Genomic DNA, 72,089 nt, shown 5'->3' with positions numbered 1-72,089 from the left:
ATTTTGAGAGTTTTTGATCCGGTTCTAAAACAGTCCGTATTAACAGCCCTCGAGTAACAAGACACTAATTCAGTCTATGCGAATATACTGCAAACATGTATGTCACTGCTAAAGCTTCCATTTGACTAAAGTCAAATCCTGATAAATCAGGATAGCGCTAATGTCGTAATTGAATGAAGATTCAGGCAAGGAGATGCTATATCGCCAGAACTATTCTCAGAAGCCCTAGAGAAAATTTTTCATTTCTGGAAACTGCGAAACCGAAGAAATGGGAGTTCACGAAACATAACTGAATGATCGTCGTATTTCTAACTATGCTGTATTGGTTGCCACAAGTACCAACGGTCTTGAGCCATGAATGCAACCACCAGCGGAGAAAATTTGAGAATAGGCTTATAAGTCAATTACAATAATACTCATATAGTTTGTAACCAATAAATCGAAAATAGAGCAGCACAAGTTAGAACTCTACAGCAGTTATCGGCATTCGATGACACGTTGCTAATGAATGTTTAATTTTACATGATGCCACTTCCTGGTATGGTAGGAATGGACTGATGACTGGGTATTGTGATGTTTTCCCTTTTCAGTCTTAGAAAGGCGTTATTTTGTTAGTTACAGATAATGTGTCGGTTCTCTCGCTATATTTGCGAATGGTGTAGGACAGGAAAAAGTTGATACAGTGCGATTCGCCGTGCAGTGTACAGCTTCATGCGGAAAATTTATGTAGATTTAAACCTAGAAAGATACGGAAAAACGGTGGGAGAATGGAATGAAACGGCCGATCAGCAACGAGTACGTAAGACATGGTGCATAAGCAAGAAAGGACAAGGCTGAAAAAGACAATAAAAGTCGTCGTTTTTAAAAGAATCTCTGTAGAATTCGCCTTAAACGATTCATGGGATCTGAGAAAAATTTGCACATGGTGTGAGTCGTGTCGTAATTAGACTTGGATATGTGTCCTTGATGTGATGGATTTAGAAATTTGCTGCTTTATTTACTCCGATACTGAAATTTTTGCGAGATAATGATAAAGAAGTAGAACTTTATTCACCACTGGCTTCCGATGAGTTGTAATTATGAATTGAATATCTTGCAATCATTTGAGAATTTCTACACTGTTTCGAATTGCGAGAATTTTACTGGTAATCACTGGGCCATTGTAGTTTTGGTGGATGAACTAAGCATGTAACCTGCCTACACTAATAGACGAGTTCGTGATACGTAAATTTTTACCCGTTAGTAGCAGTCAGCATGTTAATATCACATGTTAGACAGTTTTTTGATCAGACATCAAGTTTTAAGTAACATCCACCCAACTGAAATAGATGTGGGAAAAATTCCACAGTTTGTGGTCATACAGATGGAATTTATTTCTATAGTGAAGTGGGTTTGTAGAGGCGTTCTTGGGGAAAAGTGTTGGCACAGGTGGGGCCAAGTCCTAGGAGTCCTATTTAGCGACGATACAATAATGTTTTCAGGATTGGGAGAGGAAGGAGGAACGTGATGAACCAATATAGGACGTATATTGCTTAAGGTAAGAAATACAGAAAGAAACTTTGAGTACGCGACTTTCAACCTTTTGTAGGATGTCCCTTTCTCAGTGTTATCATTGGAGGGCGGGACTTTCGTAGGAGCTTATACAGCGTGTTTCAGAAGTGATGGCCGATAATTCACATGTGGAACGTACAGGCCAAAAGTTGCTAAAACGCTTCAGTAAACATAAGCCCGCAAATCAACCGTTGCCAAGGTATCGCATTAATTCGAGTTGGGAACCAACGGTAAAGGTCCCTGGATACCGCGGTATTTACATTGGTATCTCAAGGTTTGGGATCGATTATCTGTTCGTTTAGGCATGCGCAACTGCGAGGGCTGTCCAGAAAGTAAGTTACGATCGGTCGCGAAATGGAAACGACTATGAAAATCCGATAAAGCTTTGCAAAGATGTGTTGGGCAGTGTCTCTAGTATGATTCTAGGTAGAATTATGTCGCTCTTTTCATTCCTGAGCTCTTAGTGATCGCATAAAGATGTTATAGAAAATAGTGTCTCCCGCCAAGTACGAGGGCCTGGTGAGAATTTTCCCCTGAAGCTATGCAACCAACATTACATAACTGTCGTACGGTTTCTTCTTCAAGACAATTCTCAGCCTCATTCTGCAGGGGCAATGAAGATGTTCCTGCATCGTTTCAATTGGAAATATTTGGTTACCCACAATACAGCCCGTAATTGTCTCCCACTGAGTTTCATCTCTGCTCAAACGAACCGCTGGCTATGAAGACATTTTGGCACAGACAACGAGCTTTAGGCCAGCGTAGAGAATTGGCGGAAAGCACTGGCGGCTGCTTTCTATGATGAGGATATTGGAAAGTTGGTACAACGCTACGACGAATGTCTGAGTCAGAACGGCGACTACGTAGAGAAGTAGATGAAAGGTGTAGCTAACTGTTACAAATGAAACATTTCTGATTTTCACTGTGATTTTCATTTCGCGATCAATCGTAACTTACTTTCTGGACAGCCCTCGTATTTCCCTTTTCCCTCCGCGCGCTGTGCCGTACCGGCTTCACAGTTACGAGCGTGAAGGCACCATGGACAGATGGAGAGTACGCCGACATGCACTTCATGTACGGCAAAGCGAATGGCAGTGCCGTTGAGGCTGCACTATTTTATGAAGAACTTTTTCCTCTGCGCAGGCAGCCCGACAAGCGGACATGTGGCCGCTTTCATCAGCGCTGTAGAGAAACCGGGAGTTTCACACACAATGTACGAGAAGGTCGACTCAGATCTATAACATCCGAAGTTGAGGAAGTATTGTTACACATTGTACATGAACATCCGAGTATTTCAACAATGAGGATTGCTACCCAAGAGCGTGTCCTGAGTCATAGCAGTTTGTGGCGGATTTCACATCTGCAAGTACTCTATCCATATCATCTCCAGCGAGTGCAAGCCCTCAACAATGCAGACTTTCCTCCTAGAGAGGATTTCTGCCAATGGATGCAACAACAGTGTATCCTGAATCCCCTGATTGTAAGGAGTATTTTGTTCAAGGATGAGGGCTGGATTTACCGGTGACGGTATTTATCACACTTGGACCGGTGTCAATCCTAACGCATCACACGTTATCACATCAGCAGCGTTATTCGTTGATCGTCAGGGCAGGACTGCTCGGAGACCGCATAACTGGACCACACTTCCTACCACAGAGACTAATCGGACAACAGTGCATGTGGTTTCTGTGGACCGTACTTCCAGATGTACCCGATGAGGTCCCTCTGAACCAACGCCTAAACGTGTGGTTCACGCGTGACGGTGCTCCAGCACATTTTCATCGATGAGTGCACTGGCTTCTAACTCTGACGTATGGTCAACTTTGGATAGGTAGAGGAGGGCTTGTGCCATGGCCTCCAAAGCCACCGGATTTAAAAACCATAAATTTCTGTGTGGGTGCTTATGTCAAAAGCTGGTCTGTGCTACCGAGGTCAACCCTCTTGAGAAATTGCGCTTGCGGATTGAAGCTGCCTTCCAGCATTTACAGATTTCCCCAGGACTGCCTGAAAGGATTCGCAACTCATTTCAGAGACGCACGGACAACATTTAGAACACCTACTTTAACGTTTAGAGATGCCATGTGTTCCTAGACACTGATGAACCGCAACAGGAAATCTGTTGTACCTCGACAAGTGCTTATTTGTGGACCTACGTTTATTGGCGCTTTTTAGCTACTTTTGGCTTGTACTTTCCATGTGTGAATTATTGACCATCACTTCTGAAACACCCTGTATATTTCATACACTGAAACTTGAAGTGTTACACCATGAGTACCCTTACCGAGCTGTAGCAAACTGATATCCCAATATTCAGTATAATGTATCCATCAAAATTTCGTGTTTATACGAGCCTATTTTCAGTACAGAAAAAAATCCATTGCTACGCGTGAAGATTGGCGTGAGTGTGTGGTGGCTACTGGGCGCTTGTACCATTGTTGGAACTTTTCGGGTGGATATCGCAACACAGCATGGCCAGAGGACGTGGATATGCAGGTTATGGCTATCTTTCGGGTTTCCGGTAAGGTCGAACCATTGGTATGAGGAATATAAAGCATCATACCTACAGAGAGCACAAAGAGTCCGCTGAAGCGGCCACTGACTGCAGAACGAGTTGGGACGAGATGTACTCGGGACAAGAGTGTGACAAGAAGAGCAGGCACGGGACTTTTCAGATGGACTACACCATCAGAAGGTATTAGAATCGCCGGGATGGGGTATCTAACTGTCGGGAACAGATTACTAGAAATTAGCTTTCGTGATGCGTCGTTTAGTGGTGGCACCACACCGCAGGCAACGGAGGATTTCTTGATGTAGAGCCAAAGTAAATTGAGATCCTGATGGTATTCTGTGGTGTTCAGCGATAAGCCTCCCTTTTGTTTGTGGCAATGTGTCCTTATACGACCTGGTAAAATGTCACACGAATCAGCGATTCTCGACACTCAGTCCTCTACAACTTCTGGGATTATGGTCTGCAGAGCTGCTGGATATGACAACAGGCCTGATTTGGTAATTAGAGGGAAGACGTATGCTTTCATATTCTCCATGATTAGACTACAAAATAACATATTTCAGCAGGATAATGCAAGGCCCCATTCTGATATTCACACCACAAACGCACTAGAGATTGCGCAGTTCCCTGACTGACTTACCTGGTCCCCTGATTTGTCACACATAAGAGAATATCTGGAACGTGACGGTAAGGTGTCCACTTCGTACGAACTTCCAACCACCCTTCTTCCTTAACTGACACAGCGTGTGTCTCAGATAAGACAAGAAATTCCTCAAGATGACTTTCAGAGGCTGTTGGCTTGTATAACACAATGAATACAAAGTGTATAGTGCCCGGGGAGGTCATACTTCATACTTAATTAAGGACATCGGTCGCGATTGGATTGGAAGTTAAATCATTTATTAACCGTTACGTTATGCACCATCGTGCTCATAAATATCCTAAAGACCTGATTTGCGTTCCGCCTACAGTCCAAATAACGTAACTTTTTTGCAAGTCCTCTAATCGCCTTTCACCACAGTAACCACTAGAGAACTCTGCTCTGTATGGCAATCAATCCAGATTTAAATTAATATCATGATATTACTGTTATCTGGTAACGTTATTAGAGATGGAAAAACCTTTAACGCTTGTAAACTCTAATTTATTACAATAAGAGACATTTCAAAATCTTTATCACTCTCATTACTATCTCTTACAGCTAACATCGGTAACTATATCAAATAAATCATTCAGTAGGCTAATCCTTAGTTAGAAAAAGATTTTTTGTGATAATCAGATTTTCCAATACTATCAGCAGGACTCCAAAAGTTGTGAAACATCGATGTATTCTAGTTCTCTAAAAGCTTTTGTAGCCCATTGTCCGCATGTCGGGTGGTTTTGAACTAATCAGTTAGAAAAACCACGATTATCAGCGTCAAGCGGTCAGTGGAAACCTCAACGTAAACAGCGTGTCGGTAGTAATTTCATTGTAGTCGTGATGACACGTGTATCCATGCCCAGTTCGAAAGTCACCTGTTGCCCCTGTTGTCCAGCACAAAGTGACATTAAATATCCAAGGTATTAATCAGCACTAATAGTGCATATATAAGTCTTTAAATAACATGTTGAACTGTTTTATTCAGGATGCGTCTAAAATTCGGCGACTGTAACTCTGCAAAGCTAGGGTTTCATACCTGACCGATATTTGAACAAAACACCAATCGTCAATCCTGAGTGGACCTAAAGAGACACAAAATATTTAATTTTCAACCAGTATCAGTTAGCAAGTCCCTACTCGAAATTACACTCCGAAATTTTTTGTAGTGAACCGAGACCCTGGAGTCCTAACAGCAAATCTTGTCCCTCTTAACCAATTACGAAAAATCTTAAATATGGTTTCTATTTCAAATAACATAGTGTGCGCGTGTTTAAACGTGAAATGACGTGTTGCAAGATTTTGTGTTGGACGGGAACTAGCACCCAGCTCGAAGTCATAACTAAACAAAACCAACATCGAATTTTTTCACCACTAGCGGTATCATTGAAACTGAAACGACGAGACGAAAAAGTCCTACGTTACAGGGATTTAAACCCGACATCCACGACGTTAAATATTGGTTCATTTCACCAATAATGAGATTTTCGTATGTCCGAACTAAAAATAAAGTGATAACTGTTCATTGCTGACTAGGAATCGAACCCTGCTGACCACGAAGAGACGTTAACTATTGAATTCGTCTTACCGCATGTTTGAACTTGAAACCATATGTTGAAAAGTTCTGTGCCTGATCGTTTTGACGTAAATTACTCGCCATTCAGGCTTTAATGAAGAATGTCTTTATGCTTACCCCTATGGTCCACGACCGTGTAACTGGTAATGGCCAAATGTGACGACTGCGGCCATTTAAGGTTCGTGCGAAATTTGTATTCCATGAGCAACGCTCAAAGCAACAGAAATAAAAGAGGTGGCCATATCTACATTACTGGTTGAACGTCATCACCGATTATTCCTAGCTAATATCGTTATGCTGATGGGGTGTGGTACTTTATAAAGATTACACAAAAAATGTTAATGGCTGAGTCCTAATTGAAACATCTCTTTCACAAGGATAATGTGCGAACACACTAGACAATACTTTGCACCAAGTGCTACAAAGAGGATGTTATGTAGTACGAAGAGCTTCCCTGAAATGTGCCCACTGACGCTGGTGTTTGTTGTCAGGTTCTGAGACAGCTTCTGGTAAGGAAAACGACCAAGAAAAGAAACACCAACAGCTACATCACTGATTTGACAGAAATAGCTGTCCAGCAGCTTGGTTAGATCATGCTTGGTGGCAACTCTTCTCCTGATCTTTTCAATATCTTTTTCACTCCTTCATGAATAACGAAGTAAATTCCTCTCCCGACGAACATGATTTCAGCTTAAATTGCCGACATATTACCCCCAAACCAGTAGGTTTCTACAGACATGGAATGTAAGAACTACCTGGAGAGGAACATGATGCGATCTGTTATTAGATGAATTTACTTTCAGAACCTAAATGGTTAATGATAAATTTATCTCTTATTTTTTTCTGTTATATTCAATAAATCAACGAGAAGTAGTACAAAAATATGCACTGTTCTGATACAAATGAATTCCAACTTACTACGATACACTTACGACGGATGTGTACTTCGATAAAACTAAAAATATTTGTAACTCGTGCCCGCCCAAAACTTAATTCTTTAGTAAGATGTTACGCACTTTTGATCTCGATATGGCCTCTGTCTATAGAAGTTCTGTGTCAACCCCAAAAATCATTTTGGGACTACTACAAAAGTATATGAACCTGGCAGTGAGCGTACGCTAAAAACAGAACCCAGTTAATAAATTATTCAATGATACAATAAATAAATGATGTTGCTTATACATAAAAAGTAAAAGATATGTTGATATAAGAAGAAAAATGTAAATTTTATCGAGGGTACAATGACACAAGTTCTTAACGTTTTCACTTTTAGATCTAGACGGTACTAAACTGAGTATGTAAGGAAAGCTGGGGGGAGTTAACATTTTCGTACTGATTTTCTATCTGAAAGATTATACCTCGACAGGAGAGGAGTTAAAAAGCTAAGAAAGTGCTTAGGTTTTGAGCGAGATTTGAATCAAGAGCTGTTGCATCTATGATTGCAGCACATAGCAGCCACATTACCATATAGCTAGCAAGCCAGTTCCGCTTGCAGAACACTCTCATTGCAATAATATTGCTAACACCAATAAAATGTAGAATTAAATATGAAATTCTATGTGGTACGACCTTCCTGGAATCAAATCATAAATCGATAACCCATTCTTATGAGTGAAAATCGTTTAGATTATTTAATAAAAAGACAAGAAAATACCAAGTGAATTTACCAGTATGATTGTGAACAGCTCCAGGAAGTAAGTTGGCGGTCACATAGTTGCCAAACTATTCTGCAGTGTTGCCAATTTGCATTAGACCAGTGGAATGAGGGATACATTTCCGAAGCCAAAGGGGTTTTTGAGCTGGTTCGCACTTGGGAAGCTCGCACCTGAAACATACAGCAGTACAGACAGTCATGTACAGACTGGGAACCGAGTAGAATTAGCTGATGTTTAGGCCGATGAGCTTCTTTTGCATTTTTGTAACTATAATGGTGGTCTGAAGTTTCGTTGTGAATAATATCCAGATGCCATCAAATATCATAAATATAGAGCAGGAGGAATTATTTGGGAGGCCCTCCTCTTCAGTAGCTGTCATAGGTATTTTTCTTTTGTTACACCAAACGAAAAAGCTCAATCACCGGAAGTGATTCACTTGTTTAGCAGCACCAGACGCTGTTAATGTTATGAGGGAATACATTTTTTACTATATTATACATGTAAATGCGTTGGCTGACATCACTTCTAACTCTTAATAACACAAACGGAAAGGAAACACTACACTGACTACAAAATGCAAAAATCCACAAATAAATTTCTTAAACTGTAAATAATATTAGGTTTCAAATAAAAAAAAGCAAACTATGTAAAGAAATATCGCTCGGTGACAGGATAATAGGACTCAAAAAGCTATGAGGAAAATGAAAGAAGTGAATGAATGTAGTGCAAATTAAATTCCAGCTTCTGGTGTCTTAAAGCCTTTTAGACATTTATTTTGGTAACTCTGTGTCACGTTTGGGGTGTCCACCGCCTGCTACTATCGTCATCAGAGCCCCAGTTAAGTGTAGCACGAGATATTTCTACGCAACCCGCTTCAACAAGCTTCGCTAAGTTCGTTTGTTTGACCACTAGTAGTTTTGTCGACAAGGTTGCCTTTGAACAATAACGCCAGTTGGCACCATTAGTTCACTTTTAAATCCACAATACCCAGTCAGTTAAATACCAGTAGATGCCATGGTAAAGTCGCGAGTACCTACACCTCGCCACAAAACTCGCCTTCGAAAGTCGAAAACCACCGAACTAACTCTCCACTGCTTATGAAAAGTGGAGTTCTTCCAGTATGTTTGCGACAGAAACATAGGGTAGCCAACCCTCGGGATTCCAAATGCCTGCCTTAAGAAACACTAATTTAATTACCATGCCCTGTGTCCCTCTGGACACTAGAACCTCACGTTATAATTGAGTATTCTGTGTGGTGAACATACAGTTTCCATTCTTCCAACTCCACCAAGAGCGGCAAGGAGCTCATGTGAACGAATTAATAGTACTATTACAGTGATAATTATTGTATCTGTCACATTTTCTATGACTGATTAATATTGTACTTCTAGATATACTTCTGAGCTTTTTCTATTTTATTCACAATGTTGCGACCGCCGATCCAGTGGTCGTGTTCAGGCGCTGTTATGTGTACTCGCCACCTGTACCCCAACCAAACCGTGAACTCGCACAACTATTTATAGCTGAGACACACTAAATTGATATACAAATCTGATGAAACTTGTGTAATGTAAACTTTTCAAAAAATGGTTCAAATGGCTCTGAGCACTATGGGACTTAACTTCTGAGGTCATCAGTCCCCTAGAACTTAGAACTACTTAAACCTGACTAACCTAAGGACATCACACACATCCATGCCCGAGGCAGGATTCGAACCTGCGACCGTCGCGGTAGCGCGGTTCCAGACGAAAGCGCCTAGAACCGCTAGGCCACCCCGGCCAGCTAAACTTTTCAAATGTATTGTGTAGACAAGAACACGTTATAGATAACAAGGCAACGTGTTTAACACATACAGCAAAAGTAGGCTAACCACACCAGTGCTACCAGTCTTGTATGTGATATACTGTATCCATACAAATCTTCCGCTGTGATAATTATCAGTCAGTAATACTAAAGTGAACAGAAGTATATTTAAATGTATTAATGCAGTGTTGTTAATAATGTTTCCGAATTTTCGCACCTAGTTAAAAACATGAAAAAAATAACGATCATTATGACCAAAGATACTGCCGTATACATGAAGAAAGCAGGACAAATTGCATTACTGTCACACGTCGCTAGGCAATATTATTTCATTCTCTGCCACTATTCCATGGTTATTGTTTTATGAGTACTGAATCTGTGTGCTCAGAAGAAAAGCGTTGCGTTTTTCGCGCTCTGGCAGTGCAATACTGGTGTGGCCCCCGGCTCTTGGTGTCGACAGAAGGCAATCAGGTAATCTCATTAGTAGAGGTTCGCCCCCCATGGATTTAGCTGTCGTGGAAGTGAGACTGCTGCTGCCTGCTTTGTGCTATTGCGGGCAGAGCCAGTGCGCTCGCCTAGCTGTGGTCAAGGGTGCCGTGCGGCCACTGCTGCCGCTAGAGATCAATGGAGTTTGACATCTTTGCCCTTTGTGCATGGTTATCAGAGGCCGATAGCACTGCAGCATTACTCATATAGTGTGAGAACGACTGGCTTGTACTGTAAAATTTCGGTTGAAGAATCGAACTGAGTCTCCCCCGCCACCATGTTTGACACGGTGAGCCAAACCAAATTAATGATACATTGCTCCAGGAAAATATCAACTTCGTGTTTGTTAATGCGCGTTTTGTAGACCAAGAGTGGAACATTTCTGCTGCGTTCTCCTGTTTTTATAGTGAAATAAGCGATAGCTTCCTCTGTCATATTGGCAACGCGATTGAGTCATACCCTCGTTGTAGAGTTTTCTGAAAGTACCGAGTGTATGGCTGTGGACCAAGATTCTGGGCTTTCGTCCTCATGCTGTTGATGAGAGAGAGCCGTCTCTGGTCGACGCCTGTTACTGACGGACGACAAGCTCGTTTGTGGAAATATAAGTGTCGCACTTCGTGATAGTGTGATCTGCACTCTGAGCAGCACCTCCCTAGCTTACTTTGCTACGCAACTTGTGTTCCTTAGTTTGGTTAAAATTTACGGCATCTTGTTGTTTTGTTAATTTTGATTTCGCGAGCTACCCAGATGAGCAATTCTTTTTGTGCTTTTTTCATACAGTCTTCTACACTTTTTGGTACCTCCCCACTGTGAATAGAACTTTGCTCTCTGTTAATTTTAACGTGATCTGTGTCACTCATTAGAGCAAATAAATATATGTTAATCTCAGTCTTGGCTCAGGTTTCAAGATCCTTCATTGTCGTATGGATTTGCCGTGGTTGGCCGATCCACAGATGTTTTCACTCTGGCATTGTTTTCATTGTGAACGGTGGTGTCCAAACTCTGTGATCAGTTATGTTAAGAATTCAGAGAAAACAGAGAGGAGTGCATCCACTCGTCTGACATGATCAACCATCTGTTTTGTAATGAGCTTTGGACTTACGCATCTCGAGTCAGACCTTAGACACACCAGACACAGCTTTGAAAATGTATATAGCTTTCAGTCCCAAATTACTGCATATAACGTGTCTGGTACATTCAATTGTATAGAGTTGTACAACAATTAAGATACCTACATCCAGAAGTGACTCTGTATTTTTCAATCTAAAGAACGAGTTCCTTCAAGTTCCTTTGAGAGTAAAACTTATGAACCCATAATTCAATCACGAAGACTAAGGAATCTCATAGATATGATGGAGCATCTAGCAGAGTACTAAAGTACTGTGCTGCACATGTTAGCCCAGTACTTAGCCACATTCCCAAATTTCCTTTAGGAACGGTCAGTTTCCTGAACGATTAAAGTACTCAATAGAAAAGCCGCTTTATAAAAATGGAAAAAAGGATAACATAGGCAATTTTGGACCTATTTCCATGCCATTAATGGTTGCTAAAGTTTTTGAAAAAGCTGTGTATGTAAGGATAGTGGATTTCACTCCACATAATTTGCTGTCAAATGTACAGTTCCATTTCAGTAGTTGTTTAACAACTGAAAATGCTATATTCTCTCTTCCCTGCGACGTACTTGATGGATTAAATAAAAAGTATAGAACGCTGCGCAGCCTTTTTTATTTAACTATGGCGTTTGATTGTGGTGGTGGCAAAATATTGATCCAGAAGTTGGACCATCATGGGATGCAGGGACTAGTTCTCAATTGGTTCACCTCTTACTTTAAGAATAGACAGAAAAAGGTCATTTTCCTCAGTATTGAGAATAGCTATGTTGTAAGCTACGAGTGGGTCACAGTTAAAAGGAGATGCATTAGGGATCAGTGCTAGGTCCACTCTTGTTCCTTATTTATATAAATGATATGCCTTCTAGTATTAAAGGTGATCTAATATATTACTGTTTGCTGATGACACTAATTTGATAGTAAAGGATGTTTCCTGCAACTCTGACGCTGTTTGAAATAGTGCAGTTCAAGACAGAAGTTCATGGCTTGTAGAAACTAAACAAATGATAAATCACAGTAAGACTCAGTTTTTACAGTTTCTAACAACGTACAAGATCTGAAGTTCTAATTACACAGAACGGGCATATGATTAGTGCGACTGAACAGTTCAGATTTCTAGGTGTTCAGATAGACAGTAAACTGTCGAGTGAAGCCTATGTTCAGGATCTTTTTCAAAGACTTAATGCTGCCATTTTTACCATTAAAACAGAATCTGAAGTAAGTGATAGTTCGAGATGGAAAGTAGTCTACTTTTCTTATTTTCATTCGCTTATGACATATGATATTTTAGGGTTGCTCTTCCCATTCTCAAAGTGTATTTTTGGCTCAGAAAGTGCGATTCCGACAATAAGTGACGTAAATTAGTTAACCTCCTATCGACCCTGTTCGTCAGTCTGGGTATTCCTGGTCGAACCTCTTCATCTACAAACAACTTCTAGAGCCTGCATCCTTCTGAATGTGCTTCTGTATTCAGCTCTTGGTCTCCCTCTACGATTTTTACACCCCCCCCCCCCCCGCTTTCCACCAATACTAAACTGGTGATCCCTTGATTTCTCAGGTGTTCTATAAACCGATTCCTTCTCTTGGTCAAGATGTGCCACAAGTTTCCTGTCTGCCCAATTTTATTCAATACCTCCTCATTAGTTACATGATCTGCTCATCTAATCTTCAACGTTCTTCTGTAGCACCACATTTCGAAAGCTTCTGCTCTCTTTTGGTCTAAACCGTTCATCCCCCAAGTTTCACTTCTATAAATGGCTGCACCCCAGAGAAATACTTTCAGAAAATCTATATGCGATGTTCAGAATTTCCCTTCTTCAGAAATGCTTTTCTTGTCACTACCAGTCTACATTTTATATCCTCTCTACTTTGGTTATCATAAGTTATTTTGCTGCCCAAATAGCAAAATTCATTTACATTTCTAATCTAATTCCCTTAGCATCAACTTTATCTAATTCCATTATCCTTGTTTTGCTTTTGTTGATATTTATATTATATCCTTCGTTCAAGACGCTGTCCATTCCACTCAACTGCTCTTCAGAGTCCCTTGCTATCTCCGACAGAGTTACAATGTCATCGGCAAATCTCAAATTTTATTTCTTGTTCCAGAACTTTAATTCCTACTCCAAATTTTCCCTTGGCTTCCTTTACTGCTTGTTTAATGTACAAATAGAACAACATCGAGGATAGGGTGCAACCCTATCTTAGCCCCTTCTCAACCACTGCTTCCCTTTCATGCCCCTCGACTCGTATAACTGCTGCCTTGTTTCTATACAAGTTGTAAAGTAAACAGCCTTTTACTCCCTGTGTGTTACCCCTGCTACCTTCAGAATATCCAAGAGAGTTCTCCAGTCAACATTGTCAAAAACTTTCTACATGCCTACAAATGCTATAAACGTACGTTTGCTTTTCCTTGACCTATCTTCTAGGATAAGTCGTAGGTTCAGTACTGCCTCTCGTGTTCCTACATTTCTCTGGAATAAAACCTGGTGTTCCCCGAGGTCGTCTTCTACCAGTTTTTTCATTCTTCTGTAAAGTATTTGTATTAGTACCTTGCAGCCATGACATAATAAACTGATAGTTCGGTAATTTTCAAGCTTCTGATAGGTCTTTTTCTTTGGAATAGAAATTACTACATTCTTTTTACAGTCTGGCTAGGCTCATACATGTTGCACACCAGATGGAAGAGTTTTGTCATGGATCGTTCCCCCAAGGCTATCAGTAGTTCTGACAGAGTTGGTCTACTCTCAGGGCTTTGCTTCGACTTAGAACTTTCAGCGCTCTGTCAAATTCCTCTCGCAGTATCATATCATCTCATCTTCAGCTACATCCACTTCCCTTTCTATAATATTACTTTCAAGTTTACCTGCCTTGTATAGACCTTCTATATACTCCTTTCACTTTTCAGTTTTCTCTTCTGGTTTCCCAAATGATCTCTTGATATTCGTACAGGTTCTCTTTTGGCTACGCTAATGCGTTCACTATGCTTTTCATAGTAGCTTACACGCATTCCTGTTTTCTTAGTCATTATTAAAACCACTCCTGCATTACCCCAATTTGATTTTGAATTGATAGCCTCGACGAGAAGGCCAGTTTCTCCTGCCATCGAACTTCACTAATTTCCACAATATCTAACTTTGGCCTAACCATCTCCTTTTTTAAATTTTCTAACCTACCTGCCCAGTTAAGGGATCCAGCATTCAACGCTCCGATCCACAAAATTCCAGTTTTGTTTCTCTTGATAACAACGTCCTCCTGAGTAGCCTCTGCCAGGAGATCCGTTTGGGGGACTAGATTACCTCCGGAATAGGTTATCCAAGAGGATTCCATTATCAATTAACCATACAGGGAATCTTTCACTCATTCAGTGCTAGGCAGAAATCGAGTCTGCATTTGGATCGCGACTTCTTGATTCTTGTTAAAAAGACCTGCAATATTCTGATACATCCGTTTTCAATAAGCTACCACAAGAATTCAAAAATCTTAGCAGTAATCCACGCGCTTTCGAATCCAAACTGAAAAGTTTCCCTATGGATCACCTCTTACATTCTGTGGAGGAGTTCCCTGAAAACTTAACTTATTCCTGTGTTACATTGTTGACTGCGTTTATATGAACTTACAGTTTGCGATCTTTTTAGGATTCATAAAAATCTTATTTCACCTGTTATTATTTTTCTGTTGTAATTTCATACACCGACACGTTCCATTACCATGGAGATTTGCTCCTTAGTTTGGTTCTACGGAACTAGACGAGTAAAATAAAGAAAAATATTTAAAAAATTCAAGGCAATTTTATCAAAAATACCACAGACCCCTGGTAACTATGGCCTCAGGATGCTTTCTGCTATTGTGACTATTTAGAACGTGTCAGAAAGGTATAGTCTTATTATTATGATGAGAGCAGCCAAATCAAACTGTACAAACCCAACATCATCCAAACTGTAAGTTTTAATTTTAAATAAGGAACTATACTCAATTCAATCCACAGACGAGGAATATACAGAGTTTTACTTTCCATAAAAATCTGTAACCGAAGAGTTAATAATATCTTCCAAAGAGCTTTAGTATGTTATATAGCATTAAATGTGTAGAAATCAACCATCTTCCACAAAACAATAGATGCAGAAAATGCTGGAAACTGCTCGGGGTGGTCGCTAGTGTGCATTCCTTCAGGTGACTAAAATAGCTCAGTAGATTGGAGTACCAACCAAGAAACACATGTATTCCTACATACACTGTCCTCAGGGTCCAACACTCTTCCCTAATATATCTTAGCTAACAAAACCGTTTTTGGGAAGGTGAAATTATCACTGATGGTAGAAATTCCTAAAAAGAGTGTCTTTAGAGTTTTTAAAGGGTTACAATTTTTATCGGTATGTCAGTTTGTAATTGCACCGTTGACCTATTGTACTGCTTATACTTCCCATATTTAGTACGTATTTAAGGAATTTCATTGTATATTGCCGGAATTTTTTTACGTATAAATGCATGGATATTTTGGTTGTTTTTTATTCACATCAGCCCATGATCTATTAGTTACCACTGCTTTCGAGATTTACAACTCGTTTACCTTTATAACCAGCTAATAAACAAGTATACAACAATCCACAGATCACCTGTGTAGGCACTCGGGAGTTTTCCAAGCTAGTAAAAGCAAAGCGACTAAACCAGAGATTGCCTGCCAGAAAAACGAGCAAGGGAAGAGCGCGCACTGCCCGCCTCCAACTAACGCCGGTGCTTTCAGCAGGTGGTGCTCCATCACGCTTTTTGTTAATGCCACGTAAAAGAAATACCTGACACTGTATTTCCGGAAACAGCAAACGGGAGGAGAAAAGACCAACAGGGCGAGCTACTGAACGGCCGCGTAAAAAACCCGCTGACGCGTGGCCCACAACTCGCAGTTTCGCCCAGCAGTCGCCGTGGCGGGAAGCTCGCCGTTCCTCGCGGCCCAACCCCGCGCTTTGCACTGTTTATCGTCTCGTCCTCCTTCACTGGTACACTCGCCCAGAGGCTCTCGATATCCCATGGACCGATTATAATTTGCCTCGATGCATCCATGCAGTTATACTTTTAACCACCACTATACATAAATACACGGCTGGACATTAAAATTGCAATACCGTGAAGGAGGCATACGGGAAATGTCATATTATCAGGAAGTAGGGTTACGCGAATTTTGGTGGTTGCTTACTTGCCGAATTTCGTAGTACCAACTCCCTCGTTGCCTCATCACCTCCGTTTTCGTCACAAAGTTTTTTATATTGAAATTTAACTAAAGCCCTTTTGCAGCACAAATGGTAACTCCAGAATATGAAAAAATAAATTAAATGTGACCATGTTGTTGTTGTTGTGGTCTTCAGTCCTGAGACTGGTTTGATGCAGCTCTCCATGCTACTCTATCCTGTGCAAGCTTCTTCATCTTCCAGTACCTACTGCAACCTACATCCTTCTGAATCTGCTTAGTTATTCATCTCTTGGTCTCCCCCTACGATTTTTATCCTCCACGCTGCCCTCCAATACTAAATTGGTGATCCCTTGATGCCTCAGAACATGTCCTACCAACCGATCCCTTCTTCTGGTCAAATTGTGCCACAAACTCCTCTTCTCCCCAATTCTATTCAGTACCTCCTCATTAGTTATGTGATCTACCCATCTAATCTTCAGCATTCTTCTGTAGCACCACATTTCGAAAGCTTCTATTCTCTTCTTGTCCAAACTATTTACCGTCCATGTTTCACTTCCATACATGGCTACACTCCATACAAATACTTTCAGAAATGACTTCCTGACACTTAAATCTATACTCGATGTTAACAAATTTCTCATCTTCAGAAACGCTTTCCTTGCCTTTGCCAGTCTACATTTTATATCCTCTCTACTTCTACCATCATGTTATTTTGCTCCCCAAATAGCAAAACTCCTTTACTACTTTAAGTGTCTCGTTTCCTAATCTAATACCCTCAACATCACCCGACTTAATTCGACTACATTCCATTATCCTCGTTTTGCTTTTGTTGATGTTCATCTTATATCCTCCCTTCAAGACACCATCCATTCCGTTCAACTACTCTTCCAAGTCCTTTGCTGTCTCTGACAGAATTACAATGTCATCGGCGAACCTAAAGGTTTTTATTTCTTCTCCATGGATTTTAATACCTATTCCGAATTTTTCTTTTGTTTCCTTTACTGCTTGCTCAATATTCAGATTGAATAACATCGGGGAGAGGCTACAACCCTGTCTTACTCCCTTCCCAACCACTGCTTCCCTTTTATGTCCCTCGACTCTTATAACTGCCACCTGGTTTCTGTACAAATTGTAAAGAGCATGAAGTTTCGGAATTGCAGCGACTTCTTGCCACGGTGTTTCTGCTGACCACCATTCAGCCATCCTCAGGTGAGTGTTTTGCACCGGAGGTCGATAGTTCACATCGCTACCTTTATATGAAAAATTGGTGCGGAGACGCATGCGCAAAGGCAGCCGCTACATGAGGGACCTACGTCGAGTTTCGTGTCCTCTTCGACTATTAAATTAACTGTCGGCGGACGTGTCATTAGTCACAAAATGCTTTATATCTGAAAAATTAAAGAGATCACCGAGTCTCACTCCTTATCCAGTTGAAAGCCGCCATCACGGTTAATAAGATATTCCCCCAACGTATTTCCAACGATTCATTAATAACTGAATTCCAGAAGGATCCCATCGAGGCCATGAGTTCCGTGGCAGGCTAATCCATGGAATTTCCTGTACATTTACAGTGCTCAGCTATGCCTGACTTATTGGGATGTGAAACGACATTGTGGCGATCATGTCCAACGATATTTCACGCACCCTGAGCGTCATCTGACTACTGTAGATTCTCCCATGCTGGCAAGGTATTCTGTAGATTCCAGGCCTCCGCAATCCCAGATCGTCCTTCGAATTATTCTTTAATATTCTGCCTAATTTCGAAGTAATATTGCCGGCTTACGGGTGGAATGCGCTGGACTTGAACTGCTCCTTTGAATATCTATTATCTTTGAACTTAGATTGTAGGTGTTCCAGCTCCTTTCAAGGCTATCTCCATCAGACACATCAAGTTCCCAGTGCACCAACGTTCAAGGAGGCCCGTAGTTTGTGATTATACGTGTGTATGTGTAGGCTTACAGTAAACAGAATGCCCCAATGATCCATCCACTTTCCGACTGACCAAGACGTCCAAAATGGCTGACAGCCGTCTTTCTCCACATCCATCGTAAATTTAATATTCTTTTGGGTAGAATTCAGATACTGCAAAAGCATGACAGTTCTTCTTCACCTTGGGGACAAACTACAAAAGTATCGTCCACATATCGTCAGAAGAATTTTGGTTTAAGTTGTGCCGAATCATCTTCTCAATGTCTTCCATAAAAAAGTTTGTTACCAGAGGGGAGAGAGGACTGTTCATGGAAACACCGTCAAATTTGATCAAAATATTAACTTTTGAATAAAAAGTAGGCCGAGGAAAAAATAAATGTGCTAGGCTTTACTACCTAGAAAAGAAAGAAGTAAGTCCTTCCTGTTGCTTTTCGTCTCTCTATCAGGGTGACGAATCAACTTTCCTAACCATATATCATCGACAAAAGGAACCTAACTCAAAAGTTACAATGAACTTCCGTGCCGTGAGACAGTACCTGTTAATGCCTACAGCGTTGCAATGTGATATACAGGGAAGAAGTACATTTCCATTTGCTTATTATGAGGATTAACGTATATTTACGCCATCATAAATAGTAATTAATGTTCTACACTCTTTGTCATTACTGAAAAGTCAAACAAAAATAAGGCGCACAAATAGCTTGTATTGTTGGCGATGCATCTCTGAAGATATTCACGGAAGCTATTCAACACGTTCTCAGTCACTTCTTGAGGAGCGTCACCTTTCAGGTCAGTAGCCGTGAAAAAACTTTGGTTTTAAGATGACTCCGCAGAAGAGAAATCAGGGTTGAAAGATCAGGTGAGCTCGGCGGCCATGGGATATCACCGAGTCGCCAAAATAATCGACTTGAAAAGTGGCACCTCAGTGCAGTCATTAAATAACGGCTCGGATGTGCTATATTCCTATTTTACTGAAGCCATATCATATTTAGACGACAATGTCCCTAATGTCCAATGAAGAAATTGTTAATCATGGCCGCCTGACGCTCGAAAGTGACACAGAATGGCTCGCCGTTGCTGTCCTCAAAAAAATACGGCCCATCGATTCCACCTGAGTGTCCAACAAAACATCACAAGTCGACGTTTGGGTTGCCCTGCATGAATGAAGTGCGGGTTCCTCTCCGAGTAATATTGGAGGTTATGTTTATTGACATGCTCGTTCAAATTTAAGTTTGCCACACAAAATATCACAATATTTGTCAGAAATGCCTCATCCTGGTGAATTATGTCTAGTAATGCTACGCAGAAATTCCGACTACTCTCTTTATCTACCGATCGTAACTGTTGAGTCACAAAGAATGAAACATTAAATCCTGTTTCAGTACCCTCTTAAAAGATGTGGGAGGAATTTTTAATAGTCTGGAGTGGTGGTGGACAGATTGCTGTACGCTTCGTTGCAGGTCAGCGCGTTCTCGCCGTACTGTGGCGAGATTCAGTCTATAAAGTTCTGCTGTGGTGGCACGTGAAGTGTGTGGTGTGGCATTATCATGCTGCAGGAAAACATTTCCCTTTTCCTTTCAGACCCTTGTTAGCGGTCGTTTTAGAAATCGCAGCGTTGTGATGTAACGCTCTGAATTTATTGTTGTTCCACGATCAAGGAAATCGACATGAATAACACCATCTGCGTCCCAGAACACTGTGGGCAAGATTTTTCCAGCTGAGGGCTGCGTCTTGAATTTCTTGTTCTGGAGCGAATCTTTGTGTCGATATTCCATAGACTGACGTTTCGTCTCTGGGTCGTAATGGTGTACCCACGTTTCGTCTCCTGTCACAACTGAATGGAGAAAGACGTTACCTTCATTCTCGTAACGCGAGAGGAGTTCCTGGCAAATTTCAAGTCTGTGCGCTTTCATTTCAGGAGTCAGCGTCCGGGATACCCATCGTGCACAGATCTTCCGACAGCCAAGCAAAACAATAATGTGACCCACACGTTCTTGTGAAATGACGATTGTGCTTGCAGTTTCTCTCTGAGTGATACGACGATCGTCCTGAATCAATCTGTCAACATTTTCCTTGTGAATCTCGATGCTTGCTGTCACAGGACGTCCAACTCTTTGTCACGCAGGTCAGATGTTCCCGCCTCAACATCTTTAAACTTACACACTCAGTGACGCACAGTACTCACATCAATACAATCACCATAAACTGCTTTCATTCTCTGATGAATCACCTTTGAGGTGACACCTTCTGCTGTCAAGAATACAATCACTGCACGTTGCTTAAATCGCATTGACCGACCGTCTGCGCAGGGTTCCATACTTTACACTGTAACAACACTGTCTTCCCGCCAACTGAAGCTGTAGAGAAGAGGCTACGGAACAAGACAGTACCTGCCGCATACCAATGCTGCCAACTGTTAAAGAGTTACGAAGGTGGAGGCATTACTTTTCAGTCAACCCTCGTATTTGACCACTAACAACAACTGTGATATATCCTCAGTACGTGGTAAGTGCCAGTTGTAGTCAGAAATGGGTTCTGTGCAGTTATGAGTGCGCTACGTCGAGCTGAATAACTTCGAACGTGGGCAAATCGTTCGCACTCGTGTGACGGTGCTTTCGTGAGCAAGGGAGCGAAGCGTCTGGCGTTTCAAGAGGCAGGGCGTCAAAGGTTTATACTGCATACATGGAAAGCGGAAAACTCTCGACCGTAAAGTAACAACGCTGACGAAAGTGTGTGTTGAGTTATCTTGGCGAAAGGTCATTGAAACGACTGGACGAAAAATTAGAGGAAGACATATACGAAACTCACTGCAGAAATGAATGCCTCACTCGCGAAAACTGTCAGCACCAAAACAACACGAAAAGATCTCCATATGCAGGGAACTGCAGGACAAGCTGGCATTCCAAAACCATTCATCAATGATGCAAATGACCTTAACTGGAAACGTTGGGTCGAGCCATCAAAGCTGGACTTTGGACCAATGGAAGAATGTCATTTGGTTGGATGAGTCTTCTTTCACACTTTTTCCAACTTTTGGCCGAGTTTACGTGCCAAGAGTGAGTGGGGAGGTTTCGGTAATGATTTGGACAGGCACACCGTGGTGTTCCACGGGCCCCATGATTACTTTGTAAGGTCGCATTACTAGCGAAGGTTATGTGACCATTTTTGCTGATGATGTCCATTCCGTGATGCCTGCAATGTTTTCCCTCAATCGTGATGCTGTGTCCGATGATGACTAGACTCCTGTCCACACAGCTCACTTCGTCCACTACTAGTTTTGTGATCCAGAAGGTGAATTGTCGCATCTCACCAGTCATCAGATTTCAATATTCACTACTGGCCATTAAAATTGCTACACCACGAAGATGACGCGCTACAGACGCGAAATTTAACCGACAGGGAGAAGATGCTGTCATATGCAAATGATTAGCTTTTCAGAGCATTAACAAGAGGTTGGCGCCGGTGGCGACACCTGCAACGTGCTGACGTGAGGAAAGTTTCCAACCGATTTCTCATACACAAACAGCAGTTGGCCGGCGTTGCCTGGTGAAACGTTGTTGTGATGCCTCGTGTAAGGAGGAGAAATGCGTACCATCACGTTTCCGACCTTGATAAATGTCGGATTGTAGCCTATCGCGATTGCGGTTTATCGTATCTCGAAACTTCTGCTCGCGTTGGTCGAGATCCAATGACTGTTAGCAGAATATGGAATCGGTGGGTTCAGGAGGGTAATACGTAACTCCGTGCTGGATGCCAACGGCATCATATCACTAGCAGTCGAGATGACAGGCATCTTATCCGCATGGCTCTAACGGATCGTGCAGCCACGTCTCGATCCCTGAGTCAACAGATGGGGACGTTTGCAAGACAACAACCATCTACACGAACAGTTCGACGACGTTTGCAGCAGAATGGACTATCAGCTCGGAGACCATGGCTGCGGTTACCCTTGACGCTGCATCCAGACAGGAGCGCCTGCGATGGTGTACTCAACGACGAACCTGGGTACACGAATGACAAAACGTCATTTTTTCGGATGAATCCAGGTTCTGTTTACAGCATCATGATGGTCGCATCCGTGTTTGGCGGCATCGCGGTGAATGCACATTGGAAGCGTGTATTCGTCATCGCCATAATGGCGTATCACCCGACGTGATGGTATGGGGTGCCATTGGTTACACGTCTCGGTCACCTCTTGTTCGCACTGACGGCACTTTGAACAGTGGACGTTACATTTCAGATGTGTTACGACCCGTGGCTCTACCCCTCAATCCCTGCGAAACCCTACATTTCAGCAGGATAATGCATGGCCGCATATTGCAGGTCCTGTACGGGCCTTTCTGGATACAGAAAATGTTAGACTTTTGTCCTGGCCAGCACATTCTCTAGATCTCTCACCAATTGAAAACGTCTGGTCAATGGTGGCCGAGCAACTGGCTCGTCACAATACGCCAGACACTACTCTTGATGAACTGTGGTATCGTGTTGAAGTAGCACGGGCAACTGTACCTGTACACGCCATCCAAGCTCTGTTTGAGTCAGTGCCCAGGCGTATCAAGGCCGTTATTACGGCCAGAGGTGGTTGTTCCGGGTACTGATTTCTCAGGATCTATGCACCCAAATTGCGTTAAAATGTAATCACGTATCAGTTGTAGTACAATATATTTTTCCAATGAATACCCGTTTATCACCTGCGTTTCTTCTTGGTGTAGCAATTTTAATGGCCAGTAGTGTAATTGAGACTTTGAGGATTGCTTTGGAGAGAAAGGTGTGTGATCGCCAGGAAGAATGGTATAAGATTCCCCTGAAAATCATGCAGAGCCTGAATTTACCCACAGCACGATGACTGGAAGCTGTTTTCAATGCCAATGGTTTTCCTACGCCGTATTATACGTAGTAATGTATTGTGTTTTTTGTGTTACCATATTTTTTCCACCTTCTGTACGTTATCTACGAGCAAATAGCTCTACTTCGTCGTAGAAAGAAAAGAAGTATGAAGCACCCGCAAACTGAATTCTCTTTTGAAAGTAGTGGAGAAGAGACTGAACGCCGTCTTTAATTTGCTCACTAAAATATGACCCTGGAACGATTAATGTAAGTGAGCAGATATTGAGTTAGCAATGATTTTAAGCAAAATATGTATACTTTCTTATGAAAACCTAACTAGCGGAAATTCTTTGAAGTTAACCTATTGATGAGGGACGCTGCCGGTGTAGGAGGAAACAGTGAGAAAAGAAGATCGGTCTGTGCTCGTTACTCATTGGTGCATTCTACGTCAACGCTGTTGTCGCTCGTTTCTGTGTCAGGTAATGCAGTCGATTACGCCGCAGTCGTGTCAAGCCAGTGGCCAGCTCCGGGCTGGAGCGTAGTTACGTCACGGCGCTGTCAGTAGCACGTCTCACGGCTCCTGTGTTCGCTTGGGTTACCGCAGATCGCGACCGACAGGTGCACAAAGGGGTATTGGTGTGTACTCCCTATTGTGCTTGCCTTACGTAAGACAGCACTGTATTCAGATCAAATAGGCTCCAAAGTAATATCAACATTCTCTCAAGATTACATATCATTTTGCTGTTTCTATAAAGTATTTGAAACAACTTACTGCAGTTACGAAGGCTTTTTCTTTGTACCAGTTTCCTGTCGACTCAGTTTGTTGTATTTCAGAGAACATTTACGGCAATTTCTGAAAATGTTAACATTTTTTCCGGAAATATTAGCTTGTAACACACAGACTTTCACCTCTTAGTTAGTTCTCAATGACGTCAACGATAAACGCTTACAGATCGTCTCTGAAAGCCACCTTAATAATGAGATATGATATCAGGTTTTTCAGAGCATGAAATGTAAGGCGCCGCAGAAGATCAAAGTGATGTTTGGATCCACTAGTCATTACCACCAGTTTACGTGCTATAAGGAGGCTTTTCCATCAAAGAAGACAGCAAACACTGGTTATCAAAATGCCGTTCCTTAGCTTCAGTTCCTTAACGACAGCTTTCTGAAATGTAAAACATTCCCCCAGTTCTTGACCTGGGCAGTTTATTCGCCTAGAGGCATCCATAACTTGGCATATGTCTGAAAACTGAAATACTGTAACGCTATCACGGTGTAAAACCAATTACCAAGGTACCGTCATAAAAAAAAATCGTAACGTAACGGGAAGCTCCTATTCCATTTCCGAATTCCATCACATACAGAATAAAGTACCGAACTTATGACCCTGCCTCAAGTAGTATGCACAGTAGCCTTTAAAAGACAACTACTGTCATATAATAAATTTAATTTAACTTTGGGAATATCAGTAAATAATGTGTCAGTGATTATAACTGCATTTGTACGTAATCAAAGTTGCATACCTGCACGAGTTCCTGCCCGAGAGAGCCCAAATTTCGGTATTTTGACACTTTATAGCTTCCCACACGCGTTTCACCCAGTTCCTGTCATTCGCATTTTTCATAATTTTACATTTTTTCGCATTTCGAGCGGAATTATTTTGATATTTCCATTGTTTCAGCAGTTGCAAAAACGCCCCTATCGGTTTCGCAAAGCAGAGCACTGGTTTGAGTTCTAGAGGCGACAGTTCGAAGTACTGACAACTTCTTCACCATGAATATCAGCGTCTGAGAAACAGTATTTACACTTGCCTTTAATTAACCCTCCACACTGACTGCTATTTCTTTCTTTCCCTGAATATACGAGTCAGTTAATTGGTATATTAATTATAGTTCAGTCTATTAGGTAACCCCATAGCTAAAATTCATACTACTTCAGTAGTACTATTATCCCGGCACCTCGCTGTGCGAATTGGAATTCCTAAATTTTTGCTTTTTTTAATTAGTGAGCATTCGACAGTTATCTTCGCTTCACGGGTTCGAGTCTTAGCAACGAGTTGGAACGCTTTGAGGATTATTGACTTAGTAATTCACAGCTTCGAGTCTCGAGTCGCGACAGTTCAGCGCCTACTGAGTTTCTGTTTTATGTTATGCTTCAGCATTCATGTTGGCTACTTTGCATATCATCACGAACATTGAAATGTCGAGTCTCTACCGTGATAAGTTATGCGCTTTGAAACTTGCACATAATTTTCGACTAACATTTCATTTCATCTCTTTGCGACCTACACACATGTTTTTGACATGTTACGGTGTTTTTATTTACGTACGACATCCGCAATAAGCAATATTACCATTGACATAGGAAGTAGTGAGATCGCGTAAAATACATGTAAATAAATGAAACTCTAAAAACTTCAAAATGTATTCAAATCTGTCGCCGCTGAAAATCAAAACAAAGAAGGAGGACACTATCCAAGTAGGCAAAAGTAATGATCAATTGTGTAAACAACGGAAAATACAGAAAATATAATTTCGACAAATGTCGCTATTCGGTCTTGAAAACTTGGCAGGTGCAACTCTCTCCACGAGGGGATTATCTGTTGTTTCAGCATAGTACATGTGTCTTACTGCAAATTCTTGCGCACTGCCTTTGCGAATAATTGAGGGTGAGGAAGGGACGACGTAGGTACACTTCTGACGCCTTTAAGTGCTGTTATTATCCATTCTCTCGCTTATATTCTACTTCCGTAGTTTTTATTAGTTTCTATAGAGGAATTCTGGGATGGTTACTTTCAAAATACCATAACTGCAACGCCTTATCTCTAGACGAACCAACTATTTCCACTACGCTTATGAGGTGCTATCATTAATGTGCAGCCTTCACGACAGAGAAGTACTGTGTTTCGTACTGCATTTCTAAGAGTACTGGTTTTAAGATTATTTTAACCGGAACAGCTACGTTTTCTGCAGATATTGTTGCACACTCTAAGACAGAAAAAAGACACATCCCTAAGGAATTATCCCTATGGGGTGGGCCGGCCGGGGTGGCCGAGCGGTTCTAGGCGCTACAGTCTGGAACCGCGTGACAGCTACGGTCGCAGGTTCGAATCCTGCCTCGGGCATGGATGTGTGTGATGTCCTTAGGTTAGTTAGGTTTAAGTAGTTCTAAGTTCTAGGGGACTGATGACCATAGATGTTAAGTCCCATAGTGCTCAGAGCCATTTTTGAACCTATGGGGTGGAAATCGATAGATGTGATTGTACAGACAAACAATGATTACAATTTAAAAAATATTTGATGGCATATTGAAGAGAAAAAGCTTCGCAAATTGAGCAAGACAACGTTTTGGTCCATCTATGTTCTTTATGAAAGCAGTAATTCGGCTTGCCATTAATTGATAGAGTTTGTTGGATATCCTCCTGAGGGATGTAGAACCAAACACTGTCCAATCGGTGTGTTAGATCGTAAAAATTCAGAGCTGGTTGGAGGCCTGCCCATAATGCTCCAAACATTCTGAATTGGGGAGAGATCCGGCCACCTTGCTGATAAAGGCTGGATTTCTCAAGCATGAAGACGGGCATTATCTTGCTGAAATGCAAGTCCAAGAAGGCACTGGAATTAAGGCAACGAAAAGGGGGTAGAATGTCGTCAACGTACCGTTGCGATGTATAGGAGCCGCAGATGACAACCAAAGGTGCCCTAATATGAAATTAAATGGCGCACCCAGCCAGCACCTCTGGTTGTCGGGTAGTAAGGTGGGGGTCAGTTAGGTTGGTATCCCTCCGATGTCCAGAGTATCTCCAGACATCTTCGCTGGTCATCGGGGCTCATTTCGAAGCGGGACTCATCATCATCACTGAAATCAATTTTACTCCAGTGAAAGAGATTCCAGGCTCAAGACGTGACTTTAGCCTTCGAGAGCCATTTCTGAGATTCGGTGACAGGCCTATACTTGTCTCTGAGAGGTTGGTCTCTTTCCAAATACCCTAAATCCAGCTGTAGCAATTTCTCTTGCATAGCCTTATGTGCTTCAACAACTTTATGTTTTGTCGAGGTATTGACACATACTAAACAAACTTTGGAATGATATACAACTTATGTACATTCCCGTCTGCCACCTATGCAGTTACATCAAACGGTGTAGTTAACTCGCTTATCTTCTTTCCAGTTACATCGACCCTTGCATTTCATTCATTGATTAACCTTAGAATAGATTGAGAGTAAGTATTTAATTCCTTGATACTTTATTTGAGTGCTTCTAGTAGTATGACATTCAATACTGTCGTTGAGCAACTGAGTTTTCATGTCAGTGTACAGACTGACTGTGGGTGGACGACCTCATGAACTTCTCCATATCGTAAAGTCCAGTGAAGTAACTACTCTGTTGTTTCACTAAACATAGGTACACTGACACATGCCACTATCTTTTAAAAACATCTTGAAAGTTCTAGCAGTATCGACCTTCATTCAACTGTTTCGTGTTATCGGTAACTACGAAGCTAAGTTGTGAATGAGCTCCGCAATCTCTACTTAATGTTGTAAATTCATCGGATGGCATGTCATTTCCTACATGTGCCCGGTAGATGTGTTTTAAATTCACATTATCCTATCTGATGGCAATACTAAGGTTTGCATTATGTCTTATCGGCTGCTTTGTGATCCTTGAATACATCAGGAGCCCGCATCTCGTGGTCGTGCGGTAGCGTTCTCGCTTCCCACGCCCGGGTTCCCAGGTTCGATTCCCGGCGGGGTCAGGGATTTTCTCTGCCTCGTGATGGCTGGGTGTTGTGTGCTGTCCTTAGGTTAGTTAGGTTTAAGTAGTTCTAAGTTCTAGGGGACTGATGACCATAGATGTTAAGTCCCATAGTGCTCAGAGCCAATACATCAGGATCAAAGACCTCCGTGCTAGCCAAAACAGAAATATTTTTGCATTTCATCTTGATTTTCCACCATGACGTCACTGAATATGAACACCGTATTAGACTTTACTCCTTCAGGCGCTGGGACCTCATCACTTTGGGTGAAAGTCTTATTTGTAATACCATTAACACCCGAAAATATTTCCTTAAGTAGCTGGTGCTTGGTGTGAAACATTGTTTTCAAAAATATATACACATTCTCTGCGTGAGCACCATCTTGATGTTTTATAGGGACATGAGGAGATTCGTTTTCCCACAAGGTGATGGACCAACAATAATAGATCTGATACTACTGGGTGGTAGTGCCCCATTCTTGTTATCCAATTTTTCCGAAGTATTCTTAGACCAATCAGTTACAACGAAGTCCTTGTGAAGACTATATGACTGGACTAGCATACAAGAGGTTTCATGGGATAAGAGAAGAACACAGATGTCATACACGTGCTTCATTTATTTTTTATAGATATCTGGGCATATCATGTATACATAGTCAAATAAGATTGAAATTCTATGCCTACATCAAGTGTTGTAAAGTCATTCATTGTTCCGTGAACTGGCATGCATTGAAATACTGAAATACATCTTCTTCAAAGGGGATTCGCAGATTGTTGCCGGCCGGTGTGGCCGTGCGGTTAAAGGCGCTTCAGTCTGGAACCGCGTGACCGCTACGGTCGCAGGTTCGAATCCTGCCTCGGGCATGGGTGTGTGTGATGTCCTTAGGTTCGTTAGGTTTAATTAGTTCTAAGTTCTAGGCGACTGATGACCACAGAAGTTAAGTCGCATAGTGCTCAGAGCCATTTGAACCATTTTTGAGCAGATTGTTGCGAAAGTTCTTGTGAATTGGTCCACAATGTTTCACAGGAGCTATAAACATAAGACTGCCAGCTCAGTCTCTGGCAAAGTGCGTGCTGTACGCCAAAACTGTTGTACATTAAATTCTTGAAGGTGTCTTCCTACATGCAAATCGATTCCGTTTCGTTTAAAATCACTATTGTTCGCTGGAAGCCACCTGCACTGATCTTGCAATCGAATAGTACCACTGCGGTGTTTTTTGAGTATTTCTATCAATCTATCAAACATGACTGCATCGCTATTGAGTTGTCACACGGCCTATGCCCCTCTGTAGGCGGCCATCCTGATTTAGGTTTCCCGTGATTTCCCTAAATCGCTCCAGGCAAACGCCAGGATGGTTCCTTTGAAAGGGCACGGCCGACTTCCTTCCCCATCCTTACCTAATCCTATGAGACCGATAACCTCGCTGTTTGGTCTCTTTTCCCCAAAAAAACAAACAACCAACCCTCTGTAGGGATGTTCGTACCGTAATGAACGTCGGTTTTCAAAAATCACTTCTGAGTTGAATTCACGATCACGGAACATTCCTTCGCTAACGCTTTTCCATCCTCTTGCATACAGAATGGGAGATATACTGAAAACGGACATGTGCGCCTGCTGAGATGTTCATCAGCTGGAAGCAGGAAAATAAAACGAGTTAAACCGTAGACCTCAGTTCACTATCCCTACACATATACACAAGAATACTGTTAATGCTTACATGTTGTTGACTGTTCACGTAGAGTCAGACGTTTCATGTTGGTGATGTTACCTCACCGATCGCAGACTGCAAACAAAAACTTTTCTGATCGCCGTGTATATATTTATTTCGCATTGCAATGTTGGTAACTTCACGAAAAAAGTATATTATCTATGTATTTCAGCTGTATGTGATTGCGTTGAATGAAATCTACGACTAAACCACTTGTGCTATACTGATCGTATCACTTAAATCACTTTTTAGGTGTATGTTGGTCTAACAGAAACATTATCAAAGAACGATTAACATGTGCATGCTCCTTTATTCCCTGATTCGGTTCTACCAGCTTCGAACCACTGGATTCTCTGGTAAGCACATCTGAACGTTCCGAACGAATTGTCTTGCTCTGATGCCACCAGAATTTGTCAGTTATGTGGAATATTTGTTTGGGTTCCCAGGAAGTGAAATTTTCGTGGTTCTGCTACAAATCAAACTGAAATTACTGTAGAATGAACAATAGGGAAGGGAAAAACATGTTAGCTATATAGACTGCCGGAAAAAAATTAGCACACTGAGAAAGATGATGTCGATTTTGATACGATGACGATATATGCCGCCTGTGGGACAGGTGATGTACTGACAATGCTTTCGACGATGTCCGCCAACATACACTGTAGAGGCGTAGCTACCAGAGCGCCATCTGTATCTCGCACTCGTGTCTCTTTCAGCCAACTGTGCGAGGTTGAAGTGTATCAAATTGCTGCCTTCCGAGTTGCAAGATGATGCTTTCGGAGAATTGTTCCACAAGTTGGACGTGCTGCGTCGTTTGTGCAACATTGCAGTTATGGGTGGTTCCGTAAACATTCTCGCACCTGTAGACAAGGTTCCGAATGTCCACGGAGCACAGACTCTCGCCTGGACGTTGTAAGAGCAGCTGTGACAGAGCACACAGCTACCATCGCGCAGATGAGAGGGCTTTGAGATCAGACGTGTCAACACGAACTGTTGCGAACCGGTTATTAGCACTGGGACTACGGGAACGCACACCTCTAAATCGTCTTCCATTCACGCCGCAGCATCGACATGCAAAGCTCGTCTGGTGCAGTCAGAGGATCACTTGGAAGACAGAATGGCACTGCACGGTCTTCAGCAATGAAAGCAGATTCTGCCTGAGTGCAAGTGATTGTTGTCTGCATGTACGACTTAGGCCTGATGTGTACTGTCTCTTAGAAAAAAAATGGTTCAAATGGCTCTGAGCGCTATGGGACTTAACTGCTGTGGTCTTCAGTCCCCTAGAACTTAGAACTACTTAAACCTAACTAACCTAAGGACATCACACACATACATGCCCGAAGCAGGATTCGAACCTGCGACCGTAGCGGTCGCGCGGTTCCAGACTGTAGCGCCTAGAACCGCTCGGCCACTCCGGCCGGCTGTCTCTTAGAGTGCATTCGTCCAAGACACACTGTCCCCACCTTAGGCCTTGTGGTCAGGAGAGCGAAAAGCTACAACTCCATTGGTGTCACTGGAGAGGCTATTAATCAGCACTAAGTGTGTGCAGAATGTTGTTAGAACTATGGTGTTTTGGTGTTCTTGGACGAGGAAGATGATGTGTTGTTCCAACAGAATAACACTCGTCCACACATTTCCCACGAAACCCAATGTGCACTGCATGGAATAGGACGGGACGAGAAGTGACTCACACGACTAACCAATCAAGTACTGTTACAACGCAGTGTGACTGGGTCAAGCAGCACGTGAGGTATAACATATCCCAGGGCGGTATTTGCCTCCTGTACGATCCGTGATCTCGGGGTAGCGTCTTTGATTCATAATCAAAATGTCTTCGGTCCCAGGTCCGACTCCCACCGCTGTTTAAATTATGATTAATAATCAGCATTGGCGCCCAAGACTTCCGGCATAAGTAGACATCAACATTCTGCCAACGGCCCAGTCAAAGAGGGCAGAGGAACGGACAGAGATTCAAGGCACTCTCTTGTCCTAGGGGTGGGAAATTGCCCCTAAAGGCGGAAGAATCAGCAATGATCAACGACATGAGGATGCAGAAGACAATGGAAACCACTGCATTAAAGACACATAATGTGTATCCACAGGACATGTGGCATTTAATTGAAGAAGTCTCATGATGATCTCTCCATTGGCAGAAGATTCTGTAAAAGTCCCCCATTTGGATCCCCGTGAGGCGACGGCCAGGGCGGGTGTGACCATAAGAAAAAAATTGAATAATCAACGAAAGTATAACGTTCTACGAGTCGGGGCGTGGAATGTCAGAAGCTTGAACTTGATAGGGAAACTAGAAAACCTGAAAAGGGAAATGGAAAGGTTCAATCTAGATATAGTAGGGGTCATTCAAGTGAAGTGGAAAGAAGACAAGGATTTCTTGTTATATGAGTATAGGGTAATATCAACAGCAGCAGAAAATGGTATGACGGGAGAAGGATTCGCTATGAATGGGAAGGTGCGACAGAGAGTGTGTTACTGTGAACTGTTCAGCGACAGGGTTGTTCTTATTAGAATCGACAGCAAACCAGCACCCACAACGATAGTTCAGGTATACATGTCGACGTCAACTGGAATGCAGTTGTAGGGGAAGGAGTAGATGAAAAGGTTACAGGAGAATATGGGCTTGGCACAAGGAATAAGAGAGGAGAAAGACTAATTGAGTTCTATAACAAGTTTCAGCTAGTAATAGCGAATATTTTGGTGAAGAATCACAAGAGGAGGAGGTATACTTGGAAAAGGCCGGGTGATACAGGAAGATTTCAAATAGATCACATCATGGTCAGACAGAAATTCCGAAATCAGATACTGGATTCTCAGGTGTAAGCAGGAGCAGATATAGACTTAGATCACAATATAGTAGTGATAAAAAGTTTAAGAAATTAGTCAGGAAGAATCGATACGCAAAAAAGTGCGGCACGGAAGTACTAAGAAATGACGAGCTACAGTCGAAGTTATCTAAGGCTATAGACACAGTAATAAGGAATAGCTCAGTAGGCAGTACAGTTGAAGAGGAAAGGACATCTCTAAGAAGGGCCATCACAGAAATTGGGAAGGAAAACACAGGTACAAAGAAGATAACTGCGAAGAAACCATGGGTAACAGAAGAAATACTTCAATTGATCGATGAAAGAAGGAAGTACAAAAGTGTTCCAGGAAACTCAGGAATACAGAAATACAAGTCGCTTAGGAATGAAATAAATAGGAAGTGCAGGGAAGCTAAGAAGAAATGGCAGCGGGAAAAATGTGAAGACATCGGAAAGAAATGATTGTCGGAAGGACAGACTGAGCATACAGGAAACATTGGGTGAGATTAAAAGCAGTGGTGATAATATTTAGAGTGCAACGGGAATTCCACTGTTAAATGCAGAGGGGAGAGCGGATAGGCGGAAAGAATGCATTGAAAGCCTGTATGAGGGGGAAGATTTGTCTGATGTGATAGAAGAAGAAACAGAAGTCGATTTAGGAGAGATAGCGGATTCCGTATTAGAATCAGAATTTAAAAGAGCTTTGAAATACTTAAGATCAAATAAGGCAGAAGGAATAGATAAAATTCCATAAGAATTTCTAAAATCATTGGGGGAAGTGGCAACAAAACGACTATCCACGATGGTGTGTAGAATGTATGAGTCTGGCGACATACCATCTGACTTTCGGAAAAGCATCATCCACACAATTCCGAAGACGGCAAGAGTTGACAAGTGAGAGAATTGTCGCACAGTCAGCTTAACAGCTCATGCATCCAAGTTGCTTACAAGAATAATATACAGAAGAATGGGAAAGAAAATTGAGGATGCGCTAGATGACGATCAGTTTGGCTTTAGGAAAAGTAAAGGCACGAGAGAGTCAATTCTGACGAAGCGGGTAATAGTGGAAGCAATGCTAAAGAAAAATCAAGACACGTTCATAGGATTTGTAGACCTGGAAAAAGCGTTCGACAATGTAAAATGGTGCAAGATGTTCGAAATTCTGAAAAAAAAAAAAAATTGGGGTAAGCTATAGGGAGAGTCGGGTCATATACAATATGAGCAACAACCAAGAGGGAATAATAAGAGTGGACGACCAAGAACGAAATTCTCGTATTAAAAAGGGTGTAAGACAAGAATGTAGTGTTTCACACCTACTGTTCAATCTGATGGAAATAAAAGAAAGGTTCAGGAGTGTAATTAAAATTCAAGGTGTAAACATATCAGTGATGCGATTCACTGATGACATTGCTATCCTGAGTGGAAATGGGAAAGAATTACATGATCTGCTGAACGGAATGAACAGTCTAATGAGTACAGAGTATGGATTGAGAGCGAATCGAAGAAAGAAGAAGGTAATGAGAAGTAGTAGAAATTAGAACAGCGAGAAACTTAACATCAGGATTGATGGTCACAAAGTAAATGAAGTTAAGGAATTCTGCCACCTAGGCAGCAAAATAGTCAATGACGGACGGAGCAAGGAAAAGATCAAAAGCAGTCTAGCGTTGACAAAAAGGGCATCCCTGGCCAAGAGAAGTCTACTAATATCAAATATCGGCCTCAATTTGAGGAAGAAATTTCTGAGAATGTACGTCTGGAGTACAGCATTTTATGGTAGTGAAACATGGACTATGGGACAACCAGAACAGAAGAGAATCGAAGCATTTGAGATGTGGTGCTACAGATGAATGTTGAAAATTGGGTGGACTGATAAGGTAAGGAATGACGAGGTTCTGCACGGTTTCGGAGAGGAAAGGAATATGTGGAAAACACAGATAAATACGAAGGGACAGGATGATAGGACATCTGTTGAGACACGAGGGAATGACTTCCTCGGTAGTAGAGGGAACTGTAGAGGGCAAAAACTGTAGACGAGGACAGAGATTGGAATACATCCAGCAAATAACTGAGGACGTAGGTTGCAAGAGGTACTCTGAGATGAAGAGGTTGTCATCGAAGAGGAATTTGTGACGAGCCGCATCAAACCAGTCAAAAGAGTTATGTCAGAGGCAGCGCCTGCATTGCCGCCCATGGAGGTTACACCATGTACTAAGGTGGGTAGAGGCCGGCCGGTGTGGCCGAGCGGTTCTAGGCACTTCAGTCTGGAACCGCGCGACCGCTACGGTCGCAGGTTCGAATCCTGCCTCGGACATGGATGTGTTTGATGTCCTTAGGTTAGTTAGGTTTAAGTAGTTCTAAGTTCTAGGGGACTGATGACCACAGATGTTAAGTCCCATAGTGCTCAGAGCCATTTGAACCATTTTTAAGGTGGGTCGATACTTTGTGCTTCGGAACCGTTTCTGCTATTGATCTGTAAATGCAATCATTTCACATATTCAATATACACTGTTTCAATAATAAATCATGAGTGAATGGGAAACATTAAAAGGGTATACCAATTTTCTTTCCAGAAGTGTATATAGATAGCCAGTTACTGCCTAAACAGCACATCTGAGTGAATAGCACACTATAGGGTGAAAATGCGTGGCAGTGCCCAGCAGGTCCAGACAAATATCCTTTGTTTCAGCACCTAGCTGTAAATAAGATGAAACCCAGGCACGCTATGACACATCAGAGTTTCCAATCACACGAATACCTGTCAGGTTAATCACATACCCTCGCATAGAAAGCGTAGTATCGAAGACTACAGTTAGGGGCGGGACTGGTCGGCCATCACTGTTTGTACAGTGATGTCACACAACAGCCAGCACTGCACCTAAGTCAGGAACCAGCGTATGTGTACCGGCAGCCAGAGCTCTGCAGGTGACCCCTTACTGTACTGCAGCCGCTGCTTGACAGCTAGCGTAGTCCCTCGTCATTAGTGCGAATTGCTCAGTGAACCCCCTGAGCCGGCAACGACCCGATCATAATGATTACAGAAATGAAATGCATTTCTAATTATTAAATGTAGTACAAAATTAAGTGCAGGACCTCTTTCTATTCACATCCACTCGAGAGCGCGAACAAGGCGCAAACAACAATAGCTGAAACAAGAGTAAGTCATGACCATTCTTTTAAATGGATGATCCATGTATTTCACATTGATTTTATCATATACGCTAGAGTCCGATTAAAATTACCTGATAGTTGACATTTCATGCATAGTAGTTGATTTCCTCCAATCAGAGCGCTCTATGTCACGTCCAAATTGTTCGCCATTGCCAAATTGCCACGACAATAACTTCACTTCCATTTCCTTGTCCGGCTTTCTTTCTTGATGTGTTTGGATCACGAATCCTGGGTCTGGCCCTTTTATTTCATCACACATAACACCCCCCCCCCTGCCGCCCCCCAAAAAAAGCACACACACATACAAAACGATGCTAATGAGATCTACACTTTTCACACGCAGCTCTAACCAAACACTACCAATCCTTCCGCACAAGATGCGATTCTGCAACATTTATACAGTTATTATAATCACAGAAATCGGCTTACATCTGATAAGTTCTGCACGACATTGCACGAAGCCTAGTTTTTGAAATCCGGCAATTAATCATTGTAACTGAGAAATCACCATCATAAATCCAACAGCACTGTGCAATGTAATAGCGTAGCGTAGTTGTCAGCCTATAAATCTGCTCTGTGAAGGACGGAGATTCGAATTTCATCTAATGCAGTCAATTTTTTATTTTTCTAAATTTAATCGAAGGACTTCAGGTATCATTGTTATTCCGTTAATGGGTTTTAATGTAGTTTTTTGTTTCTTATACTTTGCCAAGTGTTTTTCATTACCATATTGGCATTTTTATTTCCTCTTATTTCTCTTCCCGTCATTATTTTTTCGTCTGAAATCTGCTTGTGTCGCCTGTAATCTGCAGCCAAGTGGCAACCATGAGTGCTCACTGGCGGTTAACGCGTCATTTCGTGAAGCCCATGTGAGGACAGCTTAAGATAGCCAATGGGTGAGTAATTACAGTTGACTTTTACCTCTAAAACTGGAATTTTGCTGTGGAAGATGGCTAAGCAAAGAGACAGACTATAAAAATTTTCTGTCTTGAGTTTGCCCGTGGAGGGTTATGCTTAAACGCCGTGGACAAAGCGATCGCGATTTCGGTTCTGCCGCAGACTGTTCGTTGCCGCTTCCTCGGATACATTGCACATCATGAGGCTGTGGTAAGGTTAGGTCATGACTTTAAATTCAGTGTAACAAAATCCGTCATCTGAAACAGTTCAGTCATTGGTCATTTAAAATCAGCTGTCGACAGAGCATCTCACTATCTGACTATTTCGCGGTGGCCGCTTCCAACATTGCTCGACGTTACACATTTACAGCATTTGAGAAGTGACCCGCCGTGTTTCCGTGTCGCCTGTAACTAAACGGCAGCCACCAGCGGATGTGGTAACCGTATAGCGGCAAGTGAGAGTCGTCAACTAGCAAGTAATTTTAATCGGACTATAGTCGTGTACTCCCTGGAGGACGCTGATGTCTTTGACTTGTAATAACGAACCGTCACAGTACCTGACAATCTGTACACGACACTCCAACTTTAAGGTGCCTTGGTTGCTTCGTTTAGTCTCTCTGAATAACCATGTTCTGTTAAGGCCTTTGCCTTAGGTTTGAAAATCTTTCTCACTTTCACACTTACCGACGGAAGAGGAGCGATTGCCTTTCTGGTCACCTAAAGAAGTTGTACAATATAAGGTGCGCTGAAAGAGGATCGTGGCAGAGAATAGAAAGCTGATTTGCGGTTGAGTTGAAGTGGGTGTGCAGCTATGACAGAGGCGCCGCGGCAGCTATTGAGCGATGTCGCTTATTCCTAAGTTGGGAAGCGGCCGTTCGCCATCTGCACGCGCCCGAAGTTGGTGCCTGAGCTCAAGTGCGCCCTAGAGACATTTCCCTCTTTAATGATCGGAAGTTTACGCGTCACAAGTGTGGTTATTAATGGCCGTAACTTGCAGATGGCATCCAAGATTTAAGCTACTAGCTTCTGGTTCCCGTGTAGAAAGTATCTTGATATTCAGGTAATCTCAGTGAGGAACAGTTTTCTCGTCGTTATCAGGAAGACGGAACGTTAGTCTTTTGTCGGTTACGAGGTCATTAGAGATTATATTTATTATTTAGTGCTATTCCACCACTCACAGTGCCGCTGAAGGGGAGTAACGAAAAACGGAATTCCGAGATTCCTTCAAAAAACAAGACGAAGTAAATATTCCAGAATTCAGATCAACAATAACTGCCGGCATGAGTAATTAGAAGTATATATCGTCGGAGCAGCGAAGCAGCTTAAATCACTTAAAACAGGCAAGTCTTCTGCTCCAGATTGTGTACCAATTACGTTCCTTTCAGAGTATGAAATAACCGCGCAAAACAGATGCGACGTACCTCAAACGCATCCGTTAGGACACTGAGACGAAATTTGGCGTTAATGGGCTATGGTAGAGGACGACAGACGCGGCTGCGTTTGCTACCATCACGACAACGCCTTCAGCGTCTCTCCTGGGCTCGTGACCATATCCGTTGTACCATAGACGACTGGAAAATCGTGGTCTGGTCACGTGAGTCCCAATTTCAGTTGGTAAGAGCTGATGGTTGAGTTCGGATGTGCCGCAGACCCCAAGAAGTCATGCACCACGTTTTCAAAAAAGGTCCCGTGCAAGCGGGTGGTGGTTCCATAATGGTGTTGGCTGGAAGTGTGGAAGGCGAAGCAAAGACAGATTCTTCTCGGTGAACACTTAGAAGATGCAACAGATCTGCTAAAGTGATTGATGCGCCTACAATTGTCCATCCTCTTCTAAGGTACTTCTGCGCGGTATGCGATCTGCACCAGATTGGATTGACAGAGGGCACTGAAAAACTTCAAAGGAGGACAGTTCGTTTTTTATTCTTGAGAAATACGGTAAATAGTGTCACGGATATCATTAGCGATTTGGGGTGGAAACATTAAAAAAAAAAAAAAAGGCTCTTAGATTGATTGACTGACTGATTGAGGGGAAAGGGGGGGTTTGTTTGATTTGTGGGGCGCTCGACTGCTCGGTCATCAGCGTCCGTACAAAGCCCAAATCTTTAGACAGTCCAATTTAGCCACTTTCACAATGATGATGTCCGCCCCCGGTAGCTGAGTGGTCAGCGCGACAGCCCGTCAGTCCTAAGGGCCCGGGTTCGATTCCCGGCTGGGTCGGATATTTTCTCCGCTCAGGGACTGGGTGTTGTTCTGTCCTAATCATCATCATTTCATCCCCATCGACGCACAAGTCGCCAAAGTGGCGTCAAATCGAAAGACCTGCACCCGACGAACGGTCTACCCGACGGGAGGCTCTTGTCACACGACATTTATTTACAATGATGATGATGAAATGATGAGGACAACACAAACACCCAGTCCCCGGGTAGAGAAAATCCCAACCCGACCGGGAATCGAACCCGGGTCCCAGGGACTGAAAGGCATTTTTCGTTGCGGCGAGACCTCTTAACGAACTTTAAATGCCCCACTTTCTCCTCTGAATGCGGAAATGCAAACATCAAAAAAAGTTTTGCATCACCTCGATTCCGAGAGTTCCGGAATCTGTACAGAAAATCGGAATAGAGATCAACATAAACATCACTTCCGCCCTTTTTATTGCTCAGGAAAACCACACATTGTATGTTGTACCGTCATACAGCGAGACCTTCAGAGGTTGTGGTCCAGACTGCAGTACACACCGGTACCTCTAATATCCAGCAGCACGTCCTCTCGCATTGATCCATGCCTGTATTCGTCGTGGCATACTATCCACAATTTCATCGAGGCACTGTTGGTCCACATTGTCCCACACCCCAACGGCTATTCGGCTTAGATCCCTCAGAGTGGTTGGTGGGTCACGTCGTCCATAAACATACCTTTTCAATCTATTCCAGGCATGTTCGATAGGGTTCATGTCTGGAGAACATATAGCCACTCCAGTCGAGTACCCTGAAGAAAGTCATTCACAAGATGTGCACGATGGAGGTGAGAATTGTCGTCCATGAAGACCAATGCCTTGCCAGTATGCTGTCGATATGGTCGCACTATCGGTCGGAGGATGACATTCATGTATCGTACAGCGGTTACGGCGCCTTCCATGACCACCAGCGGTGACGTCGGCCGCATGTAATGCCACCCCAAAACATCAGGGATCATCCACCCTGCTGCACTCTCTGGACAGTGTGTCTAAGGCGTTCAGCCTGACCGGGTTGCCTCCAAACATGTCTCCGACGACTGTCTGGTTGAAGGCATATGCGACACTCATCGGTGAAGAGAGCGTAATGCCAATCCTGAGCGGTCCATTCGGCATGTTCTTGGGCCCATCTGTACTGCGCTGCATGTTGCAAAGATGGACCTCGCCCTAGACGTCAGGAGTGAAGCTGAGCAACGTGCAGCCTATTGCGCACAGTTTGAGTCGTAAAATGATGTCCCGTGGCTGCACGAAAAACAATATTCAACACGATGGCGTTGCTCTCAGGGTTCCTCCGAGCCATAATGCGTAGGTAGCGATCATTCACTGCAGTAGTAGCCCTTGTGCGTGAGCGAGGCATGCCTTCGACAGTTCCTGTCTCTGTGCATCTCCTCCATATCCGAAGAACATCGCTTTGGTTCAATCCGAGACGCCTGGACACTTCCCTTTTTGAGAGCCCTTCCTGGCACAAGGTAACAATGCGGACGCGATCGAACCGCGGTATTGACCGTCTGGGTATGGTTGAACTACAGACAACACGAGCCGTGCACCTCCTTCCTGGAGGAATGACTGGAACTGATCGGCTGTCCGGCCTCCTCCGTCTGATAGGCGCTGCTAATGCATGGTTGTTTACATCTTTGGGCTGATTTAGTGACACTGTGTCTGTGATACAATACCGCCGGCCGAAGTGGCCGTGCGGTTAAAGGCGCTGCAGTCTGGAACCGCAAGACCGCTACGGTCGCAGGTTCGAATCCTGCCTCGGGCATGGATGTCTGTGATGTCCTTAGGTTAGTTAGGTTTAACTAGTTCTAAGTTCTAGGGGACTAATGACCTCAGCAGTTGAGTCCCATAGTGCTCAGAGCCATTTGAACCATTTGATACAATACCCACAGTCAACGTCTATCTTAAGGAGTTCTGGGAACCGGTGTGATGCAAAACTTTTTTTGGTGTGATTATTAGAATCCGTTTATTGGGTTATAATACGATCCCCTGATTATCAATCCATGCTGTGAAAACTGGACGTCAAGAGCATTTCCATTTCCAAAATATTTGCGGTGCAAGTTGTAAGTGAATCACTTATTTAATATACCAATTGGTACTATATTGTGTATTATTTCAATAAACTCCTTGTTTCTATTGCCTTCAAAGTCTTTTGAAAAGTCAATAAAACACGGGTAGGCTGGTTTATTAAGCTCTATGGAAACCTGAATGATCCGTCTTAGAGTGAAAATACCATCTCTTATGCTCGTGTTATTCCTGAATCTTGCCTATTTTCTGCTATTTCTGTATCATTCTGTCTCTAATTACTGATGTTAGTATTTTAAGGTGGTATCGATCAGGACAACACTCTGGTAATTATCTAATACTTTTTTATCTCCTTTTCATGTGCTGGAATGGTAGTACTTTCTTTTCATCCTCTTGATATTCTACCTTCCTTCGTAATACGACTAAATAAAGTACTAAGCACTTGTTATTATACTTACTTCCGCCACCCTCACATACACACAGTATTAATTCATTGTGCCATCTGTCCCAGAGATTTTTCTGTTTTTGTATAGTTCTATTGTAGTGAATATTTTGTCCACTGAGAAGTCTATTTAGCTGTCATTTTGTGTGCTTTGGTATTTAGTTTCAGCTTCCACTTTCGTTACGTCCTCGCGCTGGAATATTTTCTATACTTTTCTGTTAATATTTAGGTGACTTGAAGGTGACCTGCTCACGTAGGGTAACGCTCAGTGAGCTAGCTTGCGATACAGAAAAGTGAGCCAGACCGTGTCTGGTGAACTGACTATCCTGAGTGTGGCTTTTAGCCGGTTTTCCACGCTTGTTTAGGTAGATGCTGGGGTGGCCTCCAGTTTCCGCTTCGTGAAATACGGTACACAGATAGTTAAAATGTGATAACATACACAGAATAAAGTTCTGTGCATCCTGCCGCAAAGTTAAATTAAATATATTTGTCAAATCTTGAGTTAAGCGGGCGGTAGGAAGATAAGAAGAAGAAACCAAATTATTTGTTTTATTATTTTTCTCCTATTTTCAATTTAATAATTTCTTTAGCTGTTTGGATGATTTTTTTTCCTTATTTAACTTAAATATGTTTCTTTTCGTACGGGTTTTTATTTTTTGTATAGGGATCGAGACCCATGGACGAAATCTGGGCACCTGTTGCACCAGCCGTGTCATCAAGATCAAATTGGGAACCGTCTGCGTGCAGCAGGACTAAGATCACATGTGCCTTTGGCCACGCTACCAGTGACACCAAAAGAATAAGCATGGCTAATCTGGTGTCTTGAAAGAGTTGGGTGGCACAGTGGAATGGCACTCTGTTGTTTTTAGTGATGCTTCTAAATTCTGTCTGTATGGGAGTGATTGTGGTAAATCTGTAAAATGTTTGCCTTATGAGTGACCTATTTGGGACTGTACTTGCCCGCAATACAAAGGTCCCATCTTAGGTTTCAGAGTGCAGCGACACTCGCGCTTACAACTCGCGGTCACGTTTGGTGTTTAAACAAAGGCCGCTACATTGCATAGGCTATCATCCCTGTGCTGCCATTTCTTCGGCAGGAATGTGATGTGCTTTTTCAGCAGGACAATACACACCCACATACGCCTGCAACAATGAAATGTCCTGTTCGTGGTATATGACAGCTGCACTAGTCACTTAGATCACCGGATCTCTTGCTGGTTCAATACGTATCGGACGTGGTGAACTGGAATCAAGGAACGTTGCCGAATTGGAACAAAAGGTGCCAGTTTCTTGGGACAGTCTGTAGTGGAATGCCATTCCCTGCCTTTTCACTGAGGTGATAAAAGTCATGAAATAATGAAAGGCACATATACAAGGGCGGTACACAAGGTGTAAAGGGGCAGCGCATTGGCGGAACTGTCATTTAAACTCAGCTGATTCACTTGAAAAGGTTTCCAACATGATTATGGCGCATATCGGGAATTAACAGACTTTGAGCGCGGACGGTAGTTGGGGCTACACGCATTGGACATTACGTTTCGGAAATTGTTAGGGAATTCAATATTCCGAGATCCACAGTGTCAAGAGTGTGGCGAGAATACCAAATTTCAGGCATTACCTCTCACCAGGGACGAGACGGTGGTCGACGGCCTTCACTAAACGACAGAGACGAGCGGCGTTAAGTAGAGTTGTCAGTGTTAACCGACAAACAACATTGTGTGAAATAACGACAAAAATCAATGTGGGACGTACGAGGAACGTATCAATTAGGACAATGTGGGGAAATTTGGCGTTAATAGGCTATGACAACAGATGACTAACGCGAGTACTTTTGCTAACAGCACGACAACGCGTTCAGCGCCTCTCCTGGGCCCGTGACCATATTCGTTGAATCCTGCACGACTAGAAAACCGTAGACTGGCTAGATGATTTAAGTTGGTAAGTGCTGATTGTACGGTTCGAGTGTGGCGCAGACCCCAGGTCCCAATTTATCAAGGTACTGTGGAAGCTGGTGGCGACCCCATAATGGTGTGGGCTATGTTTATACAGAATGGACTCGGTCGTATGGCCCAACTCAACCGATAATTGCCGGCCGGAGTGGCAGTGCGGTTCTAGGCGCTACAGCCTGGAACCGAGCGACCGCTACGGGAATGGATGTATGTGATGTCCTTAGGTTAGTTAGGTTTAATTAGTTCTAAGTTCTATGCGACTGATGACATCAGAAGTTAAGTCGCATAGTGCTCAGAGCCATTTGAACCATTTGAACCGATAATTGAATGGAAATTGTTATGTTTGACTACTTGGAGAGGATTTGCAGGAAACGATTATGACATTTTTATGGAAGCTAATGTGCCTGCCATATCGTTGTTGTTGTTGTTGTGGTCTTCAGTCCTGAGACTGGTTTGATGCAGCTCTCCATGCTACTCTATCCTGTGCAAGCTTCTTCATCTCCCAGTACCTACTGCATCCTACATCCTTCTGAATCTGCTTAGTGTATTCATCTCTTGGTCTCCCTCTACGATTCTTACCCTCCACGCTGCCCTCCAATGCTAAATTTGTGATCCCTTGATGCCTCAAAACATGTCCTACCAACCGATCCCTTCTTCTAGTCAAGTTGTGCCACAAACTTCTCTTCTCCCCAATCCTATTCAATACCTCCTCATTAGTTACGTGATCTCCCCGCCTTATCTTCAGCATTCTTCTGTAGCACCACATTTCGAAAGCTTCTATTCTCTTCTTGTCCAAACTGGTTATCGTCCATGTTTCACTTCCATACATGGCTACACTCCATACAAATATTTTCAGAAACGACTTCCTGACACTTAAATCTATACTCGATGTTAACAAATTTCTCTTCTTCAGAAACGATTTCCTTGCCATTGCCAGTCTACATTTTATATCCTCTCTACTTCGACCATCATCAGTTATTTTGCTCCCTAAATAGCAAAACTCCTTTACTACTTTAAGTGTCTCATTTCCTAATCTAATCCCCTCAGCATCACCCGATTTAATTTGACTACATTCCATTATCCTCGTTTTGCTTTTGTTGATGTTCATCTTATATCCTCCTTTCAAGACACTGTCCATTCCGTTCAACTGCTCTTTCAAGTCCTTTGCTGTCTCTGACAGAATTACAATGTCATCGGCAAACCTCAAAGTTTTTACTTCTTCTCCATGAATTTTAATACCTACTCCGAATTTTTCTTTTGTTTCCTTTACTGCTTGCTCAATATATAGATTGAATAACATCGGGGAGAGGCTACAACCCTGTCTCACTCCTTTCCCAACCACTGCTTCCCTTTCATGCCCCTCGACTCTTATAACTGCCATCTGGATTTTGTACAAATTGTAAATAGCCTTTCGCTCCCTGTATTTTACCCCTGCTACCTTCAGAATTTGAAAGAGAGTATTCCAGTTAACGCTGTCAAAAGCTTTCTCTTAGTCTACAAATGCTAGAAACGTAGGTTTGCCTTTTCTTAATCTTTCTTCTAAGATAAGTCGTAAGGTCAGTATTGCCTCACGTGTTCCAACCTTTCTACGGAATCCAAACTGATCTTCCCCGAGGTCCGCTTCTACCAGTTTTTCCATTCGTCTGTAAATAATTCGCGTTAGTATTTTGCAGCTGTGACTTATTAAACTGATAGTTCGGTAATTTTCACATCTGTCAACACCTGCTTTCTTTGGGATTGGAATTATTATATTCTTCTTGAAGTCTGTGGGTATTTCGCCTGTCTCATACATCTTGCTCACCAGATGGTAAAGTTTTGTCATGACTGGCTCTCCCAAGGCCATCAGTAGTTCTAATGGAATGTTGTCTACTCCCGGGGCCTTGTTTCGACTCAGGTCTTTCAGTGCTCTCTCAAACTCTTCACGCAGTATCTTATCTCCCATTTCATCTTCATCTACATCCTCTTCCATTTCCATAATATTGTCCTCAAGTACATCGCCCTTGTATAAACCCTCTATATACTCCTTCCACCTTTCTGCCTTCCCTTCTTTGCTTAGAACTGGGTTTCCATCAAAGCTCTTGATATTCATACAAGTGGTTCTCTTCTCTCCAAAGGTCTCTTTAATTTTCCTGTAGGCAGTATCTATCTTACCCCTAGTGAGACAAGCCTCTACATCCTTACATTTGTCCTCTAGCCATCCCTACTTAGCCATTTTGCACTTCCTGTCGATCTCATTTTTGAGACGTTTGTATTCCTTTTTGCCTGCTTCATTTACTGCATTTTTATATTTTCTCCTTTCATCAATTAAATTCAATATTTCTTCTGTTACCCAAGGATTTCTATTAGCCCTCGTCTTTTTACCTACTTGATCCTCTGCTGCCTTCACTACTTCATCCCTCAGAGCTACCCATTCTTCTTCTACTGTATTTCTTTCCCCCATTCCTGTCAATTGTTCCCTTATGCTCTCCCTGAAACTCTCTACAACCTCTGGTTCTTTCAGTTTATCCAGGTCCCATCTCCTTAAATTTCCACCTTTTTGCAGTTTCTTCAGTTTCAATCTGCAGTTCATAACCAATAGATTGTGGTCAGAATCCACATCTGCCCCTGGAAATGTCTTACAATTTAAAACCTGGTTCCTAAATCTCTGTCTTACCATTATATAATCTATCTGATACCTTTTAGTATCTCCAGGATTCTTCCAGGTATACAACCCTCTTTTATGATTCTTGAACCAAGTGTTAGCTATGATTAAGTTATGCTCTGCGCAAAATTCTACAAGGCGGCTTCCTCTTTCATTTCTTCCCCCCAATCCATATTCACCTACTATGTTTCCTTCTCTCCCGTTTCCTACAGACGAATTCCAGTCACCCATGACTATTAAATTTTCGTCTCCCTTCACTACCTGAATAATTTCTTTTATCTCGTCATACATTTCATCAATTTCTTCATCATCTGCAGAGCTAGTTGGCATATAAACTTGTACTACTGTAGTAGGCATGGGCTTTGTGTCTATCTTGGCCACAATAATGCGTTCACTATGTTGTTTGTAGTAGCTAACCCGCACTCCTATTTTTTTATTCATTATTAAACCTACTCCTGCATTACCCCTATTTGATTTTGTATTTATAACCCTGTAATCACCTGACCAAAAGTCTTGTTCCTCCTGCCACCGAACTTCACTAATTCCCACTATATCTAACTTTAACCTATCCATTTCCCTTTTTAAATTTTCTAACCTACCTGCCCGTCATGGGGCCACAATTGTTCGCGACTGGTTTGGAGAACATTCTGGACAGTTAGAGCGAATAATTTTGCCATCCAGATCGCACGACATGGATCCCATCTAACATTTACGCGACGTAATCGAAAGGTCATTTCATGCACAGCATCCTGCACCAGCAACAGTTCCGCAGTCATGTACGGCTATGGGGGCAGCATTGCTCAGTGTTCCTGCAAGGGGACTTCAAAAGACGTGCTTAGTCCACAGGGCAAAAGGAGATCCTACACGATATTAGGAGTTACCCCATGACTTAGGTCACATTAGTGCATGACCGTTTGCATGCTGGAATACATGTGTGCTGTGCAGCCAGAGTGGGACACACTGCGTAATGTCATGAGACTAGGGTCTCCCGTCGGGTAGACCGTTCGCCGGGTGCAATTCTTTTGATTTGACGCCACGTCCGCGACTTGCGCGTCGATAGGGATGAAATGATGATGATTAGGACAACACAACACTCAGTCCCTAAGCGGAGAGAATCTCCGACCCAGCCGGGAATCAAACCCGGGCCCTTATGATTGACATTCTGTCGCGCTGGCGACTCAGCTACCGGGGGCGGACACTGCGTAATGATCCGTCTGTTTGGGCACTCTTTACTGTGAATTTGTTGTCATATACTCATACAATAATGGACTACCTGTCACCTCACTCGTCAATAAAATAAACTTGTCCTTGACGACTTTTTTCCCGACAGAGTGCTCTACTAAGGCCGGCCGGAGTGGCCGAGCGGTTCTAGGCACTACAGTCTGGAACTGCGCGACCGCTACGGTCGCAGGTTCGAATCCTGCCTCAGGCATGGATGTGTGTGACGTCCTTGGGTTGGTGTCCGGACATTTGCCACGCCGGACATTTGCCACGATTTTACCTGCTCCGAAGGCTTGGGTCCCTTGTCTCCCCCTCCTCCTCCTCCCCCTCCACCACCTCACCCGCCCGCCCAGTTTGCTTTCGAAGTTCCTAACGTGACCATCAGTATGGAAGTTATTACAACGAACAAGAGCATGCCTCCTGCTCATTACAAAGGTTACGCGTATCTTAAACAGAGGGAATCTAAAGAAGGTGTTGTTACATGGATGTGCTTACGCCGAAAAGCGAATCATTGCAAGGGAAAGGCTGCTATAGAGGAACGGAGAAGTGTTGAACGTATTAGAACATCTCTGTGGACCACCTGACGATGCGGCTCTGAAAGTGAGAAAGCAAGTGGAAAGGGCGAAGAGAAGATTAGATTAGATTAGATTAGATTTTCGTTCCATACATCCGTGCTGAGGAGATCCTCGTGGATGTGGAACATGTCAATTTTACTTAATAAAAAGCTGAAATAACAATACTAATAGTATGAATATATAGACAATACATCATTTGTTTCTATTAAAAAATTCGTCAATGGAGTAGAAGGAGTTGGCCACGAGTAAGTCTTTCAGGCTCCTTTTAAACTGATCTTTATTTGTAACTAAATTTTTTATGTTTACTGGCAAATTATTGAAGATGTGTGTTCCTGAGTAGTGGACCCCTTTTTGAACTAAAGTAAGTGCTTTTAAGTCCTTGTGCAGATCATTTTTGTTCCTGGTATTGTATGTATGAACTGAGCTGTTTGTTGGAAAAAGAGATATATTATTATGACGAATTTCATTAATGAGTAAATATACTGAGAGGCAGTAGTTAGTATACCCAGTTCTTTGAAGAGGTTTCTACAGGACGTCCGTGAATTTACTCCACAAACAATACGTATTACACACTTTTGGACTCTGAAAACTTTTATTTGACTTGAACAGTTACCCCAAAATATTATACCATATGACATTATGGAATGAAAGTAGGCAAAGTATGCAAGCTTTTTCATTTTTATGTCGCCTATGTCTGCTAACACTCGAATTGCAAATACAGATTTGTTAAGGCGTTTCTGCAGTTCTGTGGTGTGCTCTTCCCAACTGAATTTATTATCAAGTTGTAATCCCAGGAATTTAAGACTGTCAACCTCTTCTATCTGCTCTTCTTCGTATTTTATGCATATGCTGGATGGAAACCTCTTACAGGTTCTAAATTGCATATAGTGAGTCTTTTCAAAGTTTAATGTCAGTGAGTTGGATTTAAACCATTTATTAATATCCATGAAAATATCATTAGCAGATCTTTCTAGAACTACACTTGGCATACTATTTATTGCAATACATGTGTCATCTGCAAACAAAACGAACTCTGCTTCTGGCAGTGTAACTGATGAGAGATCATTAATGTACACAACAAAAAGCAATGGCCCTAAGATGGATCCTTGTGGGACACCACATGTAATTTCTTCCCATTCTGATGATGACTGATGACTTAATTCACTAGTCCCTTGCACTGACACTCTTTGTTTCCTGTTAGTGAGGTATGACTTGAACCATTTTGCAGCACTGCCCGTGACACCATAGAATTCTAATTTACTTAAAAGGATGTTGTGGTTCACACAATCAAATGCCTTTGACAAATCACAGAAAATACCTGCTGCTTGTAATTTTCTATTTAATGAATTAAGTACATTTTCACTGTAGGTGTAAATAGCCTTCTCGATATCAGATCCCTTCAGAAATCCAAACTGTGTTCTTGATAATATGTTATTTGTGGTCAGATGTTTGAGCAGCTGCCTGCACATTACTTTTTCTAAAATTTTTGAGAATGCTGGCAAAAGTGAAATCGGTCTGTAGTTTGATGGTATCTCTTTATCCCCTTTCTTGAATAGAGGCTTAACATCTGCATATTTTAGCCAGTCAGGAAATGTCCCAGTTATAATTGACTGGTTACACAAGTAACTTAGAATTGTACTAAACTCACAAGAACATGTCTTAATTAACTTTGTTGATATTTAATCGTACCCACTAGAATGCTTTGTTTTTAAAGATTTTATTATGGAAGTTATTTCTTTTGGTGAAGTGAGTGATATATTCATGTACTTGAAGCTATTTGTGAAGGCTAGTTTCAGATATTCAAGGACATTATTTACTGATCCTGAAAGTCCCATTCTATCAGTAACGGATATAAAGTACTTGTTAAATAGATTTGCCACACTATCCCATCAGTTACTAATGTGTCATCTGCCCTTAGTGCTATTTGCTCCTGTTGCTTTCTGGTTCTACCAGTCTGCTCTTTCACTATATCCCATATTTTTTTTTTTATTTTGTTCCCTGACATTGCTATCTTCTTCTCGTAGTGCATTTGTTTAGGCGTCTGAATTACTTTTTTTAATGTTTTACAGTATTCCTTGTATTTAGCTAAATCATCAGCATTGGAGCTATTCTTGGTCGACAGATACATTTTCCTTTTTTTCTTACAGGAAGACTTTGTTCCTTGTGTAATCCATGGTTTTATTATAGACTTCTGTTTAATTTGAGTAACTTTTAGAGGAAAACAGTTCTCAAACATAGTACTGACATTGTTCATGAATGTGTTATATTTTTCATTCATGTCATGAGCACTATAAACATCTTTCCAGTTCATATCTTTGAGCAGTTTTCTAAAACACTCAATTTTTGGTTGATTGACTACACTCCTGTACTCAGATTTAGCAGTCTTGATAATCTGCTTAGAATTTAAATCTAAAACAAGGAGCTGCATGTCATGATCTGATAGTCCATTTATAACAGGTTTTATGATATGATTTTGTTCCTTTGATTTGTCTATAAAAATGTTATCAATGGCTGTCCTTGAGGATTTAGTGATCCTAGTTGGAAAGTTTACAGTGTGAGTTAGATTGAAAGACAACATTACTAACTGCAGTGAATGTTTACTGGAAGATTGCATTAGAAAATCTGTATTAAAGTCACCAGCAATCAAAATTTCTTTGTTTCTTCCTGTTAAATAACCCAAAAGAGCTTCTAGATGATCTAAGAATAGATTATAATTTCCTGCAGGTGCTCGGTAAATTGTTATTATTATATAGGATCTGTTATGGAACTCTACTTCTGTTGCACATGCTTCTAGATGCTGCTCTAAACAGAATTTGTTAATGTCAATGTTCTTGAATTTATGGCAGTTTTTGATAAATGTGGCAACTCCTCCTCCATCCATATCTACTCTGCAGAAGTAGGAAGCTAGCTTAAATCCTGAAATGTCTAACATATCTATATCAGTGGTCACTTGATGTTCAGAGAGGCAGATTATGTCAATTTGGTTAGATGAATTCAGTTCATCGATACAAATGAGTAGTTCATCAACTTTGTTCTGGTGTAATAAAGATAACTGATACTGCATACTAATGGGATTGTAACTGATTTGGCGAAGATGAACTGGCAGCTTCTGATTACTTTCTGTTAAACACTGTTTAAATGGAGGCTGTATGATAAAATCTGACTCCTGTTCATCTGTTTTCTCAAACTGAGTGTGTCTGCCAATCTCTCTTAAAACTCGTTTTCTTTGCCCCTTCCCTATCCTGACAACTGTGACCACTGGTATTTTACCACTTGTGTCAGTGTCCCCCCTTAAGTTTTCTGCAATCAACCCAGACAGTTTTCCCTTCCCTTTCCTATTGAGGTGAAGACCATGCCTAGTGTAGTCCCACCTATCGATAGCATCCACAGGAATCAAACCAATATGGGACCCTATATCCCTCCTAAGCAGCCACTCCAACTCCAAGTTCACCCTCCCTACGGAAGAGTTCAAATGAGGCCGATCATGGCGTCTCAACACAGACACAAATCCCACACTCGTATGCTTCGTTGCTGATGCTATCTTCACCAGGTCACTCTCTATGGAATATTCAGAGTCTCTGTCAATGCTATTTCCCGGACCACCCACTATAACCACGGTATCCTCCTTTGTGAAATCCTTGCATAAAGCACCTACATCCTCTGTTACCTGACCCAGATCTGCAATAGGCTTGAAAAAGTTTGTGACCTGGTACTCTGGACCTAGATTTTCCTGCAGTAGTTTGCCAACACCTCTACCATGGGAACTACCTAAAAACAGAACTTTCTTTCTCTTTACAAATTTCTCTACCTTTTTCAAGTCCTTGAAAGCTTGTTGTGCCCTTTCTACAGCTTCAGCTACATGAGGCTCATCCGATTCTGACTGAGGCAACAGGTCAAATCTATTTTCAAGATTTATGACAAATCTGTCTGATGCTCTCCTTTGCCTGTGCCCCCTATTACCTGTTGCCACTTCCCACCTCTGTTCACCCTTCCCCCTCTTTAACCTGTCCAGATCCTCCCTTGCCTTGTCTAGGTCAGCTTGAAGAGCTGCAATTTTCCCTTCCTGTTCCAGTATTTTCCTATCTCTACTGCAGATCCTACAATACCACTGGTGAGCCTCATTTATGTCCCCATTTCCCACGCCACTACATTCGCCCCAATGAAAGAAACTACAGCACCCATCACACCATACCCCGGAACTAACGATCCTACGGCATATCACACACTTCTCACTCATGGTAAAAACAGAAATCGTATAAGCTGATTTAAGTAGTGACTAAAACGTAAACAAAGGACCCTAGAAACTATTCAGGCAGATATAAATAAATTGAAAGAGTACTGAATAAAAAAACTGGTGATTACATATAACTCACTGTTTACTTACGATACGCGCGCGTGAAATTAAGCCTAAAATCCGTGCTATAGGAGCGAGAAGGAAAATAAACTTCTTACCCCGTTTAATCTTCTTTAACACTTCACTAACACTTCCACTAATGTAACAACACTTATATTATATTTATACCAACTGGAAACGTTTATCGATAAGTTTAATTCACTCCTTACTTACGATTCGCGCGCGTGAAATTAGGCCTAGGATTCGTGCTACAGGCGCGAGAAGAAAAATACGCTTCTTACCCCGTTTAATCTTATTTTATACTTCACTAACACTTCCACTAATTCAACAACACTTATATTATATTTATAACACCTGTACACGTTTAAAAATAGCTTAATAACAACGCTTTTTATAATTATTTAGTGCAGCAAATACTCGAAGAGTCCGCGTCGGCGCAGTGTTGCCAACCAGATCCAGATCCAGAACAAGAAGGTCTCGCGAAGAAACTACACAGTTATCGGAGATATACGCGGATGAAATGGGAAATCTACATAATAAAGTTTATAACTTTGTTACAGTGATGCCTAATTCAGAATCTATGAAGAGAACCATTCGTCGTCGATGGAGTCAAGAGCAGGGGAACCAACAAGAGCTTAAGAACTCTTATGAAACTGATCTTCATCAAGATCTATTAAAAATTGGAGATGGCAGTAGTTTTCTTCTGGAAGACGATAGATTAGAAGTGAGAATAACTATTTTTAGTGGAAGCAAAGGAAAAGAAAGTTCAAAAACATGTTCCCATTTTTTTTATGGATGGAACATTTAAGAGATGCAGCAAGCAGTTTGCACAGATCTACACCATACACGTAGACTTAGGAGGCCCGATTAAATAAACAAACATTCTTCCTACTGTATTTGTACTGCTCCCTAAAAAGAAGAAAGACACATATGTTCGTCTGTTTCGTCTGATAAAACAGGCAGTCTCTGAGCGGTGTCCTAAACAAGTAAAGGTGGACTTTGAGACAGCTGCGATATCGGCCATTCGTCAAGTTTTTCCCTCAACTGAAATAAATGGATTCTATTTCCATATGAAGAAGACTTTATGCAGAAGAATTCGAGTTCTCGGTCTAACTGAGGAGTACCGCTAGAACGAGGATTTAAGACTTCACGTCAGCATGTGTGCAGAGCTGGCAGTTGTAAAACCGGAGGACGTAAGCAATGGATGGATTGAGATTCATGCAGAAGCTCCTGATAACGGAAGATTCTCTCAATTTTTTGACTACTTTGTGGATAACTGGCTAGAGAATGAGGATGTCGGAATAGAAATGTGGGACTGTTACGGAAAAAGGCACCGAACGACGAATGCTGTTGAAGAGTGGCACAACAAAATAAATAGTATTATTGGAAACCCTCACCCTAGAATTTGGTGGAGTGCTTGAAAAAGGAAGCAGAGCTCACAAACTGCATGTACATGAAATTGTAAATGAATCTTGAAGGTAAGAGGAGGAAGAAGAAGTACTTGAAGCTGGACGACAGGATAGAGAGAATCGTAAAGAATTATGAAGAGACTGGCAACATTAGGCTTTGCTTGAAAGCCATTGCTCATATTCAGAAACTGGACTAAAATACGTTAAAAATAATGTATTAAAAAACTATGAGGACCTCTGAGTCCTCGCAGATTACTGAGATAAAATTATTAAAACACTAAAGCAGCATTACAGGAGCTACTATTAAGTTGTAATTGTAAATAGAGTGTACATTAGTTCAGCGTGTTTAGGCTGATTTTACACACGCCAGAATGGTAGATGGTCATTTATCATTTTCGCGGTCCAAAGCCTGTGCAAAGTGTGATGCGAATCAGTCTTTAATGAAAAAATTGAAAAGTGTTTCAAGCCTCACAAAAGTATCCTTATTGTTCTCACGTTAGGATAACTTTTCTCTACCTTCCAATATTATGCCCATACTATTAAGTAATTGTGATTTCTAAAATAATTTTCTGAAGCTTCAGAATCGCAACTATCACCTAAAATATCATGGTTTATTAAACTGATAGTATACGGTTTTGTAAAAGAAAATGGGAACTGAACATTAGAATTGCACCTAAAATTATCCCAAAATTGATCTGATCCTAAGGTTGACAATTTTGGCACCTCAAAAATTTTTTATTTAAGTTTAGCTGCAAACATTTATAGTAGATATAAATCTACTTAAGTACATTTAGATATAGTCCTGTAAAAATTAAAATTTCTTACTAAATTGTTGATTATCTTTAAACAGGTCAGTAAAAGCAAGGAGCTTACTACTGAAAATTAATTGTTACTAAAGAACATCAGAAAGAAATATATTAGACCTACTTTTCTTATACATTAGAGACTTTTTGAAAAGACATTTGATTATTTCCTCTGTCACTGACAGTGTAATTTCAGTTGCTTTGCAACACCAGTGATATCTATTTCTAAATTATCTTTGCAGCTGTTCTCATTTCGAATTCTGAAATATTTACTTCGTCTTCTATGGTGGAGGAATTTCGGAAAATGCATTTACTAACTCCACTTCAGTGGCACTGTCATCACTAACATTACCGTCGCTGTCGCGCAGTAAAGGTACTGACTGAGCCTTTCCGCTGGTTTACTTAACATGGGACCAGTATCTCTTTGAATTTTTCGCCACATTTCTAGAGCGAGTTTCGTTGTGGAAACTATTAAATGAATCTATTCCGCACCAAATTTCTAGCCTCAGTAAAACTTCACCAATCTTGGAGGTTTTGCGTTCGTCTAAACTATACGCGCTTTTTGCGGTGCTCCTGCAACAGCTTTATGTCGTGTTTTGTGTACCATGGGGGATCAGTTCCGTCTCTTATTAAAGCCACATATGGTCTTCATTTACATCATTTGGAAGGATGGGAGACTATCTCTTAGAAAGACGTCACCCGAATTTTTAGCTGCTCTTATAAGTAGATATATTTCGCGTTTAGTTTTGGTGAATTTCTTTGTTACGGAAGTGAGCCTCGCTACGAATGCGTGTTTACTAATCCCTGTATCCCCGTGATGCTCAGGATTATTTGTGGCTAAGAGTTCAAGTGTGTTTTCGTAACCATTTGCAATTTGAATGGCCTCGTCAACTAATCGTTAAAAATAATTTTTTAAAAAAGCATTTAGAACAATTATGGAAGTTGTTTTGTATTTACAGTAGGGCATGAAAATGTATTTTTGTCAACATGTGGAAGGTAGATTGAAGTAACTGCCAACTGTAATTGTATGAGTAGGGTGATGAGACTCAAGCTCAGCAACTGTTTCTTCTGAGACAGGGGGTCGGTAAAAGGAGCCAGTTGTTAATTTATTCCGGTTGTCGAATATAACCTCTGCCCTTACTAAGTCACAGGAACTATCTGCTTCAAAGTCGATTGTGAGCGTACATTATTTTTCCTTAAGTTGTCCTTCTTGTTTCTGTTGTAGTGCAGATAATTACAATTACGGCTTTTTCCTCCAAAACCTAAGATGCTTTCTCTGTGACCCTGTAAATACCAGCACTAAACAATGTAGAACAACAACGTACGTTACAAGCATAGCATTCTGTTTTACTTCATTTCCTTATTTCTAACATTTTAAAATTGTAAGTCGCCTTTAGATGCCATGTCAATCATAGATGTTCTTATCTATATTTAGTGAACGTGTTTTCAGTTATATTTTGAACATTGTCCCGCTACACTTTATTAACTAATGTTTTTAGAGAGTAAATTAATATGGAGTATGTCGTTCTTCTTTTCAAACATTCACATACCCATTTATTCTTTCCCTATTGTATTTTGGGTATGCAGTTGTAGTAATTAAAGTAGGCACAAATGCAGTGATCAAAAAGAAATGATTAGCGTACATTCGCGTTCTCGTTACATCGTTCCTTTCTTGTTGCTCCCATGCCGATGGACTTTTTCTATCGCAATCAGTAAGCGTGAAAGAAAGCTACCGTACAGGCAGAGGAATCTATATTTATACTTGGCAGAACTAATTACATACTGACATAATCGTCGGTATTGCTTTCGTTTCCAAAAAGTTATAAATATTACGATTTTGGAAAAGAAGCTCTGTATTTGGCCAAGATGTCGAAGAAGGAGGTCCCTTACGGACTGGTTGTATCGAGTAAGATGTGGAGACGGCGGTTTTAAAGCGGACAGAGGTAGTGCGGGGAAGGGCGTCCCTTACCTGAGGGATCGCTGCTCAAGCTACCTGGCGAAGGGGCAAGTGTTGCAAATGTCAGGCGTGGCAAATGTACAGTGTGGCAAATTTGGGCTTAACACAGTGCTGAGGGATACACAGAGCTAGACGACGCTCCCTGCGGAGTGCATATCAGCGGCTGTGAGTAGCTGGGAAGAGTCGAGTTGTGTCCCTAGGGGGCACTCTCCGGCGTGTCTGACAGAGCCGTGAAATAGTGGCGGGACGGCGGCGGCGACCGCTCGCCAAACGAGGCCCCTCGGGAGCCGCGGCTGACATTTCCAGCGCGATTTCTCAGCGCCGTAACGGCCGCGCTGACGCCTCCGCCGGCTGTCACCCCCTACACACGCCCATCTGTCCGTCTGCCAGTCTGTCTGCCGCACCTATGCCGAGGGGCTTCTTCGCAGAGATTCAGTCTGTTATGACCACGTCCCAGCTGTCACGCCCGCAGCGTGTGTGGCGTGTTTCACCTGTTGTATTTTGCCGAAGATTTGAGGGCACCGACGGTTTTCGGTGCGAACTTCGCTCTGAAGCGGTGTCTGCAGAAGGAAGACTAGCAACGTCCTAACAATCCGAGCTGTCGACGATCAGAGGAGACACGCAAATGGTAACCAAGATTCTTTAAAGCGTCGAATTCTCATGTACCGGGTGGTCAAAAAGTCAGTATAAATTTGAAACCTTAATAAACCACGGAATAATGTAGATAGAGAGGTAAAAATTGACACACATGCTTGGAATGACATAGGGTTTCATTAGAAGCGAAAAAACATTGCTAAACGCGTGAAAGATCTCTTGCGTGCGTCGTTTGGTGATGATCGTGTGCTCAGCCGACACTTTCGTCATGCTTGGCCTCCCAGGTCCCCAGACCTCAGTCCGTGCGATTATTGGCTTTGGGGTTACCTGAAGTCGCAAGTGTATCGTAATCGACCGACATCTCTAGGGATGCTGAAAGACAACATCCGACGCCAATGCCTCACCATAACTCCGGACATGCTTGACAGTCCTGTTCACAAGATTATTCCTCGACTACAGCTATTGTTGAGGAATGATGGCGGACATATTGAGCATTTCCTGTAAAGAACATCATCTTTGCTTTGACTTACTTTGTTATGGTAATTATTGCTACTCTGATCAGACGAAGCGCCATCTGTCGGACATTTTGTGAACTTTTGAATTTTTTTGGTTCTAATAAAACACCATGTCATTCCAAGCACGTGTGTCAATTTGTACCTCTCTATCTACATTATTCCGTGATTTATTCAGTTTTCAAATTTATACTGACTTTTTGATCACCCGGTATGTAACAGCTTCAGACCTCTGACTACCTCACAAATGAGCTAATGGATTAAATATTTGACTTTAAGAGTGTTAGCGAGCACAAGTTTGGAAAAGATTTGAAATTATGCTTAAAATATTCCCATTATTAAACAATGGATGAATATAATGTGGCTAATTTGCACTCCATTTTAAGAAAAAGCAAGTTTTTCACGCATCTTAATGTTTATGACATCGTACCTCATGAATTACACTGAGAGAAAAAATCCCTAAACCAAATAGGAGTCATACAACACAAACGAAAGATGATATATACTCAAATTTCGCGTCAATCGCATAAGAGTGGCAGTAGTAGCACCACTATTAGGACGCAAATCAAGTTATCTTTAAATACACGCTGTAACGGTCTTGAGCGTTAGTTACCTTTGAGACTGGACGTAGTGAGTTGATGTTAGTCAAGAATGCCTTTAAGGTAACAAAGACGTCATTATCAGCACTTCACCTAGTTTGAAGGAGGTCACGTAATAGGGTTCAAATGGCTCTGAGCACTATGGGACTTAACTTCTGAGGTCATCAGTCCCCTAGAACTTAGAACTACTTAAACCTAACTAACCTAAGGACATTACACACATCCATGCCTGAGGCAGGATTCGAACCGCACGACCTCTTGGTTCCAGACTGTAGCGCCTAGAACCACTCGGACTCCCCGGCCAGCGCATAATAGGGCTACGTTAAGGTGGATTTTCCTTATGCGGTACTGCAAACGACTGGCAGGAATGTACCCACTGTACATGACTGCTGACAGCGATGGTCACGAGAATGCACGGTCACAAGAAAATCGACATTCGGATGGCCACGGGGCACTACAGGCGAAAGTTTGTGATGGATATTTGAATAAACTTAACAGTGTGTTTGAGAGGTGGCATGAGCCCCCTCTCATAGTTCTATCTTACGATTTTCCTCTCCAATTGCATGTGGTGTAAAGTTGCTATTCCTTCACACGCGGACTTCCCACGCAGCGTCTCTCGTCACCCAGGTGGTCCGGTGACAGGCGGGCTATGCCGATCTTGAAAGGGTAAGCCGACGGGTGTGAGGGAGTCGAGTGAATGCTTTCCAGACGCCGACATTGTCAAAAGACACGCCCGGAGGGGCCTGAAGTAGCGGCTGGGCTAGAGGTTCCGTTACTTCGCAGAAACTTAGCGAAAACACTTTCTGGCGGGCTACCAGCGAGGCGTGGGAATGACTTGTGTTCCCAAGCAGCCTTGGCGCGCAAATTCCCGCGTTTTTCTGCCATATAGTAACTGTGATTGGCTTGCTCAGGGCATAGCTCCGTGACGTAGCAAAATCGGCGCAGAAATTGGCGCCAAGAATCTCCATTGGTGGAATGGTAGTGCTCCGGCAATAGAGTGGAATTTTCCGCCGGTTTTCGAGTTGCTGATAGGAACGGTTAACCACGGCCACTGTCGTGGGGGCGGGAATGTTCTGTGTTCGGCCTGTACGGATGCTCAGGGGTAGTCGGCTCTCGCCTTTCGGTCGAAGTAGGTTACAAGACTGAGCTCTCGCTGCGCGGGTCAGCCTGCCTTCCGTTGGCTGTCTAATATACTTTTATTTAATTGTAACTGTTCAACGAAGTTGCTGAAGTTTCGACTTCAACGTAACTTTCCGAGTACAGTTGGCAATTGAGCGTTCTGTGTACAAGAGGCCTAAGTTGTCTGTCTTGAACAGTTTTGGCTAATGTTGACCGTATCGGAGTTACTGGGTGACTTCGCTTGTTAAAATAAATCACTGTACCGTCAGTGATTGTGTGGCGAGCCTTCTTCGTCTCCCTCAGAGGCGCATTTATATTGCTAGGAAGTCTTTAGTCTGGAACAACCAGGCCAGGATAATTTGTTTCGGGCTATACTCGCGACATTTTCACCACCACGACGTCGAAGCAACCAGCCATCGCTTCCAGTACGCCAGATCGTGTCCTTGCAGCTAAGAAGACAGCTTGGTAATGTACGTCCGCAGCACCGGCAAAGCAGGCATTTTTGCTAGGAGATAATCAGAGCTCAGCAGAGCGCGCCTGTTCGTCTTTTCTAACTTTGTTCTATCTTGGGTGTTCATTGTCTGAGTTCTCACTAATGTAGCAGCAATTAATGTTGGGTTAGAGGTGTGTCTTTCTTAGGATTTGAGTGGCAAGGAATTGGCTCCACATACCACTTCGGCATAAAAGTCACAATCTAGTTTAGGGACAACTTCACCTTCACAGCGTTTGTTTGAGTATCCAATTTGAGCCAATTTGATGTATTGTAAATGTTTCATGTGTTTTTGTTTATTATTTTGTGTTTAGTCTTAATAAATCATATTGTTATTTTGGACAGAACTTTCATTCTGTTAATCGGTAGAGCAACCCTATCATTTCTCGCTACGTTAATGAAACCTTCCTTTATTTAACTTATTTATCAAATTAAATTATTGCAGGTGCCAAACTCTTTTCTACTCCACTTGCAGGGTTGATTACAGTCAGTTCGCGTATCTTTTTAATCCATGTGCAGCAGCAAAAGTCGGAGTTAGAATAGGGGGGGGGGGGGCTTAGAGCATCATTTACATATGTAGATTCTAGAAGAATTTAGTGTTAAATACACTGCTAGCCCCGGCACCTCGCATGTTTAAATAATGAAACTTTATAATTTATTTTGCAGTGAGCACATGGTGTGTCGTGGGGCGATCACTCTGTTTTTAAAATAATTGAAAAGCCACGATCGCTTGAATATCGTTTACTAGATGACTGGTTTCAGCACTCTGAAGGTGGCATCATCGGATCATGACGCCGACCGGTGTTAGGCGAACAGTGGTAGTTTCATCTGGTAACTTCAGTAATATATTTTATGGTAAGATTGACCATGAGAGTAGTTTTATTATTAAATTTTATTGGTTGTGAAAATGATTTTTATCAGATGGTCTGCCTCATGTGCCATGATGTCCATACGGTTTTATAAATGTTAATCCACGTTTCAGATCCGATGATGGCACCTTCAGACTGCTGAAACCGGTCGTCTAGTAAACGACATTCAAGCGATCGTGGCTTTTCAATTATTTTATAAATTATGCCTGTTTCTGAAAGAGAATTTGTAATTTGAATACTGGTTCATGCTTACGGAAATTGTATTATGTAACTAAAAAGATGTAGGGAACCCCTCTGCTACGGAAGGGGCTTGGCGCGTGGGAAAGGTGGATCTGGCAGTCGATCTGGGCGGCAGGAGAGAGAGCGCATTATGCAGTCTGTGGCCAGCAGTTGTATAGCCAACACCGCAAATGCCAAGTAGGGCATTCAGGAACTAATTTATGATGGAATGGCCTCGGATGTTGTTTCGGCTGTAAAATGGTGCTCTAACAGTTTGGAATGGCTCTAAAATGTTTAATACATCGCCAAGAAGATTTGAATTAGAGCATTAAACCGCCAGAGGTGAGACCAGATAGCCGCCACGTGCTTTCCACCACTATTGTGCCACTGCTTCATCACCTTTGAAAATCAGATATGTATACCAGTATCAACCAGTATGCTTGTGTGTGAGCGTTTTTCAGTAATAATTTCAGCGATTAAAATTCTTGTTTGAACTTTAAAACTGTCCTGTTCATGAAACCAAGCAAGGTCCTATCATAAACGTGCTAAAGACCGACTATCCTGTTTAGGAAGAACCGCTAACTTGTTTCTATTTGAATGTGCCTAAGTTTCAGTGTTAAAGCATATAAATGTTGCTAGTTAAATTACTTATTTCACAGGTAAAGAGAGAGGCACATAACTTAGAGCAAAACTTTATTTTCCTTTCAATAGTTTCTACTTTGATTGTGCCGAAGTTTCAGTGCTAAAGGGCGTAAATGTTGTTAATTAAAATCACTTGCTTCACAGGTAATGAAAGAGGCACACAATTTTGAACCTACTTGAAACTTAACATTACCTTGAACTTACTTGTGAAGTTGATTAAGAATATTGTTAGTGTAAATTGCTATAAAGCATTGAAAGATAAATAATCTCAAGTGGGGTTAGAAATCAGTACTAGTGTGATGCAAATTGTCTATGAAATGTTTGCTTATAAATGAAGTGACTGTTTATGGGTCGCCATTTTAATCTGGTGATCGTGATCGCCATACTGGCGTATCACCCTGCGTGATGGTATGGGGTGCCATTGGTTACACGTCTCGGTCACCTCTTGTTCCCATTGACGGCACTTTGAACAGTGGACGTTACATTTCAGATGTGTTACGACCCGTGGCTCTCCCCTTCATTCGATCCCTGCGAAACCCTACATTTCAGCAGGATAATGCACGACCGCATGTTGCAGGTCCTGTACGGGCCTTTTGGATACAGAAAATATTCGACTGCTGCCCTGGCCAGCACATTCTCCAGATCTCTCACCAATTGAAAACGTCTGGTCAATGGTGGCCGAGCAACTGGCTCGTCACAATACGCCAGTCACTACTCTTGATGAACTGTGGTATCGTGTTGAAGCTGCATGGACATCTGTACCTGTACACGCCATCCAAGCTATGTTTGACTCAATGCCCAGGCGTATCAAGGCCGTTATTACGGCCAGAGGTGGTTGCTCTGGGTACTGATTTCTCAGGAGCTATGCACCCAAATTGCGTGAAAATGTAATCACATGTCAGTTCTAGTATAATATATTTGTCCAATGAATACCTGTTTATCATCTGCATTTCTTCTTGGTGTAGCAATTTTAATGGCCGCCAGTAGTGTAGAAATAAGGCTTGCATTATTCGTGTTTTAAGCTTTTGTTCCCAAAATATTGGGCGTGAGATTTTAATGTGTCACAGAATGGGTCGGTTACCGATTATATCTAAGCAGTCATCCAGTCACAGTCAACTGTCCCCTTTTTAACCGTATCTGTACTGGAACTTTAGTCTTGGTCTTATGTAGTTATTCTGCTGTGTTCCGTCGGAACTTAATTGAGGGCTTCTCTGGTGTTCACTTTATCGGGGTTACCTTTCGATTCATGAGGGAGAATGCAACTCTGTTTATCGATTTATTATTGTTTTTAATAAACTTCCACCACGCTCATCTGTATTTCATTCGTGCGAGGATGCTGATGAGCTTGCTGTTTAGCGCCCTCACCCACAAATCATCATAGGCCCCTCACATGTCCTGCGCTCCCAATACAAATGGGAACAGTTACTCGTATATGCTTTCTGTGGTAACTAGAGGAGGGAATGAATACGCAGAGTGTATGTTGCACTGGACACTGACTGTTGTCACGTTCAGTTGCAAAGTGTTCAGTCGATTCGTTTTCATTATGGCCATAAAACGGGGATTGATGCAAAAAGAGTTATGAACAATGGAGAAGGATGCAATATCTATTGACACCTGTACTTGATTACATCTCAGGATCTTTCAAAAAGACTGTTGACTTACGTGTTGACAAAATTATATTGTTTACGTTAATGAAGATAGAAACTTGGGATGACTTTTGACTTATGCATAGCGACAACAAAGATTTTATTTTCAAAAGAACCGTCACGTTCTACAAGGGTATATATCTTACAAGCATGCATATAGAATTGGTTGGTTGGTTGGTTTGGGAGACGGGCCAAACAGCAAGGTCATCGGTCCATGCATGTAGAACCTTGTGGTACTTTTCACAGCCGGCCAGTGTGGCCGAGAGGTTCTAGCCACTTCAGTCTGGAACCGCGCGACCACTACGGTCGTAGGTTCGAATCCTGCCTCGGGCATGGATGTGTGTGATGTCCTTAGATTAGTTAGGTTTATGTAGTTCTAAGTTCTAGGGGACTGATGACCTCAGTGTTAAGTCCCGTAGTGCTCAGAGCCATTTGAACCATTTTGAACTTCTTACGATTACGTTGAGGATCAATATTTTCATTTATCACTTCAAAAATACTGAATGCCCCCTGCAGCATGTACACAACAAACACCCACACGGTAGTGCGACTGCTCCCATACTTTTGCGATGATGTGGGTAATTGCTTTCCCTGCTGTTGCTACGCGTTGCCGCAGTTGATGCAGTGAAGAAGAAGCTCTCTGACAGGAGCCTCTCACACATACTAACTGCAGTAGTACACACCTCTGAAATCGTCACACGAAGTGTACTGTAGGGATACAGTGACACTCAATTATTTGCTGGAGAAATCGCTGAAATTAAAATATCTTAAGATAAAATTGGACTCTCTTGTATTAAACTAATTTTACTTCGCCTCTCTCACGTACTTTTTCAGTCTATGTTAGTATTAATGCATTCAGAATTCAAGACTAAGTAAAAACTGCCATGCAAACTTTTCAAAGAAGAAACATTAAAGTGATGGAGCTAAAAACTTTATTTGTAGTTTATTTGGATGAAGATGTTACGCATTTCATGAAATTCACATATTACACGAATATTTCGAGGTGTTCTCAGTTATTCATAAACTTGTTCATTGTTTCCACTCTTTTGGAATATGTAATGTAATGTTATCGGTAGCTGACAGGCCTGTTCTGTTAGGGTCAATAATAACGGCTGTATTTCCTTCATCGTTGTCTCAAGATTCGCCAGGCTGATGCGTTTTGTCATTGTCCGTAACTGCTGCAGGAGTATCTATTTCAGAATCACTTTCATCACGAAAGTCACTTACGTCACTTTCACGATTGAGTTCTTCTAACAATACCTCCACTATAGCAACTTCCGGTAAGTAAAATGTCATTCCTATATGCCATTTTCACATAAATGAACTCCATGCTCAACGACAAAGCAGTTACATAATGTCTACTCCTGGGTCACAGTGACCCTTCAAAAACATTGCTGTCAAATTAATTAAACAACAGTGTCTCACAACTTCGAACGTTCGTCCGTTACTACGTCACACTCAGTGCTGGATTTACACTGGTGACACAGGGATGTGTATATGCTGTGGCACATGCACAGTAACCAACAAAAAAACCCAGGGTGATAGTGGTCCTTGTGAACACTTCTAGGGCTAAAATGATATCATGTAGTGCGAGATCAGGCGATGGTGGAGGGTAGGGTGTAATGCGAGATACTTGTGGTCCTTACGGCCGATTCATCTCCGAAGAAGCTCGCTGTTGAGAACAGCACTTAAAACGCAGGTGCCAAGTTTCAGCATGTTTCACAGTAACGTAATAAGCCAGCTGTCCGACATATCCAGGTACTTGATCCAAGTAACAGTCTTTTTCGCAATAAAGAACGGGTCTTAAATCTGTTCTCGGAAAACGGAAAAGACACAAAGCTTTGAAGAGTCCTTCTCGTGCTCGAGTATGGTAGGTGGCCGATCTATTCCCAGGTTCATACGTTGTGGACGGTTTACATTCTCTCTCAAACGGAATGTAGACATAACACCAAACGTGAAAGGAAAATGTTGTCTGCCAGCTCCTCGCCCAGAATGAGTTTTCAAAACCCAGTACGTTATTCTTCATCACTATCCTGATGTGCTTTGCTATTTGAAAGACGCGTATCACCTCAAAATACGTGATTTGGATATTTGAGGGGTAGCTGACTCTCGGCCGACAGGGAGAGCAGCCTTCTCTGGACTTGGTGCAAAACTCTGTTAGACGCGCTCCAAGTCTGTGAAGAGCAGATGGAGACGATCTGTCGTTTTCCCGGTACGTAAACAACCAGTGTCTTGAAACCACTGGTGATATCGTTGAATACTCTGACCCGTACTCTCGACGAGGAAACGCTGCTCAGTTGTAACTGAATTGACGCTGTTGAAACGGAGAACGCAAAACACCATTTCCTTCCCTTTTATCGCCGTGTCAACTCAGGGTCAAGTACTCAGTGCCGATAACTCTAGATCATTATGCACAGCGTTCGAATCCCGGATCAGAGATTTTATTTCCTCGTGGACTGCGTGTTGTCATTATCATCATTTCATCATCATCATCATTATCATCCAGGAGCACGTCAACGAAATGGGTCAAATAGAAAGACTTACACTAGCTGGCCACACAGACCGTCCAATAAAGAAGGGTACGTAAGCCTTTAGTTTCGGTATATACAATACCGGCCATTAAAATTGCTACACCAAGAAGAAATGCAGATGATAAACGGGTATTCATTGGACACATATATTATACTAGAACTGACGTGTGATTGCATTTTTACGCAATTTGGATGCATAGCTCCTGAGAAATCAGTACCCAGAACAACCACCTCTGGCCGTAATAACGGCCTTGATACGCCTGGGCATTGAGTCAAACAGGACTTGGATGGCGTGTACAGGTACAGATGCCCTTGCAGCTTCAACACGATACCACAGTTCATCAAGAGTAGTGACTGGTGTATTGTGACGAGCCAGTTGCTCGGCTACCATTGACCAGACGTTTTCAATTGGTGAGAGGTCTTGAGAATGTGCTGGCGAGGGCAGCAGTCGAACATTTTCTGCATCCAGAAAGGCCCGTACAGGACCTGCAACAAGCGGTCGTGCATTATCCTGCTGAAATGTAAGGTTTCTCAGGGATCGAATGAAGGGTAGAGCCACGGGTCGTAACACATCTGAAATATAACGTCCACTGTTCAAAGTGCCGTCAATGCGAACAAGAGGTCACCGAGAAGTGTAACCAATGGCACCCCATACCATCACGCCGGGTGATACACCAGTATGGCGATGACGAATACACGCTTCGAATGTGCGTTCACCGCGATGTCACCAAACAGGGATGCGATCATCATGATGCTGTAAACAGAACCTGGATTCATCCGAAAAAATGACGTTTTGCCATTCGTGCACCCAGGTTTGTCGTTGAGTACACCATCGCAGGCGCTCCTGTCTGTGATGCAGCGTCAAGGGTAGCCGCAGTCATGGTCTCCGAGCTGATAGTCCATGCTGCTGCAAACGTCGTCGAACTGTTCGTGCAGATGGTCGTTGTCTTGCAAACGTCCCCATCTGTTGACTCAGGGATCGAGACGTGGCTGCACGATCCGTTACAGCAATGCGGATAAGATGCCTGTCATCTCGAGTGCTAGTGATACGAGGCCGTTGGGCTCCAGCACGGTGTTCCGTATTACCCTCCTGAACCCACCGATTCCATATTCTGCTAACAGTCATTGGATCTCGACCAACGCGAGCAGCAATGTCGTGATACGATAAACCGCAATCGCGATTGGCTACAATTCGACCTTTATCAAAGTCGGAAACGTGATGGTACGCATTTCTCCTCCTTATACGAGGCATCACAACAACGTTTCACCAGGCAACGCCGGTCAACTGCTGTTTGTGTATGAGAAATCGGTTGGAAACTTTCCTCATGTCAGCACGTTGTAGGTGTCACCACCGGTGCCAAACTTGTGTGAATGCTCTGAAAAGCTAATCATTTGCATATCACGGCATCTTCTTCCTGTCGGTTAAATTTCGCTTCTGTAGCACGTCATCTTCGTGGTGTAGCAATTTTAATGGCCCGTAGTGTAAGTTGTAAGTTATCTCTAGTTTCTATCTCCATTCATGTAGTAGATACTATAGTCATTAGAAACTGGATGAAAGTATTGTGTTACATCAACCAAATGTATAGAGTGTTAATAAATTTCCCTTACAAAAAGTGCTGAAAAGATAACGATATGAATATGGAGCGGTGTCGTTTTCGTGGAACAGCAAAAAATTCTATTGCTGGGTAAATAAAAATGTGCAGCGACCCAGTTAACTCTCAACTTTGTCACCAGCTAGTGTGGTATAATATCCCCTTCCTAATGTAAAGTGAGACACCCAATACACATACTTTAGTTAAAATCTCGGACGTCTTTTATGAACTCGACGTATTTTGTGACAACTATTGCGAACTCCTCGTGACCAAGTAGAAAAGGTATACTGTTTGGTTTTCTCCTGCAATGTAAGCTAAAGTAATGGGGTTCATACTTTTTTTTCTGAAACTTCAGAGGCGTTTTCTTGCTAGGTATTAACTCGTCACTTCCTCTCAGTGTAAGTTTATTAATTCATTGTTCTCTTAGACGTTCCGGCCTTTGATTGCGTGAAATCTAAGCTAATAAAGGAATATACTGCGTGTTGTGGTTTATATTTGGCGACCAGGTTTGAACTAGTGAGTGTTATATCTTCTTGTAGAAATAGTAAGCATCCAATCAGTAGCAAATTGGTAAGTTTATTAAAACCCCTTTACCGTAGTTGCAACGTTTATGAAAGATCTTCTTCAGAAGGTCACTATGGACAACCTAAGCAAGTTAACAGTTGAATCATACATATAAAATCGTTGCGAATACAAATCCATATTCAGACTTACTGGATTCCATGTTGTGGCAGAGCTACGTTAAAATACAGCCGAAAGGCGTCATAAAATATAAAATTTCTCCCCCATATTCAATTAAAACATGCACAACATGGTTTTTTTATAGGGTACTTCTCCATCAGTTTACAGCTAGAGCACTAGCCTAGCGTACACAATGCTTGCGCTAAGGAAAGCTTCTGGTTAGAGAGACCATTAATATTAATAGTAAGCGAAAGGAGGGTGCGTGATAGTGACTGAATCTGTATCGTGCTAAGGTTGCTTCAAAGGTTAAAATTAAAATTACGGCCATCAAACTACATCACATCTAGCTGTTTACATATTTAAAATTAATAACATCACAACTACCAGTAAGTTGCCATCTACGTAAAGCCGTTGTGGTAAAAAAGAATTACTTACAACTGAATAGTGCAAATGTAAAGAATAGCAAGAGGAACCAGGGCGGAAGGGGGGGGGACGTGGAAAGAGGGTGAAAGGGGAGAGGAATGAGTGTAGAGCGAGGGAAGGAAATGAGTGGTGGAGAGAGATGGTGGTGTAGGAGGAAAGAAAATGATAAAACGTGTATGACTCTTAAATGCAACATATCTGAAAAACTGTGAACATCAAACCTATAGAAATATGCATCATAAAAGAGAAGAAACACAAGTACCACCAGCATTAATAGGCATTAATATAGGAAATCCAGCTATTTCTCTGCTCCTTTAAAGAAAACAGAAGTCTGAAGCTATATAGAAAATTTCTATTTTTGAGTTGCACCTATTGATTTAAAATGGATCCATCTTTGCGAGTAAAGTGTTTAAAAATTTCTGACTCTTCTAGCAGGTCAAGCCTGTGACCTACTTTCTTCATGCAAAAGTTCTGAGTGTTCTAGTCTCCGAGGTGTGTGGTGGAGAAGAAGCAGATGTTCGGAAAAAGTGGAATGGCACACATTTCCCCCACCTTTACTTAGTGCTCTTTATATCTCATCTTAACTGAATTTTTCGTCGGTTCTTGGTTGAACAGCATTATAATAAATGAAAAGCGCTACATAGCTTTTGTTCTACAGTATTACATTTATTGTGTCAACCGGTTTTCGACTTACAAGGCCATCTTCAGACATTTACTGATTATTGTCGCCATTAAGTTACACATCCAGATTGAAGCAGAAACATATAGTACACAACATCTTTGACAGTGTGGTAGTAATGCAGTGTAAGAAGTAACAAGTTGAACAGTAAATATGTGTAAAGGGAGTATACAGGAAAAACTTTAACACAAAACTGGAATAGTAAGCCTGCTTTACAGTTTAAATTAATAAACAAAACCAATAAAATAAAATAAAATTAGTATTTGACGAGGCTACTTCAGGAGGTTTAAAACACAGAAACACACAAACCAATTAAAACAAAGAATTCATTGTAACTACAGAACATATGTGTAACTTTAGCAATATCAGTAAGATAAAGAGGAATGAATAAACGCAGGAAAATGGAGGAGTGTGAGGGCATATACAGTAAATGCCACCGTACAAGTATATGGTGGTACTGCATATTTAAAAATAAAAAGTTGAACAATATACAAATACGAACGGACCAAAAGAAAAAGCATTAACACTACACTCAAAATTGTGCCTGTGTAACAGTTTGCATTAAATAAATGTAACAAGTAAAATAAAATCAGTACTTGATAAGACAATTTCAAGAGATATAAAACATGGAATGTAATGCAAGCACAATTTAAAGGAAGACTTAACAATTGTAACTACGTCTATGTGGGTGACACAGGCAATTTCAATAAAATAAACGATTTCAATGAATACAGGAAAATGGGGGAGTATATAGGAGCAGTCAGTGTGGGAAGTAACGAGAAGCGGAGAGGATTATGTGAAGTTTAGTAGAGGTTAAGTATTAAGCAGTGTCTGGTCATTTAACATTAAGTCTGGAATGTGAGGTAGATGTTTGTTAATTTCCAGGGCTTCCAGCAGGCTGACTTTTCCGCCTTTGCTTGCTAAGTGAAGGACAGGGGACGCTGGCTGGTAGTTGTGGCCCTCACTCGGCACATGCTCAGCAAATTCTGCTGCCTCCAGCTGCGTTCATATTCAGCCAGCCTAGTTGCTACGTCTCTTCCATACTGGCCAATGTAAAACTTGTCACAGTCTAATAACTGGATCTTATCTTTGTTACTGAAAATATACTGGGATGTGGTGCTCTTATACGTGCAGGATTTCAGTGTTTTTGCTACAGTCTGTGATACCTCTCCTAGATATGGTAAGGCACACCACTTCTTGAAGAGAGCGGAAGGAGCAGCAAATGGGGATAGAGGAGGTGTATGACTTTCAGTTGTTTTTATTTTTTTTTATGCAAGATGTGGTCAATCAGAACTCGATTGTAGCCATTGGTTGAGGCAACAATTTTTATTGTATCTAACACTGCTATAAAATCGTCTGTGGTCAGGGGGACAGATACGAGACGGCGTACCCTTGAAGGGAAAGCTGCGTGTTTGTGAGCTATCAGGTGTTGCGAGCAAGTAGGTATTACTGTGTCTACAGTTGTAGTTTTTCTATAAATTTCGATACAATAAAAGTAATACTATAGAACATAAGCAAACTAGCGCTCTTCGCCTTTTATTTTACATTTTATTTTAAACGGTCTTCCAGTCCGTTCTATGTAATAGTTTGGGCAGGCAGTAAATGTAATTTTATAAGCACCAGAGTTTGTGAAACGACCTTCTTGTATTCTGATAGAGTGGGTTAATTTTTCTTTAAGGCTGTTGCTTACGAACAAAGCAACTTCGAAGCCATATTTCCTACTTAACAGCCTACTTACCCTGAGCGATACGTTTCCTAGAAAAGGTATAGAAATAAACTTGTTGTGTAACTTTCTGTCTTCAAGCTGCTGTTGCCCAAAGCTGAACATTTTAACAGCTGTTTTTTTTTTTTTCTTTTTTCTTTACGTTACGATCAGACAACCTAGGGTCATATCCCTTGTTAACTGCAATGGATTTAATTACGAATACTTCACCTTGGAAACAACCCGGTCTAAAGGGGTGCGCACTGCGCTGTGTACTGCAGAGTAGAAAAAAGCGGTTTTATGGATTTGTGAGTGGCATGAGTCAGCTGGAATTATGTTATGCGCAAAAGTATGTCTTTTCAAGATGGTATCCATTTTGTACAACTGCTCTTCCAACTCCTTTGCCGTCTCTGACAGAACTGCTATCTCATCCGGTGACCACAAACTATAATATTCTTTCAAAATTTCTCCTTGGCTTCTCATACTGCTTACAGGGTGAATATTGTAGGTAATAAAATAAAGCTCTTTATCCCTCTCTTCTCAGCTATTGCTTTCCTTTTATGTTCCTTGACTTTTTATAACACTGCAGCCCGGTTTTCAATAAGTTCTAGTCACCTTTTCGATCCCTGTATCTTACTCGCGCGTCATTCAGTATTGCGTCATGGGTACCTACACTTCTTAGGAACCCAAACTGATCGTGCCCGAGGCCGGCTTCTACCAGTCTTTTCCTTCTGCTGAAAAATCACTCGTGTCAGTATTTTGTAACCATTATCTATTAAAGTGATGGTTTGGTAATATTCACACCATTCAACAGCTGCCTTCTTTGGAATTGTAATTACTATATTTTTCTTGAAGCCTGAGGGTATTTCGCGTGTCTCACGTATCTTGCATAACAGGAGGAATGCTTTTGTCATGGAATACTTCTGTCATGGCATGTTCTCCGAGGCATCTCAATAACTCTGAGGGAGCGTTATCTAGCCCAGGTGCTTTGTTTCGATCAAGGTCATTCAGTGTTGAATCCAATTCTCGCATTGCCTCATCTCTCATCTCCTTTACTTTCTTCCATAATTCTGTCTTCAACTTCGTTTTCTTTCTATAGCCACTCCATACATTCCTCCCACCTTTCAGCCTTCCCTTCTTTGCATAGAACGGGCTTGCCATCTCAGGTCCGGCTAATCATACAGATATTCCTCTTTTTTCTATAAGCTGAATATGTTCTTCCCATACTTATGTAAACTTCTACAGCTTTGCGTTCCTCCTCCACTCATTCCTGTTTTGTCATGTTGCATTTAGCCCCATTTGCCTTTGTGTTGATAACGCGACCAGAATTACTGCTCTTCCTGCCACCACATTTACTAATTCCCACTACATCTAACTTCAGCTTATCCATCTTTCTTCTTAAACTCTAATTTTCCTGCTCAGGTAAGGGAACCAACAGTCCACGTTCCTCCACTAGACCGCCAGCCGCCAGGTTTGCTTTTTGTAAGGACAAGTTCGTCATGAGTATGCCTCGTCTAGAGGTACGAACGTGGGATTATTTTACCTCCAAAATATTTACCCAAGAGAATCCCATC

This window comes from Schistocerca nitens, chromosome 1, assembly GCF_023898315.1.
Source record: "Schistocerca nitens isolate TAMUIC-IGC-003100 chromosome 1, iqSchNite1.1, whole genome shotgun sequence".
In the NCBI taxonomy this organism is placed as follows: domain Eukaryota; kingdom Metazoa; phylum Arthropoda; class Insecta; order Orthoptera; family Acrididae; genus Schistocerca; species Schistocerca nitens.
The sequence above is the reverse complement of the archived record's forward strand: the minus strand, read 5'-3'. Positions refer to the sequence as shown.